Here is a 72,089-nt window from a genome sequence, read left to right as displayed (position 1 = left end):
CGTAATGATAATCAAGAATGAGTTTCTTAAATTAGTAAAGTTATAGCTTTGCAGCTATAACATTACTAGTAAAAGAGCTCAATGTTATAGCTCTTCTACTATAACATTGAGATGCTGAGTTTTTACACACGACTTATATTGTTTCGAAAATTGTTTTTATAATAGTTTAAAGTTTATTTTAAATGTTTTAATGAAAGTATTTATATAATAAAGCCCGGTTTAGTGAGGAGTTTGGTTTTCTATTGGACGTTGATTAGTAGCCGTGATGGGTCAACTTAAGAGTAGGACTTTGCTACTAATTAGGGTTTCAACAAAACTTCTCTTAAAACCTAAATTCTAACCCATATGTTAAAACTAGGGTTTGCACGAGTCACGAGGCATATGAGCCGTGACATCTCGTGTTACTAGGGTATATTAGGTAAAGATTTTATTCTATAATAATATCTTTACATATCTTATATATTTTACTTAACATATGTATTTATGATAAGAGATATTCTTGTTTTTGGAAATCTTGTCATAATCTTAGAATTTATAGTAAAGATAATATTTGAATAGATTATATTCTATCTCTTGGAATATTCTTTATTATCTTTTAAAGTTTTTAGGAAAGAGATAATAAGAAGATATGATTTGTTTACATATCTTATTATTTTCGGCTATTAGGGTTTGTGCAAAAACCGTGTGGCCTACTCCTTCTTTCCTATAAATACTTTGCTTTTTTCAACATCTAAAAGAGAGACCTTAAGCATAAAAATTGATTTTTATTTTACAAAGCAAACCGTGTGTTTTCAAACAGAAAAACTGATTTGTTATTTTGAAAAGGTCGTGTGTTTTTAAAGCTCGCATACTTGTTCTTATTTTTTCGTTATAAGATAATAGTGCTTAGTTGATTTCTTACTTGTTCATTAACGTGAACCTTTGTTAGAATCATTAGTGCTTTCTTATTAGCGTAAGTTAGTCACTCGAGTATTTAACGGTACTCATTGAGTTACAGCTAGAGTTAGTTGTACGAGTTGGGTTAGTAAATTTGTAATCCGTAGAAAGGTACTAAATTTATTAATCGAGAATAGTGGACGTAGGTTTCGACTTGTGAAATTGAACCACTTCAAAAACCGTGTGTCTCTTCGTTCTTTCGTTTATTTCGCTTACTTTCATTAGTTGATTACTTAAGGTTTAATCAATAAACTTTAAGTAATCAATTACATACGCATAATCGAAAAAGCTTTAAAAAGTTTTAAATCCTCAATTCCCCCCCCCCCCCCCCCTCTTGAGTATTTTGGATCAATAGACTCTTCAATTGGTATCAGAGCCTCGTGCTCTTGATTGCCTAACCGCAAAGAGGCTGATCTATCTTGTTTTTCATTTATCTTATCGTTTTATATTCCGCTACCTATCACGTGATAAATGGATTCCAAATATCTCAAATGTCCCGTCTTTGATGGGAAGAATTATGGATTGTGGAAAAACATGATGACTCACTATGTGAAAGGTCACGATTGGGAGTGCTGGAGGATTATTCAAAACGGACCGCAAAAAATTCTTGTGGCATCCGAGGAAGGCACTACCTATGAAAAGAAAGAAGAGGACTATGTCGAGGCCGACTACAAGAAGGCCGAAAAGAACTCCAAAGCAATAAGTCTCCTGCAAAACGGAATGACTTCTACTGAGTTTGATCGGTTCTCTTCATGTTCCACGGCCAAGGAGATATGGGATGGGCTTGAATTAGCTTATGAGGGTACTTCCATTGTTAGGAAACACTGAATAGATTTGCTTATGCAAAAATATGAGCTATTCATTATGGAGCCTAATGAGTCCTTAGATAGCATGTCTGCAATGTTTTCAAGCATCATAAACGAACTGAAAAACATAGGTAGGAAATTCAGTACAGAGGACATTGCTAGAAAGGTTCTTAGGAGCCTTACTAAGAAGTGGCGTGCTAAGGTCACTGCAATAGAGGAATCACAAGATCTTGAAACCCTATCCTATCAAGAACTCATTGGTGCTCTCATGGCCAATGAAATTACTCTTAACAAAGATGACGCCGAACCAAGTCGTAATAAGAGTATGGCCTTAAAGAGTGAAGAAGTTGACTCTGAACTAAAGGATGAAACTATTCTGTTTTCACGCCGTTTCAAAAATAAGATATTTCGAAACAAACAAACAAAATCATCCTACAACAATAACAACAAATCGTCCAACAAAAAGGTTACTGAATCAAAGTCATCTTTCGCAAATAGAGGTTGCTTCAAGTGTGGAGAATCTGGTCATATGATCAAGGATTGTCCAACATGGGAGAAGATAAAGGACAAGACAAAGCGTGAGAAGACAAAGAAAGAATTCAAGCAAGTTATGATGGCTTCGTGTTGGGGAGACCTTGACTCAGAAGATGACGAGGAATCTGAAGACGACGAAGTATCAAACCTTTGTCTTAGCAGTGTTAGTCTTGACCTAATCTCCGACAGCGACGATGAAAGCACAAACTCACATTCAAACTATTGCCTTCTCGGAGAATCCGACGAAGATGACGATGAAGAGGTAGGTTACCTTGAGCTTAAAAAACGCGTTAAGAAATTGTCTAAAAGTGCTTTAATTGAATTCTTTGAACAATCTCTTGATAAGTGTCACGAATAGGATTTGGAATTGAAAGATCTAAAGGAACAGATTCTCGAAATCGCAGAAGAGAATCATATCCTGAAGGCTAAAGCTAAGAAGTTGAAATATAAAGTTAGCTGAGAAAGCAACAACATTAGATTCTACTATGGCTGAAAAGAAGGAATTAGAGTCCAAAGTTATAGCTAATGAAGCTATAACTTCCGACCTAAAGCTTAACATCAAGCACCTTCAAGCCAAAGTTATATCTAATGAAGCTATAACTTTAGAACTTAGAAAGCCAAAGTACTTTTGGAAGCTAAGGTCACATCTGATGAAGCAGTGATCTTAAACCAAAAGAAAGAGTTAGATTCCCTTTCAAAGCAATTAAAGGAATCTAAAACCGATATGGTCAATGTTAAGAAACAACACAGCGATGTTGTGTTCATTCTTAACAAACGATTCCAAGACTTTCATGATAACTTTAAAAAGGACAATAATGTAGATCACACGAAATGTCAAGAGGAAATTAAAAACCTAAAAGACTTGCTTCTACACGCTAGAAAGGTCCATGATAAGTTGGAAGGTAGCAAAAAAGTCCTAAACTTCCTAACCGAACAATCTGACAATAATATGAAGATGGGGTTAGGACATGAGTGCTACAGCCGTAGAGATCACTCTAAATGCAAATCAACACCTTCGGATTTTGATTTCGGAAAAAGGAAGTATGCTGATCTTCCTGAATACCTGATTTGCAATTACTGTGGTCATACGGGTCACATCCAAATCAATTATGTCAAAAAGGCTCATGATATACGAAAAAATGCCGAACATGCTAAAACTGTTGACACAATTGACGATGATAAGGAAACCCCCACTAACGAACCTAACGAAGAAAGGAACAATAAATTTCGTTGGTTCTATGACATGGCCTTTGACTACAGCAAGAAACCTAGCACTTCACAAAACCCTTGTCGATCTCAACCTAGTAAACCTACTTACAAGGGAAATAGTCGTGAAAGACCTAGAGAAATTCCTAGACCTAGAGAAAACCCTAACCCTAGAACTCCTCCCAAGCCAAATAAACCAAGGGTTAGAAAAACGGTTATTAGACAAGTTTGGATTCGAAAAGATCTAGTATATAGAGTAACTAATCATAAGGGACCCAACTTAGCTTGGGTACCTAAAAACTGTATCTAATCCTTTATGCAGGAAGAAGTGAAAGAAAACAATCAATGGTATCTTGATAGTGGATGCTCAAGACACATGACCGGAGATAAGAACCTGTTTCTTTCACTCAAACCCTTCAACGGAGGAAAAGTGACGTTCGGGGACAATAAAAAGGGAAAAGTAATCGGCATTGGCAAAATCGGAATTTCTAAATCTCACGCAATCAGTGATGTTTATCTCGTGGACGGTCTAAAACATAACTTGCTAAGCATATCTCAACTATGAGACAAAGGTAACAAAGTAGTTTTTCATACTAATAGTTGTCGCATTATTATTGAAGCAACTAGCAATGTTATTCTAGAAGGCCTCAGGAAAAGAAATGTTTATATGGTAGATTTAAATGCTGTGCCTACTAACTCTTTTTCATGCATGAAAGTCACACTTGATGATCCTTGTTTATGGCATAAACGCTTTGGTCACATTAGCTCACTAACCTTGAACAAACTCAAGAAGTGGGACTTGGTTGAGGGGTTACCTAAGATCAAGTTCGACCAAGAAAATATGTGTGACACGTGTGCAAGGTGCAAACAAGTAAGATCATCGTTCAAACCAAAAAGAGTAGTAAGCACGAATCAAGCCTTGTAATTGGTACACATGGATTTATGTGGACCAATGAAAGTAAGGAGTAGAGGAGGATCCAGGTACGTCTTTGTTCTTGTAGACGACTACTCAAGGTATGTATGGCCTATCTTCCTTCATTCAAAAGACGAAACATTTGATGAATTCGATTGTCTTATGAAACGTGTACAAAATAAATATAAGACTAATCTAGTATCTATTCGTACGAATCACGGCACCGAATTTGACAATCAAACTTTTATAGAATATTGTAGAGTTAATGGTGTAGGGCATAATTTTTCTGCACCAAGAACTCCTCAACAAAACGGTGTTGTTGAACGTATGAATAGAACTTTAGAAGATATGGCACGTATAATGCTTTTGTGTAGTGGTTTACCTCGTAACTTTTGGGCTGAAGCCATTAGTACTTCTTGCTACATCCATAATCGTGCTATGATCCGACCTATTCTTAAGAAAACCCCCTACGAACTCCTTAGAGGTCGAAAACCTAATATCTCCCATCTTCGTTGTTTTGGGAGTAAATATTTTGTACACAATAACGGTAAAAACAGGTTAAGTAAGTTCGACCCTAGGAGTGATGAGGCGATTTTCATAGGATATTCAAATCATAGCAAGGCTAACAAAGTCTTCAAAAAAAGAACTCTCTCTATTGAAGAAAGTGTCCACGTTATCTTTGATGAAGATAACGTGTTTGATAAGCCTTTACAGGATGAGGAAGAAGACTTGTATGAACCCAACTTTCGTCTTTCAAGAGATGATCCCCCGGAATTGGAATTGGAGGACAATGAGATTGAGGGAACGAATGATGAACTTGATCGTTCCTCAAAAGATAAAAAGGAGAAAAACAAAGTTATAGTTGATGATTAGGGATGGCAATGGGTAGGGTCTGGGTAGGGTCCGCCTAGACCCGGACCCGACCCGAGATTTTTCCTTTGGACCCGTACCCGACCCAGACCCGCAAGGGTCTAAAATTTGAGGACCCATACCCGGACCCTATGGGTAAGGGTAGGGTCTGGGTCTACCCGCGGGTCCGAGTTTCAGCCACTTTAGTAACAAGATTAACAGCTATGGGGTCTATAATATTAAAAAAAAAATCATACTACTTTAACATTATGAGTTTATTAATCTGCCGTTAATGGTGGCAGTCGGTCGCCGGCTATTAGAGAGCTGGTTGCCAGTCGCCTATCACAGTGCTGTGGTGGTGGTTTTCTTGTGTCAGTGGCGGAGTGGTGGTATTGTCAGAAGAGTTTGGTTGGGTTTTATCACTTTATGGGATGAGGGAAGAGAAAGAGACTTTAGTTGGGTTTCTACACCAGTATGAATTCAGAAAAGTTGTAATTTTGATTTTTTTTCTTTAATAAAGGGTCTAAGGGTCGGGTATGGGTCTCATAACTTAGACCCGGACCCGGACCCGAAATATTTTCTTAAGACCCATACCCGACCCATACCCATTGGGTCTGAAAAAATGAGACCCATACCCGACCCGTTAGGGTCCGACCCTCAGGGTCTGGGTCGGGTCCCCGACCCACTGCCATCCCTATTGATGATACTATAACATTGACTCAAGACAAGAACTCCCAAACTAATGTTATAGATAATGTTACTATAACATCGAATCCAAATCAAGGTGTAGAGTCCGAGGTTATAATCGGCTCTAACGCAGCACCCGGATTGGATTAAGGGGGAACTTCCTCAAATTCCAATCCAGATGAAGTTGGGACAAGCTCAAATAACGATGAAGAACCAAGCACCTCAAAAAAATGGAAATACAAGAGCTCACACCCCATGGACAATATTCTAGGGAATATTAGGAGGGTGTTCAGCCAAGACGTTCCTTGAACAACTTCTGCTCTTTCTACTCCTTCCTATCCATGATCGAACCAAAGAATATCAATGAAGCTATTGCTGAATCTGATTGGATTATAGCTATGCAAGAAGAGCTACAACAGTTCGAAAGAAACAAGGTTTGGCATTTAGTTCCTAGACCAAAAGATCGTTCAGTCATTGGAACAAGGTGGGTCTTTAGGATTAAATTAGATGATGCCGGAGTCATTGTCAGAAACAAAGCAAGATTGGTGGTCCAGGGTTATAATCAACAAGAAGGAATAGATTATGACGAGACTTTCGCACCTGTCGCTCGTCTTGAAGCTATTAGACTTCTAATTGCCTTCGCTGCACACAAAGGGATGAAGCTTTTTCAGATGGACGTAAAGACAGCGTTCTTAAATGGATATTTACAAGAAGAAGTTTTCGTTGAACAACCTTCCGGTTTTAAGAATATCAAATTTGAGGATCACATTTTCAAATTAGATAAAGCCTTATATGGACTGAAGCAAGCACCTAGGGCATGGTACGATAGATTATCTAAGTTTCTACTTGACAGTGGATTTAGTAGAGGATCCGTTGACAAAACCCTATTTCTAAAAACTGAGGGTTCTGACCTTTTGGTTGTTCAAATATACGTCGATGACATTATCTTTGGATCGACCAACCGAAGCCTATACAAATATTTTTCTGAGTTGATGACTTCCGAGTTCGAAATGAGTATGATGGGAGAATTGAAATTCTTCCTAGGTCTACAAATACAACAAACCAATGAAGGCATTAAAATCCATCAACAGAAATATATCAAGGAGTTGATTCGGAAATTTGGAATGGAAAATTCACATGCTATGCCTACTCCAATGGTCGAGAACAAGAAATTAACATTGGATGAAGACAGTAAATCAGTTGATGAAACTACTTACCGTGGAATGATTGGGTCATTGTTATATTTGACCGCAAGTAGACCCGATATTATGTTTAGCATATGCGTTTGTGCGAGATATCAATCATCTCCCAACGAATCGCATATGACGGCCGTAAAACGAATTTTACGATACTTGATTGGAACGGCCAACTTATATCTATGGTATTCAATGGAGTGCAATTTTGATCTAGTCGGTTATTCTGATGCCGACTACGCAGGATGTTCTCTAGACAGAAAAAGCACGTCGGGTGTCGCCACTTTTTTCGGACCGTGCATCATCACGTGGGGTTCGAAGAAACAAAATTCGGTTGCTCTCTCAACTGCTGAAGCCGAATATATTGCTGCAGGACTGGTATGTACTCAACTTTTATGGCTTAAGCAACAATTACGTGATTATGGTGTTGACGTAGGATGTATTCCTATTTTATGTGACAATACAAGTGCAATTATAATTTCTAAAAATCCCGCACAACATTCACGCACCAAACACATTGAAATAAGACACCATCTTATTCGAGACCATGTTGAGAAGGGAAATATAAAACTTGAATTTTTAGTACTGAAAAACAATGGGCAGACATTTTGACCAAATCATTAGCTAGAGAACGATTTGAGACTTTAAGGTTGGAAATTGGTTTAATCGGTGGTACCTAAGTTTCTGTATATGTTCAATTTTCTTATGATTGACTAGTTAAGTTGAGATTGTATGACTGTGTCCGTATATTGCGTTGCATGAATAAATTCGTTCGTAGGAATATTTTTATCATAAATTTCTATTTGTAATTTAGAATTTAATTGTTATACAAACTTATTCCTTATCACAATAAATAAAACACACCATATCTTTTATCTTTCCAATTCACAAAACTCTTTCCTAATTTGCTACGCTTTGTACACGCCTAAATATACTCCACATACAACTCTATTTCCTAATTCTTATCTTTTACAATAATAAATCTATCACTTAAATTCCTATACCTACCATAATTCCTATTCCTAATTAACACTTACCATAATTGCCTTCCACTTGTTAAACCTAGACCTAGACTACACCTATATCTACCCCTCCCTTGCGTGTAATCCGTCCAAACACCTCTACTTGCATACTTTTTATCCTCTCAAAATTTTACCATAATCACAAATCTCCTTCTTTACACAAACCATCACCATCACCTCCTTTTTCAACTATCACCATCATCATGAATCAAACCCATGCAAAAACCACCCGATCATCAACCTGTCACCACCAAAACCGCCACTTTCATAACCAAACATCACCACTACCACCACATGATCCTAATTCCACCAATTTTCCTTCACCACAACCAAACCCAACTACGCCCCTGTTTTGTGGTCGGGACGAGTCGATGTCCGAAGGTAAAAGACGCCGTCTTTTCAAAGGAAAAAATAAGGTAGTTAACGATGAAAGTGAAGCTGTGGAGGAACCCGAGGTTATAGTTCGGAATGGTGTTGCTCGTACCTTGCTTCGCGATGTTTCGAAAGCCACGACCAAGGACGGGTTAAATCGTGTTCGGCTTACTCATGAAGAAAGCATCCTAGTTAATCGAGTTTTGAGGTATTCTATTCATGGTGGAAGGTATTATCCGAAATCTTTGTTGGTTAATGTTCCCGCTCTTGCTTTCTTTGTTAATTTTCTTGATTTTCAAGGGTGGAGTCACATTAGTCAATTTTCGGGTCCTATCTATCCGGTGGAAGTCGTTTAATTCTTTGCTAGTGTGTCGGTTAAAAAGGGAGTCCTGCATGGCGTGGTTAATGGGGTTGATGTGACGGTCTCTGTTTCGGATTTTTGTTCTGCTTTTTCGGTTCCCGATGACGGAATTGAATTAAATCTGAGTCTTGAATGGTCTAATGTTGTGAGTGAAAAGGAGTTGTTAGTGAAAAAGTATTTTGAGGAGATGACGGAAGGAGGTACTATTGTGGTTCGTCCTCTCTCGGCAAAAATCAAGTTCCTCTTGAACTTTTTGTGGAACACGGTTGTGCCGAGGAGAGGAGGTCGTGATAAGGTGTCGAGTTATGAAGCTATCATGGTCTATTCTTGGTTGGAGGGATAGAAAGTGAATTTGGGTAGTGTCCTGTTGTAGGGTATAATCCAAACAAGTCTCACGGTCACAAAGGAGAAGTTGAGCACCACAATCGACTTACCATATGGGATATGGGTGTCTCGGTTGTTGGAGATAAAACGTGTGGTGGTACAAGATAGTTACGGTGTTAGTGCACGAGATTGCATGTGTGATAGGTTGATCAAGCTTATGGGTCATGTTGTTGATGGACCCGAGTTGCTTCTTGTTTAGGATGTTGAGAAAACCCCGGGTGATTCGGGTTTGGGAGCTATGGAGTCGAAATTGGAAGGTTTTATGAGTGGTTTAATGGAGAAATTTGAGGAGCATTCAACAAATTTGGCTACGGTATTGTCGCGGGTTGGACCATCTCGGTCTTTAGACTCGGGTTTGGATGCTTCTCGGGTGTACTCTTGGATGGAGGAAGTGGATAAAAGGTTAGCGGGTTTTGAAAGGGAATTAAAGTCAATTCGTGGGGAAGTGTTCCCACACGGTGATCGTATTACTTTCCTTACAAGTCAAGGTGGAGCGTTGGTCATGCACGGGAAAGCTATGGCAAGTGATCAAGCGCTCACATTGGAGGCCACGAAAGCTCTCTCCCTGAAAGTGCTTAACTTTGAAAGGAGTATTCAGACTCTTTCTAAGCTTGTTCGGAGCTCGTTTGATCGTCTTGATGCCTTAGAGCATCGTACTAGGCCCGACTACGTGAACCTGTATAAGACCCGCAACATTTGATTTCCTCTCGCCTTACCATATCTAGCCCTTACCTTATTTAGCTTTCTTTTTATTTTCTATTGGTGTGGTTAAACATTCTCATTCGGCCCATTTTGGCAATGCACTTGAGGTTATGGCCCAAGTGTTTCATTAGACATGTGTTCATTCGGCCCATTTTGGCTTAAACAAGTTTAATTCCTAAGTTTGTATGATACTTATCTTTTGGATGCTTATGGTTTTGCGTGCTATTTTTATTTCCTATGACGTTTTATCTCTTGTCTCGTCTTATATTATTCTAGTCATTTTTGATTTGTTCTTAGCTTTTCGATGATGTCAAGAGGGGGAAAGAACGTCTATAGTAAGCATCTACCTAAGCTTGCTCCTTGTCAAGACCAATTGTCTCTTAAAGTCCTTAAAGTTTCGGTTTTTGAATAATGGTTTTGATCTTGCGTTTATCTTTATTATTAAGATGACGGTGTTATATTGACGGGGAACTACATACTTATTCACAATTTTAGGAGGCTTGCCATCATCAAAAAGGGGGAATTTGTTGAATCATATAGCTTATATGTTTTGATGATGTCAAGAGTCTTCTATATTTTATATACTTGTTGCGCGTAATCGTTTGTCTAAGTATTTTAGATTCAAATCATCTAAAGCAATAAAGGAAGTTGTGACGAAAGTATACAAGTCTCCATTGAAGATTAAATGATGTGAAGATTCATTCAAGATTTATATGAAGACGAAGTCCGTCTAGAAGATTAATCAAGCTTGGATGATGATGTAGCCTATATGTGACACCCTCATTTTTAACAAAAGATAAACACGTAAATTCTACAGAAAAACTGACAGGATATGTTTGTAATTGGTTCAACTAGACGAAAACCTGTAATTTTTAAAACTTTTCTAAACCATTCATAAACATTTCCAAGAGGAGGATGCCAAAACCTGCAAATGCTAAGAACTAATTTACATAACTATGCTAAAGATAAGAAAATATAATGATACAAACCAAAATAAAAGAGGGAGACATATGTCCCTTCACAATATATACACAACCAACTATTTAAAGGTTTACTACAAAAATAGCCAAACTAGGTCCAAGGTTCTTTTGCTCACTAGCTCGTCCGTGTACCCCATCTAAGCATCAACAACCTGTCAATCGCATTTTATACAAATACGAAAGCCACAATTCAGTGGGGAGTAACTTCGAGTCCTCCCAGCCACGAAATGTCATTTTTAATGTAACATGTAGTGTGACATGTAAACAACATGATAAACCATTTAATTATCAAGTATTCTAACATATGAGCCCTAAACTGACCAAACTAAACTATCATGTGAAACATATAACAAGCAGTAAACCAAACTTTATCAATTGTAACCAGCTTACATCTCACCTATTACAATTCATAAAATCACCATACAAGAAAGGGCAATATATCAAAGACAGGCATAAGTTCTTAGCACCGTCAATAGTCACCCTGTAACTCGAGTCTATACCACGAGGTAGGGAAGGTAATCGAACCGGTATCTTGGCTCAGAGGTTAATATGAATAAAACATGGCCAAGACACAACACACCCCTAGCCTAAAATCTGCGCAGACATAGACATGCGGATACACACCACCGCACCCAAGACCCACAATTTTTCTAAAACAAAGTGAGTACCCTAAGGAGTCCACCAAAGGGTTGGCTAGTACTTAAGCTGACCACTTACTATCAAAATAAGTAACGAGGTCATGCCCCAACTTGGATATAATCCCACCAAGTCAGGAACACAAAGGCTATTAAGCAGTGAACATATACTCGTCAAAGACTATAAAGACCTATCTATGACAAACACAACAACCTGCAAGAAGTATTTAATACCAATACCATTTCTAGCAATATTAACAATATTAAAGGTTTCAGGGAATCTAAGGCCGTTTCTACAATATAAGAAGCTACTCAAACCAACTAACTACACATGTGAAATAAAAATATAATAAATGGCCTAAAACAAGAAAAAGGCCGATTATCCAATTCATATAAAATTTCATCGAATCAATTTTTACCCGCAACCCCGATCTGCGACAGTGCACGGTTAAATTGCGGTGACCAATCACACAATTGACTCGACATCGAATCAGTCAAAGGGACTAAGGCTCAGTTTTCGGCACAATCATCCAAACATTACAATTATCGCTAAAAAATTCATTTTGAGCCTATTCATAACAATTTCATTTTATAATCTATCCTAACATGTGCAACTACCAATATAAACATAATTTTTACCATTAACATAATTTTTACTACTAATATGGTTCAATTCAAAAGTGTACTCATATGTGACTTATACTAACTATAACATTAATGAACCCGAAATGACAAATAATGCATGAAAATCCGCGAAACAAGCAACGGACCAACCCGGGCCAACCCCAAGCGATCGTGGCTGCGGGCCTGCCGGCCCGCCGCCATCCCCACACCTCCATTTCTCCATTTTTGTTCGATTTAACACCGTCTCAAACATCAATTAATCATTCCTATACTAATATGTTAACTTAAACTAACAAAAGACAAGCATTAGACATGCATGCAACCCATTTTATCATATGAAAATTAACTACTCAAACAAAAATCACAAAAACATACAAAAAGCAAAGAATGTGACGATTATTCGTCGAGTAACTCGAAATATGTTACCTTAAGCTAGAAAAAGGCAATTAGCACCTTGAATACAAAACCCTAACATGCAACTAGCCACTATCTTCGACTATATACGAGTCCCCAAACTCGTCTTCCAAATCTTCACCTAAATAAACAATAAAAACACAATAATAAGCATAAAAACCGAAATTATACCGAAAATCGTCTTAAAACGACATCAAGAAAACTGAAATTAAAATATACCAGGATGTAGATCTTGAAGAGAGGATTCCGAAAATATAAATTATGTGAAAATCCGACAAGAAACGAAGAAATTATGATGAATTTAGCTTGGATTTTGTATGTTTTTGATTTGGGAATTATTTAGAACATAAAGGAAGGTAAAGTTGGACAAGAAAATCAGAAAAAAGGAAGGGGGAAGGGGTGCCGCGGGAAAAGGAAAGGAAAGGAGGAAGGGAGCGGGTTTTTAGTCGGGATTTTACGAGTCGGGTTTGGCTCGTTTCGATAATAATTAAAACCGTTTGTCAAACGCAAATTCCGACAAGACCAAAGTTCTTAAACACGAGATTACAAGAAAATTGAATACTCATACGACCCATTTCCAAAATCGTTTGCCCAATTTTCAAAAGGGTTGTCATTTTTTTCCCGATATGCCCTTATTTCGAATTAAAAGATTTTTACACGGTTTAAACTATTTTTAAACGTTTCGAAACTATCAAAATAAATACTTTACCTCAAAATATAATAAAATTATATTTCTTTGAATTATTTTTACTTCAAATAAATTAATATTAAATTCAACGTGATTAATAAATTACTTTCGCAAAATAATAACGGTCCAAAATTACGGGGTGTTACAATCACCCTCCTTTTAAAAAGTTTCGTCCTCGAAACTTAGAAGGAGAAATTATAGTAAACAACATCTTAATAATATCATCATAAGAAAATATAGGTATCTTTTCAATGAAACGGTGATACTCTTGTTGATCGACAGAACATCCACATTTCATATCAAAATAAGGTAAAAAGTCAAATCATTTGTATAAATCAAAAACCAAAATACCTTCAAAACATTAATGAAGAGTTTTTCAAGAATGTAAGTCTCATACATGGAACGGAATTGCTCTTGTCGTGCACACAAGAACGCTATCTTACCAAATCAGAGACAAATCTTAATGAAATCTCGGGTCTAGAAATTAAAATTACGGTAAATGAGTTTATATTCAAGAAAGGAATAGGGAACTACATCAAATTTTCATTTTCAAGTCTTCAAAAATAGGTTAGGTTTGCGAAGTGACATAAACTTTTAAGAATGAATCGAACCCTGACTTGAAAGTTTAGAAGTTGTACAAAAAGGAAAGTAACTTAGATAGCATAAAAAAAAACAAAGTATGTTAAAAGGATTCAAGCTTAACTAATCAAAAGAGCTGTATGAATTTCATGGAGTAAGAATTGAAGTCGAACCTAAAAGGGTATCAAAAATGGAGTTTCATAGGTTACCAACATCAAACTTATGAGAGGAGTATGATGAAGTAAGGAAGAGAGGTATGAGCGGTAGCGCTCATGATCAAGGAAGAAGGGAAAATTAGACAACAAGGAACGCCAGACATCTTTGTCTCAAACAACAACATCACTCAAAACGGTTCCAAAACTTCCTAACAACAAAACTCATAACCACATCACTCCCAAGGGTTTCCTCAAAACAAATAAACCTTTAATCAAGAATTCCAATACCAAGCTATAAACTCCAAGAGAAAGTTCCTCAAATAGATCACCAGATTCTCATTTCAAAACAAGATAGTAACATACCAACCCCAAAATCTGAAAAATCAATAGGATCTCAAGTTTCTCTATCCTTTTACTTACTAGAGATTCCCAAAAACGGAACTATACTCAGCTACAACACCATCACACCATCACAAGTACTCAATGCGACCTCAAGGTCTATAAAACTATAGGATTAACAAATTCTTCTCAATACTAAGTCTCTCTCAACTCAAGAACTCTCAAGAGCCAACTAATATCAAATCATATCACCAATCCATTATGTCATCAACATCTCAAGGAATATTCTTTCAAATTTGACATCCTAAACTTACTTACCATCAAATTCCCAAGGAACAAGGTCTTAATTGTAACAACACTTTATCACCTCAGAGTTCCTAAAACCCTAAATTGAAACTATGTTCTTTAACCTAGCAATTGGTGTCAACCATACCATTACCCTTTCTAGTTATTAAAACAAGTGCTAAAACTTCCCAATAATGTAGCTTACTCTCACTCTCATACCATAGTTCAAGTAGTAATCAATATCACTCACTAAAATCAACTAACAACCCCACATTTAACATTTCTCACACGGTAACATATACATTATCAAACCCTCATATCAAAAGTAATTATAGAAGCCAATCAAAAACTCGTCTACTTAGTCAATCCCATATCCTCAAATCCACCATTCAGTTTCATCCATTTTAAGTCAAGTACTAGGCACTAGTATCCAAACATAAACAACAATGCCATGGTCCATAACCTTAGTAACCAAAGCAACTCACATTTGACACACAAAAATCCACCAATCCAACGTACTCACTTTATCAAGGATCTATAGGTATAAGAACCATCAAGTATGTCTCATCACCCTACCTAAGTCTTTCCAATATCAAATCCTCTCAAAACCAGGAAAGGGTCAAACACAACAATCCCTTCAAAGGTCATGATGTCCAACCAAGGCCAACATTTCTCAAAAGAAATAGTATTATAAAAAGGCGTTAAGGAAGGATAAGCAAGGAACAAATGACATGTTAGGAAATAAGGAGTCGAATCAGAAAGATAACGGTTGACAAAAATAAGAGGTATTCGAGTTAAGAAGATATCTCGGGCAAGAAGAAGATACGTAAACTTTGGCATAAGAACAGGGTTCAACGAACGTTAAAGAGGAGGAAAGGAGAACAAAAGCGGCATAATGAAAAGGTTACCGCTTACCAAACACTCATCAAAGCTTATGATCGATATGATAAGGTTACTTCACTAAGGTGCTCAACAAGGCCCCAAATGTCTACCAAATCATAGGACTAACAAGGACTCCACAATGGTAGTTATTCATCAACTCAATTGGTTCTAAGAGCCAAAATCAATTCACCACACAAATTCATTTATTACCATCCATGTCCCAAAGTATCTCCTTTACAATTCTCGTCATTGAACTTCACTTACTATGTCATCCCCAAATACCATGGCTTGTTTACTCCATCATCTCACCACTTAATACTTCTAGTCTCCGATACCATAAATTAGAATCACATCTTTGAACTCACGAACTACATCGATCAACGTTCCACCAAAATTCCCAAATTCAGATATGATTAATATGGTCAACCACGTGTTCTCAAACTTCGGCTACTATATATTAGATTTGGTTAACTCGAAAGGTTTAACAAACTAACTAATTCCAAAGTACGATACAAATCCATTAAGCAACGTCAACGTCCTATTGTATTCCTTTCAAGGCCTACAAGGATTAGGGCTACTTATCATTCCTTTAATTCTCCACAGGAAACATCGAGACTCTCAAATGGAGTAGCTCAGGTTCATTCCATCTTATGTGCTAAAGTAGTACCCATGCTCAATCATCTATAACAAACAAGCTCTCAATAGACATAAATACCAAGGTGTTTCTCAACTCACTAGGCTCTCATATCAAGCACAACTAACAAAACTGACCAAAGGATCCCAACTTATATTCTCCTATACAACTCAAACCTTAAAAAATCAATTTCTCAACTCGTTCACGCCCTCCAATGATATATTCTCTCAAAACCGGGTTCTCTTGAACAAGGGAACTATCCTGCGGAATAAAAGGAAGGTGTCCACATGGACTTTTATTATAAGAAGAAAACGAACTAAGGATGAATCGGGAGAAAGAATTGAAGAGTAGTTACCAAGGCGAGAGAAGAGGAATTTGAAAGATGAATAAACAACGAGATTGGAAGGTTAAGGTAAGATACACCGACTACGGAAAGAAATATCGAGAAAGTGGAAGCATTCTTCATTTGGCATAACCAATCTTTAACGGCACCAAAATTAATAACTAACAATCAACACACTTAGCTTGTAAGATTGCATTATCTACATTTCTTGGAGAGCCATCTTGCAAAAGAGAACATTGGTTAGAACCTAACAATTAGCAATCACAAACAGACTACCACATAAAATCCTATCTCTACCCATCCTACCCATCTCTCAAGTTTATTATTTAAAGGTCAAGTGATTTATATTGGGGTGCACAAACGTGCGTCGGGAGCAAATATGCTCGATACCAACCGTGACACCCTCATTTTTAACAAAAGATAAACACGTAAATTCTACAGAAAAACTGACAGGATATGTTTGTAATTGGTTCAACTAGACGAAAACCTGTAATTTTTAAAACTTTTCTAAACCATTCATAAACATTTCCAAGAGGAGGATGCCAAAACCTGCAAATGCTAAGAACTAATTTACATAACTATGCTAAAGATAAGAAAATATAATGATACAAACCAAAATAAAAGAGGGAGACATATGTCCCTTCACAATATATACACAACCAACTATTTAAAGGTTTACTACAAAAATAGCCAAACTAGGTCCAAGGTTCTTTTGCTCACTAGCTCGTCCGTGTACCCCATCTAAGCATCAACAACTTTGTCAATCGCATTTTATACAAATACGAAAGCCACAATTCAGTGGGGAGTAACTTCGAGTCCGCCCAGCCACGAAATGTCATTTTTAATGTAACATGTAGTGTGACATGTAAACAACATGATAAACCATTTAATTATCAAGTATTCTAACATATGAGCCCTAAACTGACCAAACTAAACTATCATGTGAAACATATAACAAGCAGTAAACCAAAATTTATCAATTGTAACCGGCTTACATCTCACCTATTACAATTCATAAAATCACCATACAAGAAAGGGCAATATATCAAAGACAGGCATAAGTTCTTAGCACCGTCAATAGTCACCTTGTAACTCGAGTCTATACCACGAGGTAGGGAAGGTAATCGAACCGGTATCTTGGCTCAGAGGTTAATATGAATAAAATATGGCAAAGACACAACACAACCCTAGCCTAAAATCTGCGAAGACCTAGACATGCGGATACACACCACCGCACCCAAGACCCACAATTTTTCTAAAACAAAGTGAGTACCCTAAGGAGTCCACCAAAGGGTTGGCTAGTACTTAAGCTGACCACTTACTATCAAAATAAGTAACGAGGTCATGCCCCAACTTGGATATAATCTCACCAAGTCAGGAACACAAAGGCTATTAAGCAGTGAACATATACTCGTCAAAGACTATAAAGACCTATCTATGACAAACACAACAACCTGCAAGAAGTATTTAATACCAATACCATTTCTAGCAATATTAACAATATTAAAGGTTTCAGGGAATCTAAGGCCGTTTCTACAATATAAGAAGCTACTCAAACCAACTAACTACACATGTGAAATAAAAATATAATAAATGGCCTAAAACAAGAAAAAGGCCGATTATCCAATTCATATAAAATTTCATCCAACCGAATTTTTACCCGCAACCCCGATCTGCGACAGTGCGGGTTAAATTGCGGTGACCAATCACACAATTGATCGACATCGAATCGATCAAAGGGACTAAGGCTCGATTTTACACAATCATCCAAACATTACAATTATCGCTAAAAAATTCATTTTGAGCCTATTCATAACAATTTCATTTTATAATCTATCCTAACATGTGCAACTACCAATATAAACATAATTTTTACCATTAACATAATTTTTACTACTAATATGGTTCAATTCAAAAGTGTACTCATATGTGACTTATACTAACTATAACATTAATGAACCCGAAATGACAAATAATGCATGAAAATCCGCGAAACAAGCAACGGACCAACCCGGGCCAACCCCAAGGCGCCGTGGGCCTCCGGGCTCCGCCGCCGCCACCCCACACCTCCATTTCTCCATTTTTGTTCAGTTTAACACCGTCTGAAACATCAATTAATTATTCCTATACTAATATGTTAACTTAAACTAACAAAAGACAAGCATTAGACATGCATGCAACCCATTTTATCATATGAAAATTAACTACTCAAACAAAAATCACAAAAACATACAAAAAGCAAAGAATGTGACGATTATTCGTCGAGTAACTCGAAATATGTTACCTTAAGCTAGAAAAAGGCAATTAGCACCTTGAATACAAAACCCTAACATGCAACTAGCCACTATCTTCGACTATATACGAGTCCCCAAACTCGTCTTCCAAATCTTCACCTAAATAAACAATAAAAACACAATAATAAGCATAAAAAACCGAAATTATACCGAAAATCGTCTTAAAACGACATCAAGAAAACTGAAATTAAAATATACCAGGATGTAGATCTTGAAGAGAGGATTCCGAAAATATAAATTATGTGAAAATCCGACAAGAAACGAAGAAATTATGATGAATTTAGCTTGGATTTTGTATGTTTTTGATTTGGGAATTATTTAGAACATAAAGGAAGGTAAAGTTGGACAAGAAAATCAGAAAAAAGGAAGGGGGAAGGGGTGCCGCGGGAAAAGGAAAGGAAAGGAGGAAGGGAGCGGGTTTTTAGTCGGGATTTTACGAGTCGGGTTTGGCTCGTTTCGATAATAATTAAAACCGTTTGTCAAACGCAAATTCCGACAAGACCAAAGTTCTTAAACACGAGATTACAAGAAAATTGAATACTCATACGACCCATTTCCAAAATCGTTTGCCCAATTTTCAAAAGGGTTGTCATTTTTTTCCCGATATGCCCTTATTTCGAATTAAAAGATTTTTACACGGTTTAAACTATTTTTAAACGTTTCGAAACTATCAAAATAAATACTTTACCTCAAAATATAATAAAATTATATTTCTTTGAATTATTTTTACTTCAAATAAATTAATATTAAATTCAACTTGATTAATAAATTACTTTCGCAAAATAATAACGGTCCGAAATTACGGGGTGTTACAATCACCCCTCCTTTTTAAAAAGTTTCGTCCTCGAAACTTAGAAGGAGAAATTATAGTAAACAACATCTTAATAATATCATCATAAGAAAATATAGGTATCTTTTCAATGAAACGGTGATACTCTTGTTGATCAGACAGGAACATCCACATTTCATATCAAAATAAGGTAAAAAGTCAAATCATTTGTATAAATCAAAAACCAAAATACCTTCAAAACATTAATGAAGAGTTTTTCAAGAATGTAAGTCTCATACATGGAACGGAATTGCTCTTGTCGTGCACACAAGAACGCTATCTTACCAAATCAGAGACAAATCTTAACGAAATCTCGGGTCTAGAAATTAAAATTACGGTAAATGAGTTTATATTCAAGAAAGGAATAGGGAACTACATCAAATTTTCATTTTCAAGTCTTCAAAAATAGGTTAGGTTTGCAGAAGTGACATAAACTTTTAAGAATGAATCGAACCCGGCAGCTTGAAAGTTTAGAAGTTGTACAAAAAGGAAAGTAACTTAGATAGCATAAAAAAAAAAAACAAAGTATGTTAAAAGGATTCAAGCTTAACTAATCAAAAGAGCTGTATGAATTTCATGGAGTAAGAATTGAAGTCGAACCTAAAAGGGTATCAAAAATGGAGTTTCATAGGTTACCAACATCAAACTTATGAGAGGAGTATGATGAAGTAAGGAAGAGAGGTATGAGCGGTAGCGCTCATGATCAAGGAAGAAGGGAAAATTAGACAACAAGGAACGCCAGACACCTTTGTCTCAAACAACAACATCACTCAAAACGGTTCCAAAACTTCCTAACAACAAAACTCATAACCACATCACTCCCAAGGGTTTCCTCAAAACAAATAAACCTTTAATCAAGAATTCCAATACCAAGCTATAAACTCCAAGAGAAAGTTCCTCAAATAGATCACCAGATTCTCATTTCAAAACAAGATAGTAACATACCAACCCCAAAATCTGAAAAATCAATAGGATCTCAAGTTTCTCTATCCTTTTACTTACTAGAGATTCCCAAAAACGGAACTATACTCAGCTACAACACCATCACACCATCACAAGTACTCAATGCGACCTCAAGGTCTATAAAACTATAGGATTAACAAATTCTTCTCAATACTAAGTCTCTCTCAACTCAAGAACTCTCAAGAGCCAACTAATATCAAATCATATCACCAATCCATTATGTCATCAACATCTCAAGGAATATTCTTTCAAATTTGACATCCTAAACTTACTTACCATCAAATTCCCAAGGAACAAGGTCTTAATTGTAACAACACTTTATCACCTCGAGTTCCCGAAACCCTAAATTGAAACTATGTTCTTTAACCTAGCAATTGGTGTCAACCATACCATTACCCTTTCTAGTTATTAAAACAAGTGCTAAAACTTCCCAATAATGTAGCTTACTCTCACTCTCATACCATAGTTCAAGTAGTAATCAATATCACTCACTAAAATCAACTAACAACCCCACATTTAACATTTCTCACACGGTAACATATACATTATCAAACCCTCATATCAAAAGTAATTATAGAAGCCAATCAAAAACTCGTCTACTTAGTCAATCCCATATCCTCAAATCCACCATTCAGTTTCATCCATTTTAAGTCAAGTACTAGGCACTAGTATCCAAACATAAACAACAATGCCATGGTCCATAACCTTAGTAACCAAAGCAACTCACATTTGACACACAAAAATCCACCAATCCAACGTACTCACTTTATCAAGGATCTATAGGTATAAGAACCATCAAGTATGTCTCATCACCCTACCTAAGTCTTTCCAATATCAAATCCTCTCAAAACCAGGAAAGGGTCAAACACAACAATCCCTTCAAAGGTCATGATGTCCAACCAAGGCCAACATTTCTCAAAAGAAATAGTATTACACTACAAAAAAAACAAGGGAAACTGACGGACAAAATCCGTCAATAACAGCCCTTATCCGTCAGAAATGCGGATTCCTGACGGATTTTCCGTCAGGAACGCGCGTCACTATAATTCGTCACGAAAAATGCAATCCTGACGGATTTTCCGTCGGTAATTTGCATTTCTGACAGAAACCTGACGGATAATCCGTCAACCATATTCCCTGGGGTTTGGATAAAAGTCAACATTAAATTGACTTTCCTGACGGAAAATCCGTCAGAAATTTGTACAGTAACAAAAATTCTGACGGTTTTTCCGTCAGAAAAATTTCCGTTTTTTAAAAAAAAATGTGTTCTTTGTCAAATGTTCTCTAAACTGAACAAAATCAAATTGATATAAAGGCCATATGGAGTCAGGTCTAGGAATTCCAAATCAGGCATAAATATCACACACGTGACATACTTGATCGACAAAATCGAAAGAGAAACATTTATACTAAGTCGAGCATCATAACAAGATAAAATAATACAAGCAAAATATCAAGCTTTGGCTACACTGGAAGGGAAGGAATTAGCAGCAGCACTCTTCAAATCCAACAACAGCTCAGCGCCGCAAGGCTGCAATACATCATGGTTGTCGATGTACCTAAAGGTGCAAGAAAATTACAGCATGCTCAGAATCATATAGTGAATTCTTTATAAACTGGAGTATTAATAGAATGCATTCTTGACGATTAAAAAGCTAAGATATTTCACTGGTAAACTCAAGTTGTATAGACAGCCTTTTTAAACTAATAAAGCTAAAGATGAAGGTTAGGCTAAACGTAGTACCTTTGTTTCTTAAGGGATAACCCACAGCGACAAAACAAGGGCGCTTGGCCACGAAAGGATTGGAAGGTTTAATGTTCGCCTGAATATCCCGATAATCCCAACGTTTTGCACCTACACAAATGATGGATAAGGAAAAAAGATGAATGAATGTTATTACAACGAGCATATGTAAAAGTAAACCGATACTAATTTGAGGAAAGTTTCTTTAACATAAAATATCACACTGAAAAACCAGTAAGACACCCGGTAAGACACTGAGGATAACATAGCAGTCACGTTAATGACCGCTTCTACATGGTTTGATTCATAAATCAATTCTGGGATATCTCACCTTGAGCATACATAGGAGTTAACTAGTGAAAGTGGCTATAAAATCTAATTTATAGTATGCCCATTTCACTTGCTTGGTTAACCATTGTCATCAAATCCGAAATTTATAATCTTTTGGCTAAGTAATATGCTCTATACAAATATAAATTTACCAATAATCACTTACCTCAATGCTGAACAAACATGATCCAATGAAACTCTGATGCAATATTTAATCAAAACCCTGAGAAATTCTTCAACAAACACACCCTATAGTTAGACAAAATAGCAAATATCGAACCCCCCATTCACGTCACAAAAAGTAGCCAACAAAACCTTAAATAAGACTGTAGTGTGCATACAATGGCCTCATTTCATGTGATGTTCCTTATTTAATGAAGGTTATAGTAACTAATATGTATGCAACGGTCTTGTACAAAACAAAAGAGAGGATGTCGGATTTCAATGACAAAAGAGTCTAAATCTAGAAATCTAAAACATATTAGCATCATCCTCCATAGCTAGACAAAGAGCAGCATCAACTCTATTTGAGAATAGGATACATGATTTGCTAAACCATACTGTATTATCTAGCCATAAAAATCATGGCTCCATTTGACGATACTTCTATTATATACTTCTATTATATACATATTTGTAGTCGTTGCATCACCCACGCTATCATATCTCAATCCAATGTTGACTTTTATGATTAAAATGACTATAAACAGACCAATCTCTATTGAAGTTTAATACTCAGTCTGTCTCATCAGATAATTCATGGTTGTTTTTAGATCGACAATTTATGAAAACACATACAAGAGGGGCAGGAAGTCCAACACCCATTCCTAAAAAAAAGTCGTAAAGTATTGGATGAGATGTGGTGGAATAGGGGAGTATATAGCAAGGGGCATCTCATGCACCAAATTTACAGTTACTTCATCACAAACACAATTACACAAATGGATTACTAGTTGGCAGATGATCTTCATGACCATTTCTAGAACAAAAAAATACAGCATTTCTATACAAGGCTATTTACTTAAATTAAGATACTCACCCATCATCAATAGCATCCTCCGGCGCACCTTCATTAACAAGGCAATCGATATCATCATCTACAACTTCCAAACCCATTACTCGTATTTAATATGGATGATTAACTACGAAAACCCCAATATTATCAAAGTAACTGCAAAACTAGGCATACCCTGCAAATCAAATTAAACCCAATCATCAAAATAAGATGACAAATTCAATTTTCTACTTAATCCATAAAAAATCACATTTGTGTAGCTGCATAATCATCTATGAAGGGCTCAACAGAATTTGAAAGTCGATTAACAATGAATAAAACATTCTGAAAGTAAGTAGTATGAGTAGAACAATGACTAGAACAATAACACTTATAACTGAATCAATTAGTGTACAACATAAAATTTCCGAATCTTTTCAAGTCCAATTTAAATACTTCAAACAGATCTAAGATAAACAAAAATTAAGAAACCCTAACTTTTCGGTTGAAACAGATTTAAGCTCAAAATATCCATATAAATAGAACACCGGAGGATGATTCATACCTTACCTGAAAGAAAGAAGAAAATGGAGAGAGGTTGCCGGAGGGAGGGAGAGACGCTCGTGGTGGCCGCCGATGTGGTGACGCCGGTGAGATTGCCGGAGGCAGGGAAGGAGTGCCGGGTTTTTGGGGGTTAGGGTTTGGGAGTGACTTGAGTGTGAGAGCGAGAGTGAGGGTGAAAGTGAGGATCGTCTTTATTTTTTTTTGGTTTAAAGAACGTATCCGACGGAATTGTCGTCAGTTTTCCTTCTTTTCTAATTTACCCTTAACCCTGTGTTTGTGTGTCTATCTGACGACTTTTTCGTCAGGAAAATTAAAATTTCTGACGGAAATTCCGTCATAAAAGTCAATTATTTTGATTTTTATGACGGAATTTCCGTCAGGATTCCTGACTTTCATTTGGCGGCATTAAATTGGGTTAACGCGCGTGATTTCACTGACGAACTCTGACGGCAATTCCGTCAGGAATCCATTCCGTCAGAATTCCGTCGGAACTCCGTGTAAACTGACGATTTTAATTTCCGTCAGAATTATTCCGTCAGTTTCCCGCAATTATTTTGTAGTGTTATAAAAAGGCGTTAAGGAAGGATAAGCAAGGAACAAATGACATGTTAGGAAATAAGGAGTCGAACTGTAAAGATAACGGTTGACAAAAATAAGAGGTATTCGAGTTACGAAGATATCTCGGGCAAGAAGAAGATACGTAAACTTTGGCATAAGAACAGGGTTCAACGAACGTTAAAGAGGAGGAAAGGAGAACAAAAGCGGCATAATGAAAAGGTTACCGCTTACCAAACACTCATCAAAGCTTATGATCGATATGATAAGGTTACTTCACTAAGGTGCTCAACAAGGCCCCAAATGTCTACCAAATCATAGGACTAACAAGGACTCCACAATGGTAGTTATTCATCAACTCAATTGGTTCTAAGAGCCAAAATCAATTCACCACACAAATTCATTTATTACCATCCATGTCCCAAAGTATCTCCTTTACAATTCTCGTCATTGAACTTCACTTACTATGTCATCCCCAAATACCATGGCTTGTTTACTCCATCATCTCACCACTTAATACTTCTAGTCTCCGATACCATAAATTAGAATCACATCTTTGAACTCACGAACTACATCGATCAACGTTCCACCAAAATTCCCAAATTCAGATATGATTAATATGGTCAACCACGTGTTCTCAAACTTCGGCTACTATATATTAGATTTGGTTAACTCGAAAGGTTTAACAAACTAACTAATTCCAAAGTACGATACAAATCCATTAAGCAACGTCAACGTCCTATTGTATTCCTTTCAAGGCCTACAAGGATTAGGGCTACTTATCATTCCTTTAATTCTCCACAGGAAACATCGAGACTCTCAAATGGAGTAGCTCAGGTTCATTCCATCTTATGTGCTAAAGTAGTACCCATGCTCAATCATCTATAACAAACAAGCTCTCAATAGACATAAATACCAAGGTGTTTCTCAACTCACTAGGCTCTCATATCAAGCACAACTAACAAAACTGACCAAAGGATCCCAACTTATATTCTCCTATACAACTCAAACCTTAAAAAATCAATTTCTCAACTCGTTCACGCCCTCCAATGATATATTCTCTCAAAACCGGGTTCTCTTGAACAAGGGAACTATCCTGCGGAATAAAAGGAAGGTGTCCACATGGACTTTTATTATAAGAAGAAAACGAACTAAGGATGAATCGGGAGAAAGAATTGAAGAGTAGTTACCAAGGCGAGAGAAGAGGAATTTGAAAGATGAATAAACAACGAGATTGGAAGGTTAAGGTAAGATACACCGACTACGGAAAGAAATATCGAGAAAGTGGAAGCATTCTTCATTTGGCATAACCAATCTTTAACGGCACCAAAATTAATAACTAACAATCAACACACTTAGCTTGTAAGATTGCATTATCTACATTTCTTGGAGAGCCATCTTGCAAAAGAGAACATTGGTTAGAACCTAAAAATTAGCAATCACAAACAGACTACCACATAAAATCCTATCTCTACCCATCCTACCCATCTCTCAAGTTTATTATTTAAAGGTCAAGTGATTTATATTGGGGTGCACAAACGTGCGTCGGGAGCAAATATGCTCTGATACCAACTGTGACACCCTCATTTTTAACAAAAGATAAACACGTAAATTCTACAGAAAAACTGACAGGATATGTTTGTAATTGGTTCAACTAGACGAAAAACTGTAATTTTTAAAACTTTTCTAAACCATTCATAAACATTTCCAAGAGGAGGATGCCAAAACCTGCAAATGCTAAGAACTAATTTACATAACTATGCTAAAGATAAGAAAATATAATGATACAAACCAAAATAAAAGAGGGAGACATATGTCCCTTCACAATATATACACAACCAACTATTTAAAGGTTTACTACAAAAATAGCCAAACTAGGTCCAAGGTTCTTTTGCTCACTAGCTCGTCCGTGTACCCCATCTAAGCATCAACAACCTGTCAATCGCATTTTATACAAATACGAAAGCCACAATTCAGTGGGGAGTAACTTCGAGTCCTCCCAGCCACGAAATGTCATTTTTAATGTAACATGTAGTGTGACATGTAAACAACATGATAAACCATTTAATTATCAAGTATTCTAACATATGAGCCCTAAACTGACCAAACTAAACTATCATGTGAAACATATAACAAGCAGTAAACCAAACTTTATCAATTGTAACCGGCTTACATCTCACCTATTACAATTCATAAAATCACCATACAAGAAAGGGCAATATATCAAAGACAGGCATAAGTTCTTAGCACCGTCAATAGTCACCTTGTAACTCGAGTCTATACCACGAGGTAGGGAAGGTAATCGAACCGGTATCTTGGCTCGAGGGTTAATATGAATAAAACATGGCCAAGACACAACACAACCCTAGCCTAAAATCTAAGCAGACCTAGACATGCGGATACACACCACCGCACCCAAGACCCACAATTTTTCTAAAACAAAGTGAGTACCCTAAGGAGTCCACCAAAGGGTTGGCTAGTACTTAAGCTGACCACTTACTATCAAAATAAGTAACGAGGTCATGCCCCAACTTGGATATAATCCCACCAAGTCAGGAACACAAAGGCTATTAAGCAGTGAACATATACTCGTCAAAGACTATAAAGACCTATCTATGACAAACACAACAACCTGCAAGAAGTATTTAATACCAATACCATTTCTAGCAATATTAACAATATTAAAGGTTTCAGGGAATCTAAGGCCGTTTCTACAATATAAGAAGCTACTCAAACCAACTAACTACACATGTGAAATAAAAATATAATAAATGGCCTAAACAAGAAAAAGGCCGATTATCCAATTCATATAAAATTTCATCCAACCGAATTTTTACCCGCAACCCCATCTGCGACAGTGCACGGGTTAAATTGCGGTGACCAATCACACAATTGATGACATCGAATCATCAAAGGGACTAAGGCTCGATTTTCGGCACAATCATCCAAACATTACAATTATCGCTAAAAAATTCATTTTGAGCCTCTTCATAACAATTTCATTTTATAATCTATCCTAACATGTGCAACTACCAATATAAACATAATTTTTACTACTAATATGGTTCAATTCAAAAGTGTACTCATATGTGACTTATACTAACTATAACATTAATGAACCCGAAATGACAAATAATGCATGAAAATCCACGAAACAAGCAACGGACCAACCCGGGCCAACCCCAAGCGATCGTGGCTGCCGGCCTAGCCTCGCCGCCGCCATCCCCACACCTCCATTTCTCCATTTTTGTTCGATTTAACACCGTCTGAAACATCAATTAATCATTCCTATACTAATATGTTAACTTAAACTAACAAAAGACAAGCATTAGACATGCATGCAACCCATTTTATCATATGAAAATTAACTACTCAAAGAAAAATCACAAAAACATACAAAAAGCAAAGAATGTGACGATTATTCGTCGAGTAACTCGAAATATGTTACCTTAAGCTAGAAAAAGGCAATTAGCACCTTGAATACAAAACCCTAACATGCAACTAGCCACTATCTTCGACTATATACGAGTCCCCAAACTCGTCTTCCAAATCTTCACCTAAATAAACAATAAAAACACAATAATAAGCATAAAAACCGAAATTATACCGAAAATCGTCTTAAAACGACATCAAGAAAACTGAAATTAAAATATACCAGGATGTAGATCTTGAAGAGAGGATTCCGAAAATATAAATTATGTGAAAATCCGACAAGAAACGAAGAAATTATGATGAATTTAGCTTGGATTTTGTATGTTTTTGATTTGGGAATTATTTAGAACATAAAGGAAGGTAAAGTTGGACAAGAAAATCAGAAAAAAGGAAGGGGGAAGGGGTGCCGCGGGAAAAGGAAAGGAAAGGAGGAAGGGAGCGGGTTTTTAGTCGGGATTTTACGAGTCGGGTTTGGCTCGTTTCGATAATAATTAAAACCGTTTGTCAAACGCAAATTCCGACAAGACCAAAGTTCTTAAACACGAGATTACAAGAAAATTGAATACTCATACGACCCATTTCCAAAATCGTTTGCCCAATTTTCAAAAGGGTTGTCATTTTTTTCCCGATATGCCCTTATTTCGAATTAAAAGATTTTTACACGGTTTAAACTATTTTTAAACGTTTCGAAACTATCAAAATAAATACTTTACCTCAAAATATAATAAAATTATATTTCTTTGAATTATTTTTACTTCAAATAAATTAATATTAAATTCAACGTGATTAATAAATTACTTTCGCAAAATAATAACGGTCCGAAATTACGGGGTGTTACAATCACCCCTCCTTTTTAAAAAGTTTCGTCCTCAAAACTTAGAAGGAGAAATTATAGTAAACAACATCTTAATAATATCATCATAAGAAAATATAGGTATCTTTTCAATGAAACGGTGATACTCTTGTTGATCAGACAGGAACATCCACATTTCATATCAAAATAAGGTAAAAAGTCAAATCATTTGTATAAATCAAAAACCAAAATACCTTCAAAACATTAATGAAGAGTTTTTCAAGAATGTAAGTCTCATACATGGAACGGAATTGCTCTTGTCGTGCACACAAGAACGCTATCTTACCAAATCAGAGACAAATCTTAACGAAATCTCGGGTCTAGAAATTAAAATTACGGTAAATGAGTTTATATTCAAGAAAGGAATAGGGAACTACATCAAATTTTCATTTTCAAGTCTTCAAAAATAGGTTAGGTTTGCAGAAGTGACATAAACTTTTAAGAATGAATCGAACCCGGCAGCTTGAAAGTTTAGAAGTTGTACAAAAAGGAAAGTAACTTAGATAGCATAAAAAAAAACAAAGTATGTTAAAAGGATTCAAGCTTAACTAATCAAAAGAGCTGTATGAATTTCATGGAGTAAGAATTGAAGTCGAACCTAAAAGGGTATCAAAAATGGAGTTTCATAGGTTACCAACATCAAACTTATGAGAGGAGTATGATGAAGTAAGGAAGAGAGGTATGAGCGGTAGCGCTCATGATCAAGGAAGAAGGGAAAATTAGACAACAAGGAACGCCAGACACCTTTGTCTCAAACAACAACATCACTCAAAACAGTTCCAAAACTTCCTAACAACAAAACTCATAACCACATCACTCCCAAGGGTTTCCTCAAAACAAATAAACCTTTAATCAAGAATTCCAATAGCAAGCTATAAACTCCAAGAGAAAGTTCCTCAAATAGATCACCAAATTCTCATTTCAAAACAAGATAGTAACATACCAACCCCAAAATCTGAAAAATCAATAGGATCTCAAGTTTCTCTATCCTTTTACTTACTAGAGATTCCCAAAAACGGAACTATACTCAGCTACAACACCATCACACCATCACAAGTACTCAATGCGACCTCAAGGTCTATAAAACTATAGGATTAACAAATTCTTCTCAATACTAAGTCTCTCTCAACTCAAGAACTCTCAAGAGCCAACTAATATCAAATCATATCACCAATCCATTATGTCATCAACATCTCAAGGAATATTCTTTCAAATTTGACATCCTAAACTTACTTACCATCAAATTCCCAAGGAACAAGGTCTTAATTGTAACAACACTTTATCACCTCAGAGTTCCTAAAACCCTAAATTGAAACTATGTTCTTTAACCTAGCAATTGGTGTCAACCATACCATTACCCTTTCTAGTTATTAAAACAAGTGCTAAAACTTCCCAATAATGTAGCTTACTCTCACTCTCATACCATAGTTCAAGTAGTAATCAATATCACTCACTAAAATCAACTAACAACCCCACATTTAACATTTCTCACACGGTAACATATACATTATCAAACCCTCATATCAAAAGTAATTATAGAAGCCAATCAAAAACTCGTCTACTTAGTCAATCCCATATCCTCAAATCCACCATTCAGTTTCATCCATTTTAAGTCAAGTACTAGGCACTAGTATCCAAACATAAACAACAATGCCATGGTCCATAACCTTAGTAACCAAAGCAACTCACATTTGACACACAAAAATCCACCAATCCAACGTACTCACTTTATCAAGGATCTATAGGTATAAGAACCATCAAGTATGTCTCATCACCCTACCTAAGTCTTTCCAATATAAAATCCTCTCAAAACCAGGAAAGGGTCAAACACAACAATCCCTTCAAAGGTCATGATGTCCAACCAAGGCCAACATTTCTCAAAAGAAATAGTATTATAAAAAGGCGTTAAGGAAGGATAAGCAAGGAACAAATGACATGTTAGGAAATAAGGAGTCGAACTGTAAAGATAACGGTTGACAAAAATAAGAGGTATTCGAGTTAAGAAGATATCTCGGGCAAGAAGAAGATACGTAAACTTTGGCATAAGAACAGGGTTCAACGAACGTTAAAGAGGAGGAAAGGAGAACAAAAGCGGCATAATGAAAAGGTTACCGCTTACCAAACACTCATCAAAGCTTATGATCGATATGATAAGGTTACTTCACTAAGGTGCTCAACAAGGCCCCAAATGTCTACCAAATCATAGGACTAACAAGGACTCCACAATGGTAGTTATTCATCAACTCAATTGGTTCTAAGAGCCAAAATCAATTCACCACACAAATTCATTTATTACCATCCATGTCCCAAAGTATCTCCTTTACAATTCTCGTCATTGAACTTCACTTACTATGTCATCCCCAAATACCATGGCTTGTTTACTCCATCATCTCACCACTTAATACTTCTAGTCTCCGATACCATAAATTAGAATCACATCTTTGAACTCACGAACTACATCGATCAACGTTCCACCAAAATTCCCAAATTCAGATATGATTAATATGGTCAACCACGTGTTCTCAAACTTCGGCTACTATATATTAGATTTGGTTAACTCGAAAGGTTTAACAAACTAACTAATTCCAAAGTACGATACAAATCCATTAAGCAACGTCAACGTCCTATTGTATTCCTTTCAAGGCCTACAAGGATTAGGGCTACTTATCATTCCTTTAATTCTCCACAGGAAACATCGAGACTCTCAAATGGAGTAGCTCAGGTTCATTCCATCTTATGTGCTAAATTAGTACCCATGCTCAATCATCTATAACAAACAAGCTCTCAATAGACATAAATACCAAGGTGTTTCTCAACTCACTAGGCTCTCATATCAAGCACAACTAACAAAACTGACCAAAGGATCCCAACTTATATTCTCCTATACAACTCAAACCTTAAAAAATCAATTTCTCAACTCGTTCACGCCCTCCAATGATATATTCTCTCAAAACCGGGTTCTCTTGAACAAGGGAACTATCCTGCGGAATAAAAGGAAGGTGTCCACATGGACTTTTATTATAAGAAGAAAACGAACTAAGGATGAATTGGGAGAAAGAATTGAAGAGTAGTTACCAAGGCGAGAGAAGAGGAATTTGAAAGATGAATAAACAACGAGATTGGAAGGTTAAGGTAAGATACACCGACTACGGAAAGAAATATCGAGAAAGTGGAAGCATTCTTCATTTGGCATAACCAATCTTTAACGGCACCAAAATTAATAACTAACAATCAACACACTTAGCTTGTAAGATTGCATTATCTACATTTCTTGGAGAGCCATCTTGCAAAAGAGAACATTGGTTAGAACCTAACAATTAGCAATCACAAACAGACTACCACATAAAATCCTATCTCTACCCATCCTACCCATCTCTCAAGTTTATTATTTAAAGGTCAAGTGATTTATATTGGGGTGCACAAACGTGCGTCGGGAGCAAATATGCTCTGATACCAACTGTGACACCCTCATTTTTAACAAAAGATAAACACGTAAATTCTACAGAAAAACTGACAGGATATGTTTGTAATTGGTTCAACTAGACGAAAACCTGTAATTTTTAAAACTTTTCTAAACCATTCATAAACATTTCCAAGAGGAGGATGCCAAAACCTGCAAATGCTAAGAACTAATTTACATAACTATGCTAAAGATAAGAAAATATAATGATACAAACCAAAATAAAAGAGGGAGACATATGTCCCTTCACAATATATACACAACCAACTATTTAAAGGTTTACTACAAAAATAGCCAAACTAGGTCCAAGGTTCTTTTGCTCACTAGCTCGTCCGTGTACCCCATCTAAGCATCAACAACCTGTCAATCGCATTTTATACAAATACGAAAGCCACAATTCAGTGGGGAGTAACTTCGAGTCCGCCCAGCCACGAAATGTCATTTTTAATGTAACATGTAGTGTGACATGTAAACAACATGATAAACCATTTAATTATCAAGTATTCTAACATATGAGCCCTAAACGACCAAACTAAACTATCATGTGAAACATATAACAAGCGAGAAACCAAAATTTATCAATTGTAACCGGCTTACATCTCACCTATTACAATTCATAAAATCACCATACAAGAAAGGGCAATATATCAAAGACAGGCATAAGTTCTTAGCACCGTCAATAGTCACCTTGTAACTCGAGTCTATACCACGAGGTAGGGAAGGTAATCGAACCGGTATCTTGGCTCAGAGGTTAATATGAATAAAACATGGCAAAGACACAACACAACCCTAGCCTAAAATCTGCGAAGACCTAGACATGCGGATACACACCACCGCACCCAAGACCCACAATTTTTCTAAAACAAAGTGAGTACCCTAAGGAGTCCACCAAAGGGTTGGCTAGTACTTAAGCTGACCACTTACTATCAAAATAAGTAACGAGGTCATGCCCCAACTTGGATATAATCCCACCAAGTCAGGAACACAAAGGCTATTAAGCAGTGAACATATACTCGTCAAAGACTATAAAGACCTATCTATGACAAACACAACAACCTGCAAGAAGTATTTAATACCAATACCATTTCTAGCAATATTAACAATATTAAAGGTTTCAGGGAATCTAAGGCCGTTTCTACAATATAAGAAGCTACTCAAACCAACTAACTACACATGTGAAATAAAAATATAATAAATGGCCTAAAACAAGAAAAAGGCCGATTATCCAATTCATATAAAATTTCATCCAACCGAATTTTTACCCGCAACCCCATCTGCGGCAGTGCACGGGTTAAATTGCGGTGACCAATCACACAATTGATGACATCGAATCGATCAAAGGGACTAAGGCTCGATTTTAGGCACAATCATCCAAACATTACAATTATCGCTAAAAAATTCATTTTGAGCCTATTCATAACAATTTCATTTTATAATCTATCCTAACATGTGCAACTACCAATATAAACATAATTTTTACCATTAACATAATTTTTACTACTAATATGGTTCAATTCAAAAGTGTACTCATATGTGACTTATACTAACTATAACATTAATGAACCCGAAATGACAAATAATGCATGAAAATCCGCGAAACAAGCAACGGACCAACCCGGGCCAACCCCAAGCGCCGTGGTGCTGGCTGCCGCTCGCTCGCCGCCGCCACCCCCACACCTCCATTTCTCCATTTTTGTTCGGTTTAACACCGTCTCAAACATCAATTAATCATTCCTATACTAATATGTTAACTTAAACTAACAAAAGACAAGCATTAGACATGCATGCAACCCATTTTATCATATGAAAATTAACTACTCAAACAAAAATCACAAAAACATACAAAAAGCAAAGAATGTGACGATTATTCGTCGAGTAACTCGAAATATGTTACCTTAAGCTAGAAAAAGGCAATTAGCACCTTGAATACAAAACCCTAACATGCAACTAGCCACTATCTTCGACTATATACGAGTCCCCAAACTCGTCTTCCAAATCTTCACCTAAATAAACAATAAAAACACAATAATAAGCATAAAAACCGAAATTATACCGAAAATCGTCTTAAAACGACATCAAGAAAACTGAAATTAAAATATACCAGGATGTAGATCTTGAAGAGAGGATTCCGAAAATATAAATTATGTGAAAATCCGACAAGAAACGAAGAAATTATGATGAATTTAGCTTGGATTTTGTATGTTTTTGATTTGGGAATTATTTAGAACATAAAGGAAGGTAAAGTTGGACAAGAAAATCAGAAAAAAGGAAGGGGGAAGGGGTGCCGCGGGAAAAGGAAAGGAAAGGAGGAAGGGAGCGGGTTTTTAGTCGGGATTTTACGAGTCGGGTTTGGCTCGTTTCGATAATAATTAAAACCGTTTGTCAAACGCAAATTCCGACAAGACCAAAGTTCTTAAACACGAGATTACAAGAAAATTGAATACTCATACGACCCATTTCCAAAATCGTTTGCCCAATTTTCAAAAGGGTTGTCATTTTTTCCCGATATGCCCTTATTTCGAATTAAAAGATTTTTACACGGTTTAAACTATTTTTAAACGTTTCGAAACTATCAAAATAAATACTTTACCTCAAAATATAATAAAATTATATTTCTTTGAATTATTTTTACTTCAAATAAATTAATATTAAATTCAACTTGATTAATAAATTACTTTCGCAAAATAATAACGGTCCGAAATTACGGGGTGTTACAATCACCCCTCCTTTTTAAAAAGTTTCGTCCTCGAAACTTAGAAGGAGAAATTATAGTAAACAACATCTTAATAATATCATCATAAGAAAATATAGGTATCTTTTCAATGAAACGGTGATACTCTTGTTGATCGACAGAACATCCACATTTCATATCAAAATAAGGTAAAAAGTCAAATCATTTGTATAAATCAAAAACCAAAATACCTTCAAAACATTAATGAAGAGTTTTTCAAGAATGTAAGTCTCATACATGGAACGGAATTGCTCTTGTCGTGCACACAAGAACGCTATCTTACCAAATCAGAGACAAATCTTAACGAAATCTCGGGTCTAGAAATTAAAATTACGGTAAATGAGTTTATATTCAAGAAAGGAATAGGGAACTACATCAAATTTTCATTTTCAAGTCTTCAAAAATAGGTTAGGTTTGCGAAGTGACATAAACTTTTAAGAATGAATCGAACCCTGACTTGAAAGTTTAGAAGTTGTACAAAAAGGAAAGTAACTTAGATAGCATAAAAAAAAAACAAAGTATGTTAAAAGGATTCAAGCTTAACTAATCAAAAGAGCTGTATGAATTTCATGGAGTAAGAATTGAAGTCGAACCTAAAAGGGTATCAAAAATGGAGTTTCATAGGTTACCAACATCAAACTTATGAGAGGAGTATGATGAAGTAAGGAAGAGAGGTATGAGCGGTAGCGCTCATGATCAAGGAAGAAGGGAAAATTAGACAACAAGGAACGCCAGACACCTTTGTCTCAAACAACAACATCACTCAAAACGGTTCCAAAACTTCCTAACAACAAAACTCATAACCACATCACTCCCAAGGGTTTCCTCAAAACAAATAAACCTTTAATCAAGAATTCCAATACCAAGCTATAAACTCCAAGAGAAAGTTCCTCAAATAGATCACCAGATTCTCATTTCAAAACAAGATAGTAACATACCAACCCCAAAATCTGAAAAATCAATAGGATCTCAAGTTTCTCTATCCTTTTACTTACTAGAGATTCCCAAAAACGGAACTATACTCAGCTACAACACCATCACACCATCACAAGTACTCAATGCGACCTCAAGGTCTATAAAACTATAGGATTAACAAATTCTTCTCAATACTAAGTCTCTCTCAACTCAAGAACTCTCAAGAGCCAACTAATATCAAATCATATCACCAATCCATTATGTCATCAACATCTCCAGGAATATTCTTTCAAATTTGACATCCTAAACTTACTTACCATCAAATTCCCAAGGAACAAGGTCTTAATTGTAACAACACTTTATCACCTCAGAGTTCCTAAAACCCTAAATTGAAACTATGTTCTTTAACCTAGCAATTGGTGTCAACCATACCATTACCCTTTCTAGTTATTAAAACAAGTGCTAAAACTTCCCAATAATGTAGCTTACTCTCACTCTCATACCATAGTTCAAGTAGTAATCAATATCACTCACTAAAATCAACTAACAACCCCACATTTAACATTTCTCACACGCTAACATATACATTATCAAACCCTCATATCAAAAGTAATTATAGAAGCCAATCAAAAACTCGTCTACTTAGTCAATCCCATATCCTCAAATCCACCATTCAGTTTCATCCATTTTAAGTCAAGTACTAGGCACTAGTATCCAAACATAAACAACAATGCCATGGTCCATAACCTTAGTAACCAAAGCAACTCACATTTGACACACAAAAATCCACCAATTCAACGTACTCACTTTATCAAGGATCTATAGGTATAAGAACCATCAAGTATGTCTCATCACCCTACCTAAGTCTTTCCAATATCAAATCCTCTCAAAACCAGGAAAGGGTCAAACACAACAATCCCTTCAAAGGTCATGATGTCCAACCAAGGCCAACATTTCTCAAAAGAAATAGTATTACACTACAAAAAAAACAAGGGAAACTGACGGACAAAATCCGTCAATAACAGCCCTTATCCGTCAGAAATGCGGATTCCTGACGGATTTTCCGTCAGGAACGCGCGTCACTATAATTCGTCACGAAAAATGCAATCCTGACGGATTTTCCGTCGGTAATTTGCATTTCTGACAGAAACCTGACGGATAATCCGTCAACCATATTCCCTGGGGTTTGGGTAAAAGTCAACATTAAATTGACTTTCCTGACGGAAAATCCGTCAGAAATTTGTACAGTAACAAAAATTCTGACGGTTTTTCCGTCAGAAAAATTTCCGTTTTTAAAAAAAAAATGTGTTCTTTGTCAAATGTTCTCTAAACTGAACAAAATCAAATTGATATAAAGGCCATATGGAGTCAGGTCTAGGAATTCCAAATCAGGCATAAATATCACACACGTGACATACTGATCGACAACTGAAAGAGAAACATTTATACTAAGTCGAGCATCATAACAAGATAAAATAATACAAGCAAAATATCAAGCTTTGGCTACACTGGAAGGGAAGGAATTAGCAGCAGCACTCTTCAAATCCAACAACAGCTCAGCGCCGCAAGGCTGCAATACATCATGGTTGTCGATGTACCTAAAGGTGCAAGAAAATTACAGCATGCTCAGAATCATATAGTGAATTCTTTATAAACTGGAGTATTAATAGAATGCATTCTTGACGATTAAAAAGCTAAGATATTTCACTGGTAAACTCAAGTTGTATAGACAGCCTTTTTAAACTAATAAAGCTAAAGATGAAGGTTAGGCTAAACGTAGTACCTTTGTTTCTTAAGGGATAACCCACAGCGACAAAACAAGGGCGCTTGGCCACGAAAGGATTGGAAGGTTTAATGTTCGCCTGAATATCCCGATAATCCCAACGTTTTGCACCTACACAAATGATGGATAAGGAAAAAAGATGAATGAATGTTATTACAACGAGCATATGTAAAAGTAAACCGATACTAATTTGAGGAAAGTTTCTTTAACATAAAATATCACACTGAAAAACCAGTAAGACACCCGGTAAGACACTGAGGATAACATAGCAGTCACGTTAATGACCGCTTCTACATGGTTTGATTCATAAATCAATTCTGGGATATCTCACCTTGAGCGTACATAGGAGTTAACTAGTGAAAGTGGCTATAAAATCTAATTTATAGTATGCCCATTTCACTTGCTTGGTTAACCATTGTCATCAAATCCGAAATTTATAATCTTTTGGCTAAGTAATATGCTCTATACAAATATAAATTTACCAATAATCACTTACCTCAATGCTGAACAAACATGATCCAATGAAACTCTGATGCAATATTTAATCAAAACCCTGAGAAATTCTTCAACAAACACACCCTATAGTTAGACAAAATAGAAAATATCGAACCCCCCATTCACGTCACAAAAAGTAGCCAACAAAACCTTAAATAAGACTGTAGTGTGCATACAATGGCCTCATTTCATGTGATGTTCCTTATTTAATGAAGGTTATAGTAACTAATATGTATGCAACGGTCTTGTACAAAACAAAAGAGAGGATGTCGGATTTCAATGACAAAAGAGTCTAAATCTAGAAATCTAAAACATATTAGCATCATCCTCCATAGCTAGACAAAGAGCAGCATCAACTCTATTTGAGAATAGGATACATGATTTGCTAAACCATACTGTATTATCTAGCCATAAAAATCATGGCTCCATTTGACGATACTTCTATTATATACTTCTATTATATACATATTTGTAGTCGTTGCATCACCCACGCTATCATATCTCAATCCAATGTTGACTTTTATGATTAAAATGACTATAAACAGACCAATCTCTATTGAAGTTTAATACTCAGTCTGTCTCATCAGATAATTCATGGTTGTTTTTAGATCGACAATTTATGAAAACACATACAAGAGGGGCAGGAAGTCCAACACCCATTCCTAAAAAAATGCCGTAAAGTATTGGATGAGATGTGGTGGAATAGGGGAGTATATAGCAAGGGGCATCTCATGCACCAAATTTACAGTTACTTCATCACAAACACAATTACAGAAATGGATTACTAGTTGGCAGGTGATCTTCATGACCATTTCTAGAACAAAAAAATACAGCATTTCTATACAAGGCTATTTACTTAAATTAAGATACTCACCCATCATCAATAGCATCCTCCGGCGCACCTTCATTAACAAGGCAATCGATATCATCATCTACAACTTCCAAACCCATTACTCGTATTTAATATGGATGATTAACTACGAAAACCCCAATATTATCAAAGTAACTGCAAAACTAGGCATACCCTGCAAATCAAATTAAACCCAATCAGAAAAATAAGATGACAAATTCAATTTTCTACTTAATCCATAAAAAATCACATTTGTGTAGCTGCATAATCATCTATGAAGGGCTCAACAGAATTTGAAAGTCGATTAACAATGAATAAAACATTCTGAAAGTAAGTAGTATGAGTAGAACAATGACTAGAACAATAACACTTATAACTGAATCAATTAGTGTACAACATAAAATTTCCGAATCTTTTCAAGTCCAATTTAAATACTTCAAACAGATCTAAGATAAACAAAAATTAAGAAACCCTAACTTTTCGGTTGAAACAGATTTAAGCTCAAAATATCCATATAAATAGAACACCGGAGGATGATTCATACCTTACCTGAAAGAAAGAAGAAAATGGAGAGAGGTTGCCGGAGGGAGGGAGAGACGCTCGTGGTGGCCGCCGATGTGGTGACGCCGGTGAGATTGCCGGAGGCAGGGAAGGAGTGCCGGGTTTTTGGGGGTTAGGGTTTGGGAGTGACTTGAGTGTGAGAGCGAGAGTGAGGGTGAAAGTGAGGATCGTCTTTATTTTTTTTTGGTTTAAAGAACGTATCCGACGGAATTGTCGTCAGTTTTCCTTCTTTTCTAATTTACCCTTAACCCTGTGTTTGTGTGTCTATCTGACGACTTTTTCGTCAGGAAAATTAAAATTTCTGACGGAAATTCCGTCATAAAAGTCAATTATTTTGATTTTTATGACGGAATTTCCGTCAGGATTCCTGACTTTCATTTGGCGGCATTAAATTGGGTTAACGCGCGTGATTTCACGACGAATTCTGACGGCAATTCCGTCAGGAATCCATTCCGTCAGAATTCCGTCGGAACTCCGTGTAAACTGACGATTTTAATTTCCGTCAGAATTATTCCGTCAGTTTCCCGCAATTATTTTGTAGTGTTATAAAAAGGCGTTAAGGAAGGATAAGCAAGGAACAAATGACATGTTAGGAAATAAGGAGTCGAACTGTAAAGATAACGGTTGACAAAAATAAGAGGTATTCGAGTTACGAAGATATCTCGGGCAAGAAGAAGATACGTAAACTTTGGCATAAGAACAGGGTTCAACGAACGTTAAAGAGGAGGAAAGGAGAACAAAAGCGGCATAATGAAAAGGTTACCGCTTACCAAACACTCATCAAAGCTTATGATCGATATGATAAGGTTACTTCACTAAGGTGCTCAACAAGGCCCCAAATGTCTACCAAATCATAGGACTAACAAGGACTCCACAATGGTAGTTATTCATCAACTCAATTGGTTCTAAGAGCCAAAATCAATTCACCACACAAATTCATTTATTACCATCCATGTCCCAAAGTATCTCCTTTACAATTCTCGTCATTGAACTTCACTTACTATGTCATCCCCAAATACCATGGCTTGTTTACTCCATCATCTCACCACTTAATACTTCTAGTCTCCGATACCATAAATTAGAATCACATCTTTGAACTCACGAACTACATCGATCAACGTTCCACCAAAATTCCCAAATTCAGATATGATTAATATGGTCAACCACGTGTTCTCAAACTTCGGCTACTATATATTAGATTTGGTTAACTCGAAAGGTTTAACAAACTAACTAATTCCAAAGTACGATACAAATCCATTAAGCAACGTCAACGTCCTATTGTATTCCTTTCAAGGCCTACAAGGATTAGGGCTACTTATCATTCCTTTAATTCTCCACAGGAAACATCGAGACTCTCAAATGGAGTAGCTCAGGTTCATTCCATCTTATGTGCTAAAGTAGTACCCATGCTCAATCATCTATAACAAACAAGCTCTCAATAGACATAAATACCAAGGTGTTTCTCAACTCACTAGGCTCTCATATCAAGCACAACTAACAAAACTGACCAAAGGATCCCAACTTATATTCTCCTATACAACTCAAACCTTAAAAAATCAATTTCTCAACTCGTTCACGCCCTCCAATGATATATTCTCTCAAAACCGGGTTCTCTTGAACAAGGGAACTATCCTGCGGAATAAAAGGAAGGTGTCCACATGGACTTTTATTATAAGAAGAAAACGAACTAAGGATGAATCGGGAGAAAGAATTGAAGAGTAGTTACCAAGGCGAGAGAAGAGGAATTTGAAAGATGAATAAACAACGAGATTGGAAGGTTAAGGTAAGATACACCGACTACGGAAAGAAATATCGAGAAAGTGGAAGCATTCTTCATTTGGCATAACCAATCTTTAACGGCACCAAAATTAATAACTAACAATCAACACACTTAGCTTGTAAGATTGCATTATCTACATTTCTTGGAGAGCCATCTTGCAAAAGAGAACATTGGTTAGAACCTAACAATTAGCAATCACAAACAGACTACCACATAAAATCCTATCTCTACCCATCCTACCCATCTCTCAAGTTTATTATTTAAAGTTCAAGTGATTTATATTGGGGTGCACAAACGTGCGTCGGGAGCAAATATGCTCTGATACCAACTGTGACACCCTCATTTTTAACAAAAGATAAACACGTAAATTCTACAGAAAAACTGACAGGATATGTTTGTAATTGGTTCAACTAGACGAAAAACTGTAATTTTTAAAACTTTTCTAAACCATTCATAAACATTTCCAAGAGGAGGATGCCAAAACCTGCAAATGCTAAGAACTAATTTACATAACTATGCTAAAGATAAGAAAATATAATGATACAAACCAAAATAAAAGAGGGAGACATATGTCCCTTCACAATATATACACAACCAACTATTTAAAGGTTTACTACAAAAATAGCCAAACTAGGTCCAAGGTTCTTTTGCTCACTAGCTCGTCCGTGTACCCCATCTAAGCATCAACAACCTGTCAATCGCATTTTATACAAATACGAAAGCCACAATTCAGTGGGGAGTAAATTCGAGTCCTCCCAGCCACGAAATGTCATTTTTAATGTAACATGTAGTGTGACATGTAAACAACATGATAAACCATTTAATTATCAAGTATTCTAACATATGAGCCCTAAACTGACCAAACTAAACTATCATGTGAAACATATAACAAGCGAAGAAACCAAACTTTATCAATTGTAACCTGCTTACATCTCACCTATTACAATTCATAAAATCACCATACAAGAAAGGGCAATATATCAAAGACAGGCATAAGTTCTTAGCACCGTCAATAGTCACCTTGTAACTCGAGTCTATACCACGAGGTAGGGAAGGTAATCGAACCGGTATCTTGGCTCAGAGGTTAATATGAATAAAACATGGCCAAGACACAACACAACCCTAGCCTAAAATCTGCGCAGACCTAGACATGCGGATACACACCACCGCACCCAAGACCCACAATTTTTCTAAAACAAAGTGAGTACCCTAAGGAGTCCACCAAAGGGTTCGCTAGTACTTAAGGTGACCACTTACTATCAAAATAAGTAACGAGGTCATGCCCCAACTTGGATATAATCCCACCAAGTCAGGAACACAAAGGCTATTAAGCAGTGAACATATACTCGTCAAAGACTATAAAGACCTATCTATGACAAACACAACAACCTGCAAGAAGTATTTAATACCAATACCATTTCTAGCAATATTAACAATATTAAAGGTTTCAGGGAATCTAAGGCCGTTTCTACAATATAAGAAGCTACTCAAACCAACTAACTACACATGTGAAATAAAAATATAATAAATGGCCTAAAACAAGAAAAAGGCCGATTATCCAATTCATATAAAATTTCATCCAACCGAATTTTTACCCGCAACCCCGATCTGCGCGACAGTGCGGGTTAAATTGTGGTGACCAATCACACAATTGACTGACATCGAATCAGTCAAAGGGACTAAGGCTCAGTTTTCGGCACAATCATCCAAACATTACAATTATCGCTAAAAAATTCATTTTGAGCCTATTCATAACAATTTCATTTTATAATCTATCCTAACATGTGCAACTACCAATATAAACATAATTTTTACCATTAACATAATTTTTACTACTAATATGGTTCAATTCAAAAGTGTACTCATATGTGGCTTATACTAACTATAACATTAATGAACCCGAAATGACAAATAATGCATGAAAATCCGCGAAACAAGCAAATGGACCAACCGGGCCAACCCCAAGGCGGTAGTGGCTGCGCTTTGGCTCGCCGCCGCCACCCCCACACCTCCATTTCTCCATTTTTGTTCAGTTTAACACCGTCTGAAACATCAATTAATCATTCCTATACTAATATGTTAACTTAAACTAACAAAAGACAAGCATTAGACATGCATGCAACCCATTTTATCATATGAAAATTAACTACTCAAACAAAAATCACAAAAACATACAAAAAGCAAAGAATGTGACGATTATTCGTCGAGTAACTCGAAATATGTTACCCTAAGCTAGAAAAAGGCAATTGGCACCTTGAATACAAAACCCTAACATGCAACTAGCCACTATCTTCGACTATATACGAGTCCCCAAACTCGTCTTCCAAATCTTCACCTAAATAAACAATAAAAACACAATAATAAGCATAAAAACCGAAATTATACCGAAAGTCGTCTTAAAACGACATCAAGAAAACTGAAATTAAAATATACCAGGATGTAGATCTTGAAGAGAGGATTCCGAAAATATAAATTATGTGAAAATCCGACAAGAAACGAAGAAATTATGATGAATTTAGCTTGGATTTTGTATGTTTTTGATTTGGGAATTATTTAGAACATAAAGGAAGGTAAAGTTGGACAAGAAAATCAGAAAAAAGGAAGGGGGAAGGGGTGCCGCGGGAAAAGGAAAGGAAAGGAGGAAGGGAGCGGGTTTTTAGTCGGGATTTTACGAGTCGGGTTTGGCTCGTTTCGATAATAATTAAAACCGTTTGTCAAACGCAAATTCCGACAAGACCAAAGTTCTTAAACACGAGATTACAAGAAAATTGAATACTCATACGACCCATTTCCAAAATCGTTTGCCCAATTTTCAAAAGGGTTGTCATTTTTTTCCCGATATGCCCTTATTTCGAATTAAAAGATTTTTACACGGTTTAAACTATTTTTAAACGTTTCGAAACTATCAAAATAAATACTTTACCTCAAAATATAATAAAATTATATTTCGTTGAATTATTTTTACTTCAAATACATTAATATTAAATTCAACTTGATTAATAAATTACTTTCGCAAAATAATAACGGTCCGAAATTACGGGGTGTTACACTATACTCGAAGATCTCTCTGAAGATTAGAATAGTATAGGTGTTTATCTCGTAATGATAATCAAGAATGAGTTTCTTAAATTAGTAAAGTTATAGCTTTGCAGCTATAACATTACTAGTAAAAGAGCTCAATGTTATAGCTCTTCTACTATAACATTGAGATGCTGAGTTTTTACACACGACTTATATTGTTTCGAAAATTGTTTTTATAATAGTTTAAAGTTTATTTTAAATGTTTTAATGAAAGTATTTATATAATAAAGCCCGGTTTAGTGAGGAGTTTGGTTTTGTATTGGACGTTGATTAGTAGTCGTGATGGGTCAACTTATGAGTTGTACTTTGCTACTAATTAGGGTTTCAACAAAACTTCTCTTAAAACCTAAATTCTAACCCATATGTTAAAACTAGGGTTTGCACGAGTCACGAGGCATATGAGCCGTGACATCTCGTGTTACCTAGGGTATATTAGGTAAAGATTTTATTCTATAATAATATCTTTACATATCTTAAATATTTTACTTAACATATTTATTTATGATAAGAGATGTTCTTGTTTTAGGAAATCTTATCATAATCTTAGAATTTATAGTAAAGATAATATTTGAATAGATTATATTCTATCTCTTGGAATATTTTTTATTATCTTTTAAAGTTTTTAAGAAAGAGATAATAAGAAGATATGATTTGTCTACATATCTTATTATTATTGGCTATTAGGGTTTGTGCAAAAACCGTGTGGCCTACTCCTTCTTTCCTATAAATACTTTTCTTTTTTCAACATCTAAAAGAGAGACCTTAAGCATAAAAATTGATTTTTATTTTACAAAGCAAACCGTGTGTTTTCAAACAGAAAAACCGATTTGTTATCATCAGTTGGATATTGCTCAGTTGTCTGGATGTTTATAGGTGTTATTGTAGTAGTTATAACTTCGGGACGAAGTTCATTTTAAGTGGGGAAGACAGTAATACCCCGTATTTTGATAATAATTACTGTGAATAGTTTATGTACATTAATAATTGATTAAAGACATTTTTAATAATAAATTAAGCATCCAAGTCGGGAATTGGGCTTAGCTTATATTTGTGCTTTGGGCCGTGTGCCATTATTATATGGACCGAAATTTATTAGTATAGTATGGGTGTGATCGGGTTTTTGTATCGGGAATTAATAATAAATAATATGAAATAATAATAATATGGGAAATTAATAATAATTATAATAATTATATTAATATCTAAATAATTAAATTAGTAAAAGAGATGTATGGTAATCCTACTTATGGTAAGACTAGTATAATAATAATAAAGAGAGAAACTTTCCTAAAATAATACTACCTTACTAGTATATAAGCAAGGCTAACCTAACCATAAATCCTTATTCCACATAAAAACTCATAATATCACATAAAAGAGAGAGAGAGAGAGATAGAAATAAAAGGGAAAAAAAGAAGAGAAGTTCATCCTCTTTTATTTTGTATGTTCATCTTTAATCTTTCAATGTTTAGAATAAAGTTACAGCAATTAAATAAATCTGTAAGTTGTCTTAAATGAACTACCAGACTATGTTAAAGTCGTTGTCTTCAAAAACGTAAAGAATAGACTTAGGTTATTTTCAAGTCTTGTTGATGCCTATAAAATTACGTAGCAATTGAACGTGTAGATTTTCCAGAATAAATTCGTTATGAACATGTGGACTGAGAATCCGCGAATGCACTAGTAGTCTAAAGTTTATTTTGTAAACCTAATTTATAAATTGAAATTGAGTTGGGTCTTTTGCAAACATTAAAATTGGAGAGTCTAGATGATGTTAGGTTTTTGTTTCACTTGAAAAGGATTTGCTATACTTATTTTAGAGGTCAATACATTTTATGCGACAGAATTCGTCAGTATTTATGATTCCTTCAAGAAATCCCTGATAAATCTGGAATTTGAAGAAAGTCTATTTCACAAGAATTGTAGATATGTGTCTTAGGGTTCCAACCTCACTAGTCTTGCATCGTTTTGATTTTTGATGAATTAATTATGAATTTTATAGCAAGACTGAACAGTGCTGTAAAACGGTAGAATTAGAGATTTAGCTTTGAAGTTGTCAAAAGGATTAGGACGTGATGGGCATAGGATAAGTGCATGATTAGTTGGTTGATTATTGGTTATATAGTAATTGTACATAATTATGTTATGTAGGTTATGAATTGGTAAAGAATCAATTTTGATTGCTTGTGTGACTCGTGTGACTCGAAGATTTGCGAAAAGGTAGGATAACTACTCAACTCGTCTTATCTTTGTTGGTTTGTGGAATTTATAAAGTTATTGTGAAATTGGTTGGATTAATGGATGTGGATTATATATCGTTGGATTGTTTATTGTTTGATCATTTATATTGGCATTCCGTTTGCATTGGATACCTCAGCTCGTGTCTGAGATGATTTTTATAACTGGCATGGTGTATAATTGAATACCTCAACTTTGGTTGAGATGATGAATACCTCAACTTCGGTTGGGATGGTGAATACTTCAACTTCGGTTGGAGTGATGATTACCCCGAGCCAGGGATTGGCTGGATGAACGGGTGTTTCGGGTGATGAGCACAATTGTGTTTGCATTATATATCATATCATTTCTTTATTTTTTTTGGTGGAATGTGAGTATATTATAAATAGAAAAAAAAGAGATAATTACATGTGGAGCCTTATAACTCTTACAAGAATTTCATATTTTTCAGCCAATCTCTATCACCTATGGTCAAATCCTTCTCATGTCTTCTTCGAACCCTCAGTCTGATCTCTGCTACAATCTGTTCAGCTACCCTCTTTGGTACCATCACCACACAGTCATTCTTGCTGCAATTTCTCTGATGCCAAACATGATAGATTGCTCCCATCCCTACTGCAGCCTGCACCCCCTTCTGCAATTTAGACCCTTGCCTATCCACGCACCACTCCATTATGTGCTGATCAGGGAGTATGAGAGCAGTCAGTTGATTCAACCAGTTGATCACCTGCTTGCTGTAACTACCCCCAAAAAACACATGATCCATGCATTCTGCAGCCTGTCCACATAAATAGCATTCAGCATCAATATCTAGTCCATACATCAACAACTTATCATTAGTTCTCAGAGCCCCATGAGCATACATCCATCCCATAAATTGATGTTTAGGAACCACCCAATCATTCCAAACACATCTAAACCACTGCACAGTAGTTCCTGCCCCCTTAAGCCATTCATAGCAACCAACAGGGGTATAGCCAGCATGCTGAACATCCCAAACTCCATCAACATAACCTGCTGCAATAACCTGCTTCACTCTACATATCCTCCTCCACACCCAACTCGAGTTGTTACTAGGTTGGTACTCCATCCAGTCCTGCCCCTTGAGGTAGTTAGTAGCCACCCAACGAACCCAAATAGAATTCCTCTTCTCAGCAACCCAGTTGGCCAGCCTCCCAACCATAGCCTGATTGCACAACTCCTGATCTTTAATCCCAAGGCCACCTTCCTCTTTTGGCTTGCAGACAGTATTCCATGCCACCAAGGGTAATCTTCTATAATCAGTGCTATTATCCTAGAGGAAATTTCTACACACTGCCTCAATCTTAGCAATAATGCACTTAGGAAGGACAACCATGGAGGCCTAGTAAGAATAAAAAGAAGACAGTACTGCTTTAACTAATACTAGTCTCCCTGCGTATGAGAATCTCCTGGCACCATAGCTATGAATTCTTGCACAGATTTTATCTACTAAGCACTCACAGTTCTGTTTCTTCAGTCTAGTCGTTTGAATAGGCATACCAAGGTATTTGAATGGCAAAGACCCTTCAGAAAAACCAGAAATTTTTAGAATATCTTGCTTTGTCTCCTCTGGTACCCCCCTAAAATAAGCATTTGATTTTGAAGCACTTATTTTCAACCCACTGGCTTTTGAGAAGGTGGTAAAAGATTGTAGTAAAAGCATCATAGACTTAACCTCCCCTTTGCTAAACAACAACACATCATCAGCAAACATCAGGCTAGCCAACTTCAACTCTTTGCACATTGGGTGATACTTGAAATCATACTTACCAGCAGCATACTTAAGAGTCCTAGTCAAGTACTCCATACATAGAGTAAAGATGAGAGGAGATAGAGGGTCTCCTTGTCTCAGTCCTCTTTGACCCTTAAAGTAGCCAAAAATCTCACCATTGATGGAAATTGAGAAAGAAGCAGTGGTAATGCACTCCATTATCATAGCTCTAAAATCAGTAGGGAAATTAAGCATTACCCATCTGATCCACGAAATTCCACTCCACAGTGTCATAGGCTTTTTGCAAGTCTATTTTGAACATGCATCTTAGGGAGGTATTTGGCCTTTCATACAACCTGATAAGATCTTGACATATTAGAATATTTTCTTGTATGCTTCTCTTCTGAACAAAGGCTCCCTGATTCTGATCAACTAGCTGGGGCAACACAGTGGCTAGCCTTGCACATAAAAGCTTAGAAATCACCTTGTAAACCACATTGCAGCAGGTAATAGGTCGAAATTGTAACACACTCTTGGGCCTATCATATTTAGGAATAAGGGTTAAGTTTGTAGCATTCAACTATCTCAAAAGCTTCTTGTTCAGGAAGAAATCCTTGACAGCAGCAACCACTTCTCCTCCAATCTCATTCCAAGCATCCTTAAAGAATCTACTTGTGTACCCATCAGGGCCAGGGGATTTAATGTCAAGGATACTAAACATAACATCCCTAATCTCCTTTGCTGTGACAGGTACCAGCAGACTACCAACCATCTCTTCATTGCATTTAGGTCCTTGATCAATTATCCTCTTATGTAACTTGCCAGTTTCCTGACTCGTCCCAAGCAACTGATGGTAATACTCAAGAAAGGCAGACTGAATTTTTGCAGGACTATCACACAACTTACCATTCATGTCTTCAACCATGATTACCTTGTTCCCAACTCTCCTCCTCTTGAGCATCCCATGAAAGAAAGCACTATTGGAATCACCATCCTGGATCCAAACCTGCTTAGATTTTTGGGCCAAAAAATTATCTCTTGCCTCAGTTAACTCTTTGAGTTCCTCTACTTCCCTGAATTCCTCCTCAATGAGCTGCAGATTTGAAGGATCCTTTCCAATATCTTCCTGCAAATTCTGGACTTGCTACTGCAAAATATTAGTAGCTTGCTCAATATTACTAAACCTATCCTTGTTTAATTACTTCAAGGCTGGTTTTAGCAGTTTCAAGTTTCTTGCAAGCTTGAACATATGAGTGCCAGGCAATGCCCTATCCCAAGTCCTTCTGATTGTAGGGAGAAAATTTGGAGACCCTCCCCACATATTAAAGTATTTGAAGCTGCTCTTACTCTTAACCTGCTGAGAGTGACTAACAATGCAAGGAGTATGATCATATAGGCCTTCAGGGAGGAAGTGTGCATAAGCATCAGGCATGTGGTCACTCCAATCTTTTTAAATAAGGAACCTATCTAATCTACTATAGATTCTAGCCTCTGGTTTCTGCTTATTATTCCACGTGAAAATAGACCCAACACTGGTAATATCAATCACTCCACAATCATCCACACAAGCTCTGAAGGAGTCCATCTCAGATGAAAGAGTATTACCACCAATCCTTTCAGCAGCCGATAAAACACAATTAAAATCCCCAGCTATAGCCCATAGACTATTAACCAGATGAGAAATCCTCCTTAAATGAGCCCATATAGGCTCTCTCCCTTGAACACCATTAAAAGCATAGACCATGGTCAAGTATAACACATTCCTGTTTAGCAACGACTCAACTTTCATGTGTATGAACTGTGCATTATACTCAAGGAACTGAATTCTATAGGCCTGAGGCTGCCAAAGAATCCAAATCCTTCCACCACTATGATAACCATTATTAGTAGAAATACACCTAGAATTAAAGCTACCTAATGCCTTATGCACGGCTTTATTTTTTATTTTTGTCTCAGGTAAACCAAACAAACCAATGTCTTTATTCTGTAAGAAAAAATTAATCTCTTTTTGTTTCCTAACTCTATTCATGCCCCTAATATTCCAAAAACCTATCTTATCCATGAGGCAAATTGGGATAGGGTTCAATAACATTTGTTACTCTTGCTTGCTTAGTTGGAGACATGACCTCCTTATAAGAGAAAGCACCAAAATAGTTTGCACTATACCCATCCTGACCACCATCACCATTGTGCATCCTGACCAGTTTCATAAGCTGCTTTGTGGTAGTAGTTACTGTGATAACACCTTTACCAACCATCTCTGGTTTCTGTACTCCCTCACCAGGTTTCACCACGGGTCTCCACACTTTCTTGACAATCTTTTGTTGCATCTTCTGTGGTACCCCTTTCCTACAATTCTCCATTTGATGTCCCATTCCCATACATTTTGAACATGTGATTGGTTTCCACTCATATTCTATTTCCACCTCTACCACATCACCCTTTTTATCTTTGAAAGACACCTGAGGAGGTAACTTCTGATCAACCATAAGCTCAACCATAACTCGAGCATATCCTAATCTTGTTCTCTCCTCAGTTGCAACATCACTTTTTATATATTTGCCAACTAAGCTAGTAATATTTGGCAGTCCTTTCCCCCAAAATTTCAAGGGAAGATGATGAATTTGAATCCATGCTAGTACAGACTTTAAATCCGCCTTCCTCAACTCCAAATCCTTGGTCCAAGACTTAAAGATCAAGGGTTTATTATCAAAGAGATAATAACCTGACTGCAAAACTTTTTCCTTCATTTCCATAGATTTGAACCGAACCAAAAATACCCCATTTGGCATAAAAGATATCTTGTCTATGTTAAACTTGGTCCATATGCGCCTGATGAAGCCCTCTACAACCTCCTATAGTGGATTGGCCCCTAGTATGAAGCAAACCACCGCTTGATTCCAGAATTCAATATCCTCATCTACGTCCTCCAGTTGAATTTGCAACATATCATCATTTGCATCAGTCTCTGTTTCAGATTCTCCTTCTGTCGCAGGTTCTTCGTCTGGAATAGCAGTGCGCTGTTTTGGGGTGTCATCCCTGTCAGACATATCATCCTCTTCTTCGTTTTCTGTCTCCACCACCACTTCTTCATCATCAGTTTCAACTACGAGTTCAGGAATACCTGTAATCTCGTTAATATCCTTAGATTTCTCATGGATTTCACTATCCGGTCCATCATGTTTTCCATTAGGGTTCATATTTGCGGGTAGTTCATCAAAATTGTTATTAGTATCAATATTATCAGTCGAACTGCTAGACCTTACTATACTTCTTCCACGTAAATTCATTTCCCTTTGCTTTTATATCATATCATTTCACTTTGAATTGTTGTTGGTTATTCCTACTCAACCTCGTGGTTGACTGTGTATTCGTGAACACTTGCGATGAACCGTTTTATGGGGAGCAGATTTGACAGGTACTAAAGATTAGCTGACTCGGGAGCATTGGGATGAGAGCTCGACTTGGACCATAGTTGAAGTCTAGATCACATAGAATAATTATATCACTTTATTTATTTCCGTTCCGAGTTATAATTATTTTATATTAAGTTTTAGTTGGTTAAGTTGTAATAAACATGTAATCATTAAAGTTTTATTTAAAGTACTTTGGTAAGTTGGACTGTGTTATTCACTACCTCGGGAAACTGAGATGGTAACAGTTCTATTTATTTGGGAATATCTAGCTAAAGGCTCCAGAATAAATGGGGGTGTTACACCGCCGAGCGTGGCTTCCAATAGACCGCTGCATGTCCGACAGATCGGCTCGGCCTGCAGGTGGGCCCGTGTCCACATATTGGCGACTCCGCTGGGGAAAACTAGGACACTTGTGTCTTTGTGATCCCTAGATGGTGAGACTTGAATGAGGTCTTGGTTGAAATGCATTAATTGATATTACGGTCACGGTCGGGTTCCTTGTCCGGGCCCACCACCTAACCCTTTTTGACCAATTGGCTCGTCTCGGCGGCGTGAGTTTTCTCATCCCCGCGTTTTGAATCCTGATTGAGTCAAGCATACCATTGACGATACACATTTCTGTTTCGTCAAAGAGCTTTCATCACCATCGAGCACGAGACTAGGGCACCCTCCTTACACATTTTGTTTGGATTGGTATCCCTCTCACAAATCGGGGTTTGATTGCTTGGTGTGTAATCCACCCTTTTAAGCCAAAACCCGTGTCAGCATTATGCATAATATAATGAAACTGCGAGCGCTTATGTGTTATGTGATCATAAGTCCTTTCGTGTCATTTTCAAACTTTTAAAAACACCTTTTTGCGCCGTTATAATGGCCATTTCAAAACTCGGTCTTTCGCCGACCGTTGCATTTCAACACGCCTTTCTAGGCCATCGTAATGACGATTTTCAAACCCTGTTTTTTACAACCGTTTCAACACGCCTTTCTAGGCCGTCATAATGATGATTTTCAAACCCGGTTTTTAAAAACAGTTTCAACACGCCTTTCTAGGCCGTCGTAATGACGATTTTTAAACCCGGTTTTCTACAACCATTTCAAAAACACCTTTTTGCGCCGTTATAATGACCATTTCAAAACTCGGTCTTTCGCCGACCATTACTTTTCAACACGCCTTTCTAGGCCGTCGTAATGACGATTTTCAAACCCGGTTTCTTACAACCACTTCAAACACGCCTTTCGAGGCCGTCGTAATGACAATTTTCAAACTCGATTTTCTACAACCATTTCAAAAACACCTTTTTACGCCGTTATAATCACCGCGTCAAGACACGGATTTTAACCCGTCTCGCGCCGACAATGGCTCTTTCAAAACCCGAGAAAAGAACACACCCTTTTCTCGAGACTCTTTCGAGATCCCGAGGACCATGCACCGTCCCCGAGACCTTTTCAAACATTTCAAAACTTGATTTTCAAAACATACAATTTTGAATTTCAAAAAACCGCCTTGGGAAGCAATACATTGTTTTCCGAGGCGACTCAAACGCGAACCGTCTTTTGGAAATAAACTTAAGACGACCTTTCAACTGACCGACTTGCAGAGATCCCTATTCTTCGGAAGCCGTCTATAAAGCGACAAACGAATCTTTTTAAAATCTCTATTTCAAAAACTTCAGTCCACCATTCCAATTCCGCCTCTTGTCTCTCGAGTCGAAGCAAGCGTACCTATGGGTCTTTACTTATGAGTCGTCTCACCACGGGACTCGTCTAATGGCATCACGCCGCTACGTTTGACTCGAGTCAAAGTCTGGTCAACACCGTCACATCATTAATCGAGTCAGCACCGAGGTACCACACGGGGTCACCCTCGTCTTGTTGAGTCTGATCTTTGTTCCGTCCTTTGTGTTGTCTGCGTTCAGTCTTCGAACCGTGTCGGATTGAGTTGTAATGTGAGCCGTTTTTCTGCCTCAAAACCATGGCCCCGTCTTCAACTTCGTCCAACAACAACGACAACAGAGACGTTATGACTGCTCAGCTAGCCAGCCTACTCACTGCTCTTAAGGTCACCCTGGACCGTGTCGAGACCCATATCAACACCCTGGAAAACAAGGAAACTGGAGAACACAATACTCCGCCCTTGACTGAAACTGAGAAAAGGCTCAAACTCCTGGAAGAACAACTCTTAGCCCGGGGTATCAACATCCACCTTGAGAACAATCGAAGATTTGAAACCGTTGGGGATCAATTACCAGACAACTTTACCTTGACTGATGTGCCCAAATTCAAGGGAGTGGAGGACCCACTCAATCACATCCGAGCCTTCAAGGATTACATGGCCATAAAAGGGGTCAAACAGGAGCTCTTCACCCGGATCTTTCCATCATCCTTGGAACCGATCCCTCGCCAATGGTACACTCCCTTGACCCGAAGAACCTCACTACTTGGGACGAGGTTGTAGTTGAATTTGCTAAGCAATATGCCGACAATGTTAAGATTTAGGCCAATACCCGTACTCTTGAGGTCCTAACTCAAAACGATAAGGAGGGATTCACCGAATTCTTAACCCGTTGGAGGAGAGTAAGCACTCAGTTGGTCAGCAAGCCGAGTGAGTCAACTTTGGTGGAAAAATTTGTCAACAATCTCCGCCCGGTATATGCCAACTTATTGAGATATCAAAACATCAAGACATTCCAGGATCTGCAAATCCTTTGAACCCGCATTGAAAACGACCTCCGAAAAGGTGTCCTGGCCAAAACCACCGGTAGAGGCTACCTGGGATCCACATCAACCGGATCTCGCCCTTATGATCAGGCAAAAAAAATTGACGAGGTCAACCTCCTCAAGCCAACCGTCAAGAGAGCTGAGCGCCCTCAAAAAGTGTTCACCAATATTGGGTCAACTTATGTAAGCGCCCTGAAAAGGCTCATGGACCAAGGGAAATTACAACCAATCAGACCCACTCCGGATCCGCCTGATGCTAATAAGTCCCGCTTCTGGAACCCTAACGCCTACTGCCAATACCACCAAGGGAAAGGTCATGACACGGAAAGTTGTTTCAAGCTCAAACACGTCATTCAGGATATGATCGAGAAGCGGGAATTGCCTCTGCCTCCGCCAACAAAACCGAACAACAGGACAAACCCTTTGGGAATCCATGCTATCACCGATGATGAGCCGACCTTAGACTGCTCTCACCTCATCTTACCAATTGATGACGAGCTGAATGCCCTGGAGAAGGATGGCTCGGACGGGGTATTTGTGTTCAGCACCGCAACCATGCTTGCCATGTTCCAACAAGTTGAGGAGGCTATAGCCAGTCTCTCCGAAAGAATTAATCGACTGGACAATGCTTACCGACGATTGATTTTCAATCCTCCAACACCACGGCCGAGGGAGGGTCCTCCAAACACCCAAAACTACCCTCACCAGGAAGGATTGCTGCCGCGACCATTCTGGCACGCACCCCGCGATAATCACCTCCACAATAATCACCCCCATAATAATTACCCTCACAAAAATTTCCCTCACAAAAACTGCCCACCGAAGAATGCCCCTCCAAGATACCCTCGAGATTCCAAAGTCAATGGTATCTGGAGAGATGACACTGAGGACATCTATGTAGTCCCAGGAAAAGAGACACAGGTAAAAGAGATCGGTCATCTATTGGGATTCATTAATCTCATTTTTTACATATTGAATATGTGAATAACTAATTTAGTCATAAAATTAGTTAAAGATCTTATGCATGCAAAACTAATACAAGAGTAAAGAAAAATCGGTTCCTTACATTTGTTGATTTGGCAATATGGGCACTAGCAAGGTCACCTACCTTGGCTAGATCTTGAGCTTTCCTTATGGATGAACAAGATTCAAGTGTAGAATCTCTCCCCAAGGATTGTACCAAGGAAAACCTTCTTAATACAAATATTAATTTTTGATATTAGAAATTAATATTTGTTCCTTAAAAATACTAATATTAAGTGATTACTACTTCTAGTAATATGTTAATAATATTAGAGATTTATGTGAGTTTATTAATTTTGTTCAGCAACAAAAACTAGAGAGGTTTTGTTTTTTCTCTAGTTAAAACTAATAAGAATGAATTAGTTAGTATATGAAAATACACTACTTGAGTGTATAAGGAGGGGAGGCTGCCAGTTTTGCCAAGGGTAGAGTGCCTAATGCTTGCATACATTTGTTCTTCTCAAGACACATAATGTAGGGCTAGGTTTAGGTCTATAAAAGACATAATCATTATGCCTAATTCTCAATTAGAGCACCAATTAAATCCTAAACTTACCCAACTCCCTCCACTCACACGGCACACCCATATAAAATGGGTCCATTTTAAGTTTTGTCAATTTGTTAATTTGTATTGTGTGACAATTGGACATGTTACTAGGCATGTCATTTAAATAATGCATTTTAAAAAAATTAAAAATCATTATATAAATGAAATAAATCACATGCAAAAATTAACTAGTAATTCACAATTACAATTACTTAAAATGGTCATATAATTATAAATCACAACTACTTGTATTTATAATAAACAATTCGTTCTTATTATAATTGTTTCATAAACATTAACTAACCTAAGTAATAAAACAATTTAATTACTTAATACGAATCTTATTTAATCGAATATAATAAGATACATATTTATTCTCACAAAATCATTTGTTCAATTTTAAGGAATTAATGAACTTTTATCGTCATACCATAAATTAATTAGTCAATTAAGAATGTTTCCCTAGAGGTATGACCTTAAGGGATCAACTGATCACCACCGTCACACGACAGTAATGTCAAACTCTAGTCAGCCAATTATTACCGATTAATGTGGATCAGTTGACAATAAAATGTTACTTTCCCTTTAGTATTCTTAATATGAGATTTAAACATGTGATCACATTATTGTCGAGGACATGATACCTGTCGAAGTGAGTACCAAAAATAATATTTATAAATTCCAAACTACAACTAGCAAGCGGTAGTAAGGGTCGATCCGCAAGGAGGTAGGGAGTCAAGTTGTTTTTATCTCAGTCTATGAATTTCTGGGGGGTTTGATTTGAGTTTTATCTAAATCTAAATGCGAAAATAAATAAACAAATAATAAAAATAAGAGTAAGCAAATGATAAAAAGGAGCTAAGACGGTCGGTTCACTATAGCTGCGATGGCACAAAATCCTAGGTAAGTCCGAAATACAGTCGTGTAGGATGGGTAAAACATGTCATCTCGGTCCAAGTTAACTAGCAGCTCCTTTCGGCCTATGCTACTAGTCCCTAGGTTTCACTAATACTAGCTCTCGCCCTGAAAAGTGATTCCTAAAGCCTAAATTACTTATCTTTCGATATTAGCAATTTAGTCGTCTTTATTCATTAATTAATGCCCTTCCCTATCTCTCGATCTACGGGTTGGTCAAAACTAAGCATCTAACAAGTCTCCTCTCGGTCTCATTGTTAAATATTGCACTTAGCGAATCAAACGATGCTAATCAAACACGGGTCTGGTCGATCGACCAACTACCTCAGTCGACCGACCACACGGCATAGTTGGTCGACCAGTTAAGCCAGTCGATCGACCATGCCCTAATTCGGGGTCACCTATTCTAGGCCATCTACGCTATAGCTCCCTCACATCTTAGCAAAGGTAGTTAGCTACTCATGATGATGATAATAACAACAGTAAAATTAACAAAAACTATAAAGGAAAACATGATTAAAACTATTAAGCAATAAAAACGCAATAAAGTAATTAAGGTTTCGAGATCTAACTAGCAATTTCTGAACTAAGAAAGGCGAATAAAGATAAACTGTAAATTGAAGATTATAATTACCGAAGATTAGGATCCGGAAGCAATGAAATTTATTAAGAAAACTAAACTATGAAAAGTATCGAATTAATTAAAAACTGCTAAATACTAGAAGGAACTGAATAAATAAAGAATACTAGATATCCTGGATGCCAAGCTGAAGTTACGTTATAAAGGAAAAATAACGTGACTTCTTTCCTAAACCCTAATTACATTGGGCTTTCTAATTCTCGTTCTTAAATTGCACGTCAGATCATGGGGTGGTCGATCGACCACTGGGACCAGTCGATCGACCAAGGGTTCTGTACAGTAATGCATTCTGACGAATTCTGCAGCGCGCACCGATCTTAAAACAGCTGCCATTTCTTCGTTACTTGGCCAAATCAGGCGTTCTACGCGGCGTTGGAAAGCTAAGAGGATAAGCTTTCACTTCCAATTGAAATTACTCGAGAATCAGATCTAGAACTCGAGATATAGCCATTTTAAGCAGCCTGCAGTAAACTGTTTAGCATTCTGACAGTCTATAGACCATGTAGGTCAGTGTATAGACCATGTAGGTCAGTCTATAGACCATGTAGGTCAGTCTATAGACCATGTCAAATCCTATGCCAAGCACTCGGGGACGGATTCGGCTCGATTTCCACTGAATTCTTCACATTTCTGCAATATTACACAAAAACACGAAAGTAGACGGAAAAAGGGAATATAGTAAAATAAACTACACAAATGAGCTCTAAAATGCGTGTAAAAGAGGGTGTAAAACATCATATTTTAGACACGCATGAAACTTCCCCAAACCAAACCCTTGCTTGTCCCCAAGCAAGAACTAGACTCGATCTTAAAACCTAATGGAACGATTTCAATCTCAGAGCGAAATGCAAACTGCAAAGCCTAAACCAGTTTAATGCTAGAACTAACAATCAATTAGCAAAATGAATCATGCAAACGAGTTATGTAGTCGTTAAAAACTGCTGAACCGTCAACTATAGAGACTTATCATTATGGACTCTCACGGATCACTCATATCACACATAAGCACAGGTGAATATATGTAAGAGATAGAAAGAAGTAATTTTGTAAATACTCTCACCTAACTATGTCCTATAAGAACATGCCTGCAATCTAATATGAAAATAATCTCTACATCCGTACATATGTATTCCAACCAAAAAAATGACCATGACACATGCCGAGGTAAATATGGATATGTGAGGTAATGGGTAAGAAGGAGCTAAGATAAATTTGGATCTGAGGAGTTAAATCCAAGCTAGTGATCGGTCCGTTTCGTGTTCACAATAAAAGGTGTGGTCGTTGGGTCACGTCCGAATCAAAACACAATTTATAGCTTCACAAACAACTCTACAATTAGTAAAGAGGCAAGTAAAGGTCGGATCCCAAGGGACGGGTATTGAGATGAGATTTCTATTGAAACTAGTGGTGTATTAGGGGTGTCACAATTTGGGTTGATGTAGAAGGTCACTAACTAAAATAGCAATGAAAATAAACAAGCAAGATGAATTAAAAGGGGTGTAAACAATTGATTAAAAAGCACTAGGGTGTCATGGGATCATAGGGGAATCATGGGAATTGATCATACAAACATGTTTCTCAAATTATAAGCAAGCAATTATTGTTGTGATGGATTGAGTTGGGTTATATCTTACAATCCTAGGAAAGTTTGGGTCCCGGAGCCGAATCGATTAGATTGGACAACACCTACAAGTCGACTTAATCTTCCCTACTCAACAACATGCATGGTCTAATGAGACTCGAGTTGGGTTATGTCTTACAAGTCTCATTGAAAAGATAGGAGATGGTGGTAAATGCAAGGATTCATAGGCTTAGCATTTCATCAAATATAACATGTGCATGAGTTGAGATCAAAACAAGCAAGCAAATAAAACATGAAAGCATATTAATTTAAGCATGAATCACTCCCCATGTTGGTTTCCCCTAATCACCCATTAACCCTAGCTAAGAGACTACTCACTCATTATCATGTTGATCATGCTAGCAAGGTTGTCAATCATACCAACAAAATGAAACATGATGAATAAATGAAAGTAATTAACAATAATTAAAAAGGGATTAAGAGAATTATACCTACTAATGATTCCAATAATAAAGCAAAGATAAAAGAAGTACTTGCATGCTTGATTGAGAGGTTGTCAATCTCCCAATAATAACCCAAATAATCTTCAATTACCCAAAATAAAGGATGAACAAAAGAGAGATTAAGGAAATAAAACTTGTATTAGAACTTGATTAATTGTTGATTACAAAACTAAAGAGAGATTTGATTGATATTAACTACTCTAATTGTTGATAAGAAGAACATCCTCTTCTAATTAGACTAATGGGGTATTTATAGTGGAAATTAGGGGGATGCATTAGGGTTAACTAAGGGCTAAACTAGTAATTACACTTTTTAGATTGAGCAGGGAGGAACCGGTATTTTCCGAAGGAAGGGCTTCTTTCTTTGTAGCTTGGAGAAGAGGAAATCGCGCTGTAGAGGAATCCGAGCGGATTAGGGTCGGGACGGGCGGATTCTGGCGATGGAACCCGAGCGGATTCAAGAGAATCCGGGCGGATTGTGGTGATGGAATCCGAGCGTCTTGGTGGGAAACCGCACGGATTGTGCAGGTGGAGGACGGCCGGATTGTAGAGAATCCGCACGGATTGTGCCTCAGCAAGACTTCTTCTTCTTTTCTTCCCTTTTCTTCATAAATTCCTTGGGGATTTCCTTGGGGACTCAAGGATCCTTTCTCAACATTGCTCATCTACTATCATATATACAAAAGACTTCTAATCTTGTCTCTCCTTGATGCTTGGTCATTGAATTCGATCAATTTAGTCTCGTTTTGCCATGAAAATGCAAGATTCTTACTCCTTTCCTACCAAGGGATCAAAATCTCAAAGAATATGCAAAACAAAGAACTAAAGATAAGAAATGACCCAAATATGCACTAAAAAGCATGGGAACAAGGCTAATTCGGGGGCTAAATATGCGCTAAATATGGTCACAACAGCTAGTAACTACAGATCCAAATTATAACAACATCCAACTTCTTGCTCAAGATCAATCGATACAGAACGGTGCTAATGAGAAGCACAAATCTCACAATTTCCACAATTAGTCAACTCCTCACAAGATACAAATACAACATGGGAGCAAAAATCGTCATTTAATAAAGACTTTGAATTATGCGATTTTGATTTTTTTTCTTTTCTGCAGTGCATGGTTGATCGACCCATGAGTCCAGTCGGTCGACTAAAGGACGAACTTGCTTTTCATTATTTCTCTTTTTTTTTCTCTTTTTCAATTCTGTTTTTTCTTTCTTTCTTTCCTTATTTCCAACATTCCACCAAACTTCTTATAAAGAGCAATATAACCAAAGTGTAATAAATACATTCCCACAACTACAAATACTAGCTCGGATAGGGTAGGCTAAATAATGTATGTAGCTTCTGGGACAAGAAGGCAATTTGGTTATGTGAGGTTTATGGGTAAAATGAGAAAAGGGGACCTCTACCACATGTGTCAACAAACCACAAACCGAATGCATACAGGTATTAAGTAGACCAAGTTCATATTTATGCATATTGATATAACATGTCTTATAAGGAGTAACTACTCACATTCCTAAATGAACTGGTCATAAATGTCACCAGTTATAAGGCTCTAAAACTCAAAAAATGATGTAGTTTGCCAAAAATCTAAGTCAAGTCTCAAGATTCAGCGAATAAATTAACGAAAACTCGTAGATATGCATATGTGATTCTACTAATAACATGTCAATGAGCATGGCTTAGGCATAAACAGATGAAAATGCAATGTCATCATTGAAATACTACCGTTCCGACTCGACCTATATGCTAAAATAAACGTGCAATTTTTGAATTTTTGAAATTTTTCAATTTTTTTTTGGATTTTTGTATATATTGGAGGAAATGAAATAAACAATGCAAGACAAAAATGTAAACGTGAATGCAAAACAGAATGAATGCAAAACAGAACCCTTCCCCAAACCAAATCACACAATGTCCCCATTGTGCAAAATCATATAAGAGAAACAAAAGGGAAATGGGAATTTGCGATAAATAACTAGATAAGACATGAATGAGACATGGGAAACTCACAAGACTTTAAGCGCAGCAAAAGGAAACCTCCCCGAACCAGCGTGAGCTAGGAGGTTTCAGTAGCCATCAGTGCTACCATAAGTACCTGAAAAGAAACGAAAGTACCACGCGAAATTCCGAGAAAGCAATTTACGAAACGCAAAATTATGTGCAAAATAAGAAAACAGAAGAAAACAGAAACGAATCGGAGAATAAAGTGGACAAAAGACTCCCTCAACTCCGCAGATCGACCAAACACAGCAGGGGAATGGTCGTGAACAGGTACAACATCGGGAAGCGGTTGATCGACCATAGCAGCCAGTCGATCGACCAGGATGACAGGCACATAAGCCCCTGGAGTCGCGACACAGTCGATCGACCATACATGCCAGTCGATCAACCAGGATACCTGCTGTAAGTTTCTGATTTCTTTGAATTAACTCAATAAATTGAGCTAATATGGTCTATGAACCTGCAAATACACATAATAACGCGCCCAAAATTTGCGCAAAACCTAAAGTAACAGTCTAAAGTCTTTAAATCCTAATCAAACTTATTAAAGCGAAGTCTCACACAAACCAAAGCAATAAATAGTGTAACAAAAGCAATAAAATGTCTAAAACTTGTGAAATAAAAAGTTTTCATCCGCGAAAAATGCGGAAAATCTACGACCATGGCTTCTGACTATATGAAGTACCCTCCGCGGTGCACAGCCTCTTAGCACTCCAATCCACCACATCGTCCGACGGGTCAACATCAGAAGCATCTTCCCATTCTTGGACATCCTCTTCAGTTTCAAGCTCCAAGTCTGAAACCGTAACTCGAACTGGCGCCTTCTTGGGCTCCTCAATTGGCTCCTCATCTGGCTCCTCATTCATGCCATAGCTAAGACATCCTAGACCACCTCTTTGAACAATTGGCTCCTTCACAGCTGGAGCAATGAGCGGCTCTTCCTTCCCCAAACCATTTCCTGCAATATCCAAAACAGAAGAATTGTCCTCCAATTTGCTCCCAATCTGGGGCGGAGGTGTTACAACAGGAATAGGCATAGGTACTAAAATAGGCATATCAGAAAGCACAAAATAAGATTTCTTTTGAGAAATCAAGTTACAAGTAACTGGCCACATAGGGTCTTTCTTCCTAGGGGACTAGGCAAAAACAATGGACTGTTTGCCCACCTTAAAGGTCAAAGTTCTTTCCCCCACATCAATTACTCCACCAGCAGTGTGCAGAAACGGTCTACCCAAAATAATAGGAATGTGAGCATCCTCGGGTATTTCTAGGACAATGAAGTCAACGGGGAAAAAGAACTTCCCTATTTGCACAGGAATATCCTCTAAGACCCCTACTGGCTGAAATGCAGAACGATCAGCCATCTGTACAGTCATATTGGTAATAGCAAATCTGGTCAGACCCAACTTCGTAGCTAGAGTCAATGACATAACACTAATGCTAGCTCCTAGATCACATAATGCCTTCTCAATTGAGAAGGTACCAATATTACAGGGGGCAGAGAAACTACCTGGGTCAGCTAGTTTACGAGCAGCAGTGTGAGATAAGTATGAACTAGACTCCTCAAGTAAATGCACAGACTCGACAACATTCAAGGACCTTTTCTTAGCTAGGAACTGTCTTATAAACTTCATATATGCAGGTACTTGATTAACTAGCTCTAAGAAAGGTATTTGTACATTAAGACTTGTAGATACCCAGTATCTGCTGAGACTCCAACAAACACCCGATGATTATCGGACTACAACATGTTTTGGAATCGCGGCGATTGATCGACAGTTTGTGTACAACTTTACGTCGGAAAACTTAAAACGATTTCGAAAATAAAACATCTCAAAACATTTCAAAAATACTTGGAGTGTTTAATGCACGGCGACGGGGTCGCAATGACATTAACTAGAGTCAAAACCAGCACCGGACCAAAAACCGACTCAAAAATTCAAATCCCGACTCCAACAACGAGTCAAACCGAGTCAACCATAAAAAACCAAACATTTCAAACCTTCTACCTTAAGTTTTCCCGGATTCATGTTGGTCAAGTACCAAACATGTGACTACAAAAACCTAGGATATATAGAACAAATAATGATTGCGTTTGTTGTGAAAGTGACAACACAGCTCGAAGACCTGCGACGTGGCTCGCGCCTCTTTGAGCAGCCCAGGTGGCCACGTCGCTCAAAACTCACACAACCACTCATTCTCCTATAAATACCCCTCTAATGCCACCCATTTGAGAGTTACGCGAGTGTCCGCCCTCTCTTTTCTCCCTTCAAATTCTCGACTCGACTTCTAAAGTCACAATCCGACACGTATTTACGACCTACCGATCGTAAACACGAGCCTTACACATTGTTTGGTACCGTCATCGTGCATTAAATCACTTGACCGACCACTTCGACCACTACACCATCACTAAACTTTTAAAACACTCTTTTACTTACCAAAACGGTTTTAAACCGAGTTTTTTCCGATCAAACGAGTTGTTACACTTACGTCGGTCACTCGCCATAACCAAACATGTAAGTATGAGGGTGTAAAAATCCCCTTTTATTATGTTTTCATTTGTTTCATGACTCTAACATGCTAAAACATACATAACATGAACCAAAACATGAAATAAACGAGCCAAAACTGATTTTTGGTCTGAGGAAGAAGCCCCTTAGGTCGCCAACTAGCTCGTGCCTAAATGGGGTATTCAGACCAGAAATCAACCGTGTTTGTTCTCGTCATTTCCCTCAATCCATTTTTCATATTTGTAATCGGTTTTCACCATTTCAAGTATTTTCGAACCTTTGTTGTTTTATTTCACATGTTTTAACCATAAAGCATTTTTCACCCTTGGTTCTTCATACCATGACGGTTAAATCCGTGTTTCGGTGATAATATTTGGTTAATGACATTTAGAAGGTATTTTAAAGCCTTTTATTTCATTTCTTTACATTTTCAAACAAACATATTAGTCACCAACACAAAGTCATCCTTGGTTCTATATACCATGCCGGATTTTAACCAGGGTACGATGATGAGTACCGACTAATTACATTCAAATGGACTTAAAACAATTAGTCCGTAATTATTTTCAAAACTATTCATGTCAAGTTTGTCAAATCGAACCCGACACCGAATATTATCAAAATAATGATGATTATTCGAGTCCAGTTCCTCAAATCAACAAATGCAGTCTAAACGACACCTTCAAATCAAACCGGGTTCAAATACCCATTTTCAGCACATTTTATAACGTTTTCTAAAAGGTCAGAACACAGTACATAAACCGTGGGCTAACCCGCGCCTAAACAGGCTCTCCATTTCTCATTTTCAAAACCAGAGGGAAGCCCTTTGTATCGCCAGCTCGCTCGCGCCTCATGTAGCTGTCTGATACAGGGCCTGTTCCCTTCCAGCATTAGTCTAGGACGATCCCGACTCCGGTTAACCCGGATATAGGACGGATCAGGCGACTGTTCAAACCACACTTGCAAAATGCCTTTCTAAGACAAATGGATCATGTTATGCACCCTAAACCTAATACGGTAAATGGATGTTTAATTTCCGTCTTGCATGCGAATCAACCTTTAATCCAACTCGACATCTTATACCTGATACTTGGATTAAATCGACCGACTTAGAAAGCTCTCACATGTTAGGTTTAAATTATTGGATGCGCATTCATGCATTTAAACCGTTTTATCAACTTCTGCATTCAATCAACCTTGATCGATCAGTAGAGGCCGCTAAACGTACCTTCACCTCTTACTCAGAAACTTTGGATAGTGGACGACCTTATCCAGGGCATACGAGAGTCATTCTATAGATAGGATGCTAAAGAGGGACGATTTCCTTATCTTTAGTACCTATGTCAAACGCTGCTTTGTGCTTCGATTTGACCGAGGTATAAAGTGGAATTCGAACGGGTTCCAGGCATCCCACAAATGCTTGGTTGCGACTCCGAACATCTCTAATCGTTTTGAGACCCTTACCGAGATGAAACCGACCGATCTAAAACGATCCGGTCGAAAGCATTTTTACGCCGCCGAGCGTGGCTTTCAAAAAAGACCGCTGTATGTCCACAGATCGAAGTGGGCTTGCAGGTGGCCATTTCCACAGATTGGCGACTCCGCTGGGGAAAACTAGGACACTTACGTATTTGTGATCCCTAGATGGTGAGACTCGAACGAGGTCTTGGTTGGAATGCATTAATTGATATTACGGTCACGGTCGGGTTCCTTGTCCGGGCCTACAACCTAACCCTTTTCGACCAATTGGCTCGTTTCGTCGGCGTGAGTTTTCTCATCCCCGCGTTTCGAATCCCGATTGAGTCAAGCATACCGTTGACGTTACACATTTCTGTTTCGTCAAAGAGCTTTCATCACGTTCGAGCACGAGGCTAGGGCACCCTCCTTACACATTTTGTTTGGATTGGTATCCCTCTCGCAAATCGGGGTTTGATTGCTTGGTGTGTAACCCACCCTTCTAAGCCAAAACCCGTGTCAGCATAATGCATAATATAATGAAACTGTGAGTCCTTCCGTGTCATTTTCAAACTTTCAAAAACACCTCTTTGCGCCGTTATAATGGCCATTTCAAACCTCGGTCTTTCGCCGACCGATACACGCCTTTCTAGGCCGTCGTAATGACGATTTTCAAACCCGGTTTTGTATAACCATTTCAACACGCCTTTTCTAGGCCGTCGTAATGACGATTTTCAAACCCGGTTGTGTATAACCATTTCAACAGGCCTTTCTAGGCCGTTGTAATGACGATTTTTAAAACCGGTTTTGTATAACCATTTCAACACGCCTTTCTAGGCCATCGTAATGACGATTTTCAAACCCGGTTTTGTATAACCATTTCAACACGCCTTTCTAGGCCGTCGTAATGACGATTTTTAAACCCGGTTTTGTATAACCTTTTCAAATCACCTTTTTACGCCGTTATAATCGCCGCGTCTAGACACAGATTTTAACCCGTTTCGCGCCGACAATGGCTCTTTCAAAACCCGAGAAAAGCACACACCCTTTTATCGAGACACTTTCGGGATCCCGAGGACCATGCACCGTCCCCGAGACCTCTTCAAACATTTCAAACTCGATTTTCAAAACATACAATTTTGAATTTCAAAAACCGTCTTGGGAAACGATGCACTATTTTCCGAGCCGACTCAAACTCAAACCGTCTTCTGCAAATAAACTTAAGACAACCTTTTCAACTGATCAACTTGCGCAGATCTCTATCTTCGGAAGCCGTCCATTAAAGCGGCAAATGAATCTTTTTAAAAATTTCTATTTTCGAAAATTTCAGTCCACCGTTCCAATTCTGCCTCGTGTCTATCGAGTCAAAGCAAACGTACTTATGGGTCTTTACTTATGAGTCGTCTCACCACGAGACCCGTCCAATGGCGTCACGCCGTCATGTTGGACTCGTGTTAAAGGTTCGGTCAAACTCCGTCACGTCATAAATCGAGTCACCACCGAGGGACCACACACGGTCGCCCCGTCTTGTTGAGTCTGTCTTTGTCTCGTCCTCTGCATTGTCTGCGTTTAGTCTTGGAACCGTGTCGGATTGAGTTGTAATATGAGCCGTTTTTCTACCTCAGGGCCATGGCTCCGTCTTCAGCTTCATCCAACAACAACAATGATAACAACAGAGATGTCACTACTGATCAGCTAGCCAGCATGCTTACCGCTCTTAAGGTCACCTTAGATCGCGTCGAGACCCGTATCGACGCCCTGGAGAACAAGGAAACTGGGGAACATAATACCCCACCTCTGACTGAAACTGAGAAGAGACTGAAACTCTTGGAAGAACAGCTCCTAGCCCGGGGTAACAATATCCATCTTGAGAACAACCGAAGGTTCGAACTGTCGGGGACCATTACGACAACTTCACCCCCGACGACGTACCTAAGTTCAAGGGAGTGGAGGACCCACTCAACCATATCCGTGCTTTCAAGGACTACATGGCCATTAAGGGGGTCAAACAGGAGCTCTTTACCCGGATCTTCCCATCCTCTTTGGAGCCGATTCCTCGCCAATGGTACTACTCCTTGGACCCGAAAAACCTTACTACTTGGGATGAGATCGCAGTTGAGTTTGCCAAGCAGTATGCCGACAACGTCGAAATCTAGGCCAATACCCGCACTCTCGAGGTGTTAACCCAAAACGACAAGGAAGGGTTCACTGAGTTCCTAACCTGTTGGAGGAGGGTGAGTACTCAATTGGTCAGTAAACCGAGTGAATCAACTCTGGTGGAAAAATTTGTCAACAATCTCCGCCCGGTTTATGCCAACCTACTGAGGTATCAGAATATCAAAACTTTTCAAGATCTGCAGATTCTGGGGACGCGTATTGAGGACGACCTCTGAAAGGGTGTCTTAGCAAAGACCATTGGCAGGGGTTACCAGGGATCCACCTCAACTGGATCTCGCCCTTACGGTCAGATAAACAAGATTGATGAGGTCAACCTCGTCGAACCATCTGCCAAGAAAACCGAGTGCCCCCAGAGAGTGTTCACCAATATAGGGTCGACTTATGCAAGTGCCCTGAAAAGGCTCATTTACCAGGGGAAGCTACAACCGATCGGACCCACCCTGGATCCGACCGACGCCAAGAAGTCCCGATTTTGGAACCCCAACTCCTACTGCCAGTATCATCGAGGGAAGGGGCATGATACCGAAAATTGCTTCAAACTCAAACACCTCATTCAAGACATGATTGAGAAGGGAGATTTGCCTATACCCCCACCAACTAAGCCGAACAACAAGACGAATCCTTTAGGAATTCATGCCATCTCTGACGATGAGCCGACGCTAGACTGCTCTCGCCTCATCTTGTCGATTGACGACGAGGTGAATGTTCTGGAAAAGGATCCTTCAGACGGAGTGTTTGTGTTTAGTGCTGCCACCATGCTCACTATGTTTCAACAAGTTGAAGAGGCCATAGCCAGCCTCTCTGAAATAATCACACAACTCGACGACGCCTACCGTCGACTCATCTTCAATCCCCCAACACCGCGCCCACGGGAGAATTCCCCAAGCATTCAAAACTACCCACCCCAGGATGGATTGCTCCCACGACCATTCTGGCATAGACCTCACGAAAATCACCTTCAAAATAACTACCCTCAAAATAACTACCCCCATAAAAATCGCCCTCACAAAAATATTCCCCACAAGTACTACCCACCGAGGAATACCCCTCCAAGGTATCCTCGAGACTCTGAAATTAACGGCATATGGAGGGATGATGTTGAGGATGTCTATATCCTCCCAGGGAAGGAGAAGCGGATGAAAGAAATCGGACATCTCACCCGGTCCGGACGTCCCTATCAAAATCCGAACAACCTGACGGTCGTTCCAACAACGAATGACCAAATCGTCCTAGAGGTGGACACTCAACCAAAGGCCCCTGAGAACTCAATCCTGAAACAGCTCCAGAAAGCAAAAGCCGAAATCTCAATTTGGCAACTGATCGCAACGCCTTTTGAGCACCGACAGGCCTTGCTGCAGGCCTTGGGAAAATTAACCTTGCCCTCCACCTCTTCCCCAGAAGAAATAGTGGCGCACATGACGAGAGACGCCCCTGATCTGAGTAACCCGGTCGTCTTCTCTGAAGAGGATATCCCTCCGTTTGGAGCCAATCATAACCTGGCCCTGTACATCACCGTACAATGCCTCCAGAAAAATATACCAATGGTCCTCGTGGATGACGGTTGCGCCGTGAATGTCATTCCTCTCAAAACTGCCCACAGGCTGGTGTAGATACCCATTTCCGTCGATATTGGAATTTATAGAGAACCCGACAAACACCCGATGATGATAGGACACATGTATTCTTTAGTTGTCATTGTCATTATTTGGAGCTCGTTTTACGAGGTAGAATGGGCCTCGTCGATAAAGTATTTTATTAATTTAAATGATATTTAAATTAGTGTTTTTTAGTGAGTTCATTTTATTAATTTAAATGATATTTAAATTAAAGCTTTTTTTAAAAGTAATTTCAATTTGATTTAATTTGAACTTTATTTTCCCAAGTTTATTTTATTGAAAATAAAATAAATATTCGATTTGAAAAATCATTTTATGAGTATATTTGATTTGAAAAGTCATATATTTTAATGGGTTAATCGATTTGAAAAATCGATTTTTTAAAAGCGAAGAAAACTCGTTTTTAAACATGTTTTTGAGCTCGTTTTTAGCTCGGTTTTTGAGCCCGTTTCCTTTACGAATTGGCACGAATCTCGAGTACACTAACCAATCTAGACCAATACCCATCCACCCTTGTTCGAACCCCCTATCCACGGCCCAAAATTCCATCCCAAATCGTCCCAAACAGCCCGCAACAAACGAGCAGCCCCCCTGTTTTGGCAGCTCAATCCCGAGCCCAAAACCCGCTCCAAACACTACCAAGACCCGTACCCATTAACCCTAACCCATACCCTAGTATCCTACCCATATTATCCTAGCTTAATCACCAAGAAAACCCCTCTCAAACCCTCACAAAAGCTGCTGGACAGCAGCCATACGGGATGAAGCCCGATTGCCCCTCCCTCTCTTTTAACCTATTTTAACTCCTTATAAATACCACCCCTTCACCATACATTCATTCCTCTAAGTTCTATATACATCCAACCATCACCTACAAGCTTTAAAGCTCAGAAACAAACCCTAATTGCCTCCCAAAAACCCTAAACAAAACCGATACACAAACTGAAACTGTTTGTGTGTCCTCCTCGAAATACAACTCGTTCCTCCATCAAACCTCCATCAAAACTCGATTTTCTTGTTCCTAATTAACCACATAACATCCATATACACATTAGACAAAGATTTACGAGCCAAATTGCCCTTGAGAGTACACGAAATCCCTCGAAAAACAGAGTGTTATACACTCTGTTTTCGCGGTTTATTCTTGTCTGTCCAGTTCTGTTTGTGCTCGTTTTTCGTGCCCAATAACCCAAAACGAGCAGGGGTTGCTTTAAGATTCCTGTTATACTCTCTTTCTAGTTTTCAAAACATCTTTTAAATCGAATTTTCGTCGTGAAACGAGGGAGATATCATCGTTTGAAAATCGCTGTCCAGAAAGTTTCCAAAACGCGTGTTTGCTTTGCTCTTCGTCGACGACGGCCTCTCGAGATAAAATCTACCATCGATTACGACCCAAGACGGTGTCAACGATACATGTAGGTTGAGGGTGCATCAAATCCTCTTCTTTTCCCTTTTATTTCGTTTGTTTTATGCTTTTTTTATTGTCTTGTTTTTGTTTGTTTTTTCGTTTTGGTTATCGTTTGTTTAATTAATTATGAAACTAGTTAGTCCGAGTATGAGTTAAAGTACCACCATGAACACCCGCGTTGACTTGAGATGGGAAAATAAACCGCTACTTCTGTCACCGTACACCCCCGTCTCATTTACATATCCTCGTGTTCAAGGTAGGGCATAAATAAAACAAGTTTCTAACTTCGTTCTTCGCTTTTGACCCCTTTGTTATTTCGGCCAATTCGACATACCCTAGGACCCGTTGTATGTTAGTTTAACCTCTGATTGTTAACCTATGACGTATTTAGATGACATTAAATTAATTTAATAACCTAATTAGACACATTAGGATACATCGACGTAGCTTTAAAAACCGATCTAACAATTCTGTAAATAATTGAACGCATCTTTCTTTTTCACCTAATTTCTCGCTAGTATAAGAGTGCGTGATTAGCACCTTCTTATTAACACTCGATGAGTTAACTTAATTTGTAAATTTGACCTAATTCAACCTCTTTGGGCCGTGTGAAACACTTGATCTTAAGCGAGGCTTTCTGACCTTTTTTTATCATCGTTTTCTAATGCATCTCCTGTATCGCTTTGCAAATCCATCTAACTAATGAACCCGACTTAGGAATTAGGGCAGCCGTGTCTGTGGCCGTGGCTTTAGGCCGTGGGGTTGGTCATGTTTCTCTTTGTCTCGTTTGTTTTATATCTTTTGTCCTTTGTCGTTTAATAGCTTGTAATTTATCGTTTGTTTATCGAGTTG

General features: G+C 37.7%; 1 protein-coding gene and 2 long non-coding RNA genes across 3 annotated transcripts; all 3 read right to left on the bottom strand.

Annotated features, from left to right (window-relative positions):
• Window positions 1-22,361: 22,361 nt before the first annotated feature.
• LOC141598216 (uncharacterized) lies at window positions 22,362-23,867 on the bottom strand. Its single transcript, XR_012523335.1, has 3 exons — window positions 23,723-23,867; window positions 22,850-22,916; window positions 22,362-22,464 (listed from the first exon to the last, which is right to left on the bottom strand). It is a non-coding gene; the product is annotated as an uncharacterized LOC141598216 (long non-coding RNA).
• A 14,111-nt stretch (window positions 23,868-37,978) lies between these two features.
• LOC141598215 (uncharacterized) lies at window positions 37,979-40,147 on the bottom strand. The gene is made up of 3 exons (XR_012523334.1): window positions 39,340-40,147; window positions 38,467-38,533; window positions 37,979-38,081 (listed from the first exon to the last, which is right to left on the bottom strand). It is a non-coding gene; the product is annotated as an uncharacterized LOC141598215 (long non-coding RNA).
• Window positions 40,148-49,287: 9,140 nt separating this feature from the next.
• On the bottom strand, window positions 49,288-50,736 carry LOC141601376 (uncharacterized). The gene is made up of 2 exons (XM_074421652.1): window positions 50,197-50,736; window positions 49,288-49,851 (listed from the first exon to the last, which is right to left on the bottom strand). The coding sequence occupies exons 1-2, from the start codon at window positions 50,734-50,736 to the stop codon at window positions 49,288-49,290; spliced, it is 1,104 nt and encodes a 367-aa protein (XP_074277753.1).
• Between the last annotated feature and the right edge of the window lie 21,353 nt (window positions 50,737-72,089).

This window comes from Silene latifolia, chromosome 9 (genome assembly GCF_048544455.1).
Source record: "Silene latifolia isolate original U9 population chromosome 9, ASM4854445v1, whole genome shotgun sequence".
Classification (NCBI taxonomy): Eukaryota; Viridiplantae; Streptophyta; class Magnoliopsida; order Caryophyllales; family Caryophyllaceae; genus Silene; species Silene latifolia.
Note: the sequence above shows the minus strand (reverse complement) of the source record. Positions and strands in the feature narration are given on the sequence as shown.

Excerpts from the sequence above, each read along its gene's own strand:
- LOC141601376 (XM_074421652.1), bottom strand. The coding sequence starts at position 50,736 with ATGAATAGAGTTAGGAAACAAAAAGAGATTAATTTTTTCTTACAGAAT. Across the intron at positions 49,852-50,196 it reads ATAATAAGCAGAAACCAGAG|CAAGTCCAGAATTTGCAGGA; the intron begins GCTAGAATCTAT and ends ATTTTGCAGTAG.